Source organism: Lygodium microphyllum, chromosome 19 (genome assembly GCF_053477565.2).
Source record: "Lygodium microphyllum isolate KBCC chromosome 19, Lygodium_microphyllum_v1.1.10, whole genome shotgun sequence".
In the NCBI taxonomy this organism is placed as follows: domain Eukaryota; kingdom Viridiplantae; phylum Streptophyta; class Polypodiopsida; order Schizaeales; family Lygodiaceae; genus Lygodium; species Lygodium microphyllum.
This window is the reverse complement of record NC_141153.1, coordinates 5,894,975-5,967,063: the sequence shown is the minus strand read 5'-3', so window position 1 is coordinate 5,967,063 and position 72,089 is coordinate 5,894,975.

The window sequence follows — 72,089 nt, the reverse complement described above, 5'->3', positions numbered from 1 at the left end:
TTTGATGTTGAAATATAGATCGATTTAGAGAGCTTGAGATTCCTAAAGAGGGATTTGAACAGGGCCGAGGTGCTTAAGCAATTGCGCCTTTCTCGTATCTCCTAGTTTTTTGAGATAAAAGACCCCAACATCCAAGTTTGTGTTAATTGTTAACTAGTCAATTGCAATAAATACACCTACTCCTAACTTACATGGATCTCCCAAAAGAATTATAACTCACCCTCATTGTGTATATATCTCCTTATGTAGTGATTGTATCATAGCAATTAACTATCACATCATTGTAATGTAAGTAAAAAATGAACCTCTCAAATCACATATGATTAATCCTAGAGATCCCCTTTCAAGATTGCCTTTTTACCTTAGACTCGCCCAATGATGTGCTTGAAAAACTATTATGATTATATCTAAAAATGGGATTGTTTTGTGTATCTTTAAGTTGATTTTCCTGAGTTTGATCATAACATGGTACAATTGTAAATTATCCTAAAATAAATCACACATAATCAAAGACTTAACACTATCGATTTGTGTAGTAGAGTAGTCAAGATTCATGGGCATGATTCTTGCTGTTGTCATTCATGCATACCTTAGCAATGCACTCATGGAACTATGATTAGAGAGGTGGCTTCACGAGGCTTCTTGAGAGCTCTACAATCTATCTCTTATCTATATCAAATGGTGATGGATGAGAACTTGGATCTAATGCCTTATAGACACTAGTCGCTTCGCTTACTTGGATCCTAACCTTAAGTGAATTTGATGTATAGAGGAGCTTAAGCTAGTAAGGCTATTTATCTTCTAATTAGCCCAAATCAATTCTACCTTGTACCTCAATGGGCAACATGTTTGCTAGAATTACTATATTTATGATTAGGTAGTGGAAGTAATTCCCTCATACATGGTTGCAATTATTGGTAGATCTTAACTCTTGATGGAATATTTACACCAAAAGACACTAGTAGAAATACCATCCCAATACTAAATTCTTGACATTTTACAAAACCTACCATCTAGTAGATGATAGATCCTAAAGGATTTCATGATTTGTGAGATGTGCTTTGTTTTTAAACCTTTCTTGGGGTTTTTTAAAGTGCATCATTGTTTGGTCATTTTCCTATCAATGCTAAGTGTGAAGATGTTCTTGTGTACTCAATTGTGTGCAAAAACAAATCTTTTGTCATCTATGTGATTTTATTCAGTGTGCTCTCTTGACCTAGACCTAATATTTTGGCTATGTATTTTACTTTTGTGTGTTCATATCCTAGCTATGTGTTTTGCTTTTGTGCATTCTTTCCTTTCCCTTTTGTTAACAGTGTTTTGTTGAGGCTAAAGTCAAAGAATATCAAAGCAAAGTGAAAGCTAAAGTGCCATATTTATTTGATGGTGAATTATCATTTTTGAAATGCTTTAGTGTATTATTTTGGGCAATTTTGTCTTATTGTTTTACTTCATGGATATTAGATAATCGTGGTTGTATTATTTTGTATTTGTTGCACCCATAACTCTTGTGTGAGTTGCACACATGGATTTTTGATTAGGATACCATAGGCTAGGCCTATTTAAGTTAAAGACAAAGCATGCTTTAAGGAATGATTAGCCTAGATCCCACAAAGTGGGTAGGATGCCCAAAAGAGGGTGCACACCCTAATTCATAGTTATGGAAACCCTAAAATGCAAAAGGGACATAAATCCTAACTCATAGGGATGCAAATCCTAAAATGCAAAGTGGGGTGCAAACCCTAAAATGCGAATGGGGTGCCACCCTAGAGAAGTGACCTAAGCCTAATCCTAATTTGTGTCTATAATAAGGGTGGGAGGTCTTAGTTGTATTCACCCTTTTGGTGCATCCATGTTGCAGAAGCTTTATTAGTGCAACTAATGAATATTTCTATTCTCTTCTTTTGTTCTATAATCTTGTCTCCATTGTTAAGAGTGACTAAGGGGGGTGAGTGAGAGGTGTGTTGAGCAAAGGACTCAGGGAAGGTCAAGCTCTTCGTCATCATCTTACCTTTCTCTTATTCTCTACTAGCTTCTTGACTTGTTGGCATACTTAGTAGTGGATGCAAAGGAGTGATGGCATTGTATTGCGTTTCTTGGGCCATAGAACCATCTTCAAGCCTTCAAGATTTTGGACTATAACACATGAAGTCAAGATAGGTGAATTCACTACATCTCAAAAATAGTATTGTGTTCTTACTTTCTTGGTTTGGAGAGAAGGATGCGTGGTTAGTTAGAGTGGAGCGTTGAGAGACAATATGAGAGATTGTTGCTTAAGCGAGTTGTAGCTTTTAAAACAATAGAAGTCTATCCAATGTCTTGACTGTCGTGTGTTTAGCCCAATACCTTTCCAATGGCAATCTAGAAAATCAAATAAAGAAGATGAAGCCTTCTTCAAGAGAGTTGATCATGGTACTTCTTCAAGCTTGTTTGCAGGGATGCTTCACACTTAAGTGGGGAAGGAAATGACAAGCATCAAATATGTGCAATTAAAGGCATAAGAATGTGCTCATCATAGAAACATGTTTTGTATAAAGACTCATTGAAATTGTAAATTTAGCCAAAAATAATATATAAAGCAATGTAAAAATATAGATCCAAAACTCATAAAATATTGTGAAAGGAAAAAGAAAGGTCAAACACATTTTCCCACTCTCAAAATTAAAAGGTCTCTAAGATTTTAGTCTATGTATGCGATTTGGATATCATAATGCAAGCAAAGGAAAAGGGTCATTTTGTGTCATGGGATTTCAAGAGGTGCATTGTTAAGTTAGTTGCAACCTCTCTCTTTTTTTATATTCTCTTCCACGATTCATTTCTCCCTCCATCATTTTGGCACAACTCTCATCGCTCTTGTTCTTGTTTCTTTCTCTCTTGCACTTCATTGTGAGATCTCATGGAGAGTAAGGAAGAGGAAGAGAGTGAGGATGGGAAGGATTGTTAGATCTTTTGTGTGTGTCCTCTCTTGTGTTTTTGATGGTTCTTGGTAGAAGAACATTGTGTTATTGTAGGCTTTGTGGCTAGCAAGTGTACTTGTAGCCTCTTCTTGACTAGTTTGTGGTTCATGTAATGCCATGGTAGGGTGCTCTTCATTATGCGTGATATTACTCCTCACACAAATGGAAACTTGACTCATTATCCTTGTATCATTTTCTTATGAAGATCATAGATTCCTATTCCCTCATCAATGGTGCTATTAATATTGGATTGTTCCAAATTGACTTATCATTGCCTCATAGAATCTTTCATCATGGATGCCTTTGACAAAAGCATTGGTGATGGCTTTGGCATTTAGGCTTTTCCTTGCAAGGATCCTTTTCTATAAGCTTCATACATTTGAAGAATCATCTCTTGTATTCTCTTCTTCTTGTTGTTCAAGATTCATGAGTTGTACAATGAGGTTGTATTCATACCTAGCTTCTACGAAGCACATTATGAAGAGATCCTTGAGAGTTGAGAATTAAGACTCCTTAATAACATCTAATCCTATGAATTAGTCCACTCCTTTTTTCCTAAGCATAGCTTGAAGGCTTACGATTTTTTTTTGACTCTATGCTAAAGTTGCTTACCTTGCACACTTATGCAAATTGCTCTATAAAGCTATGTGGGCTTTCCCTTGCTCTATACTTGTTTAATTGTTTGGCTACTATCAACAAGGGGATTTTTGACTACTTTGTGGTTCTTGATGTGACACCCATTCTTGTGAGCAATGTATTAGCTACACAAGCTCAAATATACTTGCTCAAACTATGCTATAAAGCTACAGGGGTCATCCCTTGCTCTATACTTGTCCAATTGTTTGGTTATCAATGGAATCCTTGACTACCCCTTGGCTCTAGACATGACATATATTCTCACGAGAGCAATGTATTAGAGCCACACCAACTTGTAGTTGTTGCTTGTTGTGCATCTATGGTTAGGACCATGATCTTGTTAAGAGTATCCTTGTTTTGGTCTAGCAACATTTGATATTGTTTTCCCAAATCAAGTCACATCAATTTGTTTACATTTAAGTCTATCACAATATGAAAGTTGTTGAGGGACTTGTGCAAGTCTTATAGGACATTTTCTAAGTATCATTTCTTTTCCATGATGTGAGTTGTTTGTTTTTTTCTTGCTAATTCTAAAAGAACCTTCTCAATGAGCAAAGATATCAAAGTGTTTGTAATCTTGGTTTTCCCAATGTTTGTTTAGGGATTACAATTTGATTACCATTAGAAGTTAAGTTTTTTTAGTCGTGACAGAAGTGCATGCACCTGCATCTTCTAGCTCCTCACTACCCTAAATAGTAGTTTGTGATCTTTGCATGTAAGATTGGGCTTTTGTTCTTCTAGAAGCTTCTCTTTATGTGTGGTTCGGTTTGTTGTTTCCTCCTTTTCTCTATCTTTGAGTTAGCTTCAAATGTAAACCTTTTCTTGGCTCAATTCTTGAGTGATTGTTTCTTCACCACAAGTCTTGTAGTTTATGTTTCCTCTCTTAGTTCATTTTAAATTGCTACTTATGACCTAAGAATTAAGAACGATCAACTCTTGTTTCCAAATGCACTACATATGTATCCTTGTGCATAATCAAGCCTTTTGATTTTCATCAATTGAGTGATTATGTAGACAACTAATATCTTTCTATGTCAGGCAAGCTAGTTCCTATATTAGCCTTGGTATGTTTCTTTGTTTGAATTGTAAAAATTACTTTTTACTTTGTTGGGTACAGGCCAATGGCCAAAGTCTAGGCAAGCATCCCATTGCATAGGTATACAACGTATAGTTATATATAAGTGATGGCAATGATGAATAAGGGTAGACTTTGTACCCACAAAAACTTCTTTTGTGCTTTGTTCTCTCTCTCTCTCTCTCTCTCTCTCTCTCTCCAACACACACACATATACCCTCTTTTGCTCTCAATCCATTGACTTCGCATCCCACCATTGTTTCCTCTCAACTAGTATGATAGAGTGAAGGCTTGGATCCAGAGCTGAAGTGGCTAAAAAAGAGTGCAAAATCAAGGTAGCACTACTTACATACCTTAGTGTTTCATGGAGTGTAACTTTAGCCTAAAAGGTTGAATAAGGCTATGGTCCATGAGTGTAATGGGAATGGTATGATTGTGAGTGTGACTTGAATGGGTAGAGAGAGAAAGTGGTACATGAAGGCGGCCACAAGTGTGGGATGGTTGTGTTGATGACCACATGAGAGTGATTGTGGTGATAGGCTATGGAACAGCCTCAAGTATGGTGCACCTAGGAAGGGACTACCAGTTGGTTGGTGGATGTTGAGTGGGTGGACTCGAGTCGTTCATAGTGGGCTTGAGTGGCAATGTACTCAAGTATGGTTAGTGGAGGTCAAGAGATGGACTAGAGTAATGGTGGGCTGAATATGGTGAGGTGGAGTGGTTGGTGGAGGTGGTCACTTGAGTGGTTGGAGGAGTCAAGTGGATGGAATTGAGTGAATGGTGGGGGATCAAGTGTGGTGGACTCAAGAGGTGGAAACTTTAGTGATAGTGGACCTTAGAGGTGGTGACTTGAGCGGTGGTGGGCTCAAGTGTGATGGAGTCAAGTGGTTGGACTTGATTGTCACTCTTTATGACTACAAAGGGTACGAGTGATCACTTATGAATGTGATAAACGAAAGGAGTTTTGGAGTGAGGAGAAGGGGAAGGACATGCTTGCAATAACCTAGGTCTTTTCTGGGGCTTTGTTTTGAGGTCTTCCTCTAAGCTCTACATGAGTACCCTATGGTACTCATTGTACTAGGCTCACAAGTGCCATTTTCTTTGATCCTTTGATCCTCCATCTTGGCTTATTGCTCTTCACTAATGAGATTAATAATCAGGTCATAAATTAGAGGGATGGGAGTACATCTCAAAAGCTCTTCCCTTGTAGGGCACTCATGGACTTTAAGGATAGTGGAGGTCTCAGTTTTGGAGTGTTTTGTTTTCTTTGTTTCTTTGGTTTTTCACTTTCCTTGTCTCTTTTTTGTTTTAGTCTTACTCCCTTTATCTATCATTCAATTGCACATGAGCGACTTCTATGTTTGTGTGCTTTATTTTTGAAGGTATATTTCCAATAAGTGTGTTTTCATGAATGCTTTTAAGTTTCTCCTATATTTAATTGGCAACTTTTCAATAATATTTTCAACTTAAATGTACTTAAGCAAGGTTAACTTGGTAATGTGCATATTAGATGTCACCTTGATGGCATGATTCAATAGCCCATCAATAGATTGTTGTAGGCAACATTGTCTAGAACTCCCTTTGAGTGTCACTATTTTTGCAAAGGCTTTACCTCATGAGAAATTTAAAGACTTCTGCAAAACTTTGGGCTCACTTCCATTTGTGGATTGATCTAGTCCATTGGGCTTGGCACTTCCCTAAACATAAGTGCTAGCTGTTATTCATCACATTACTATGAGGGGGAATCTGTTACCATATTTTGATAGCGATGTTTGTGAATATGTGTGGGACCATCGAGGCACTTTTTTCCTCTTTAGAAGGTTTTTTCCCTCTGTCTTTATGTGTGCCTATTCACTTTAGGCCATACTCGATCTTGTAAATCTTATCTATTGATTTTTAGGAATATACTTTAAGTAGTGCTCTCTCAAACTTCTAATTTTCCAAACTATGAACTTGCATTCTTTCAACCCTAAAACCAACAAGTAGCATGTAGGCATTTGAGATTCTTGCCTGAGTGATTCTCAACATATGCTAAGAAAATTTGAAATGCATCAAAGATGTAGCCCTCTTTTGAATGAGGTAAGCCCATCCTTGCCATGTAGCATCATCAATAAATGTAACAAACTATGATGTTGCTCTCAATGCCATGGTTGGTATAATTCTATATACATACTAAAACAACGTTGATGGTTTACACTTCTTCTCACCAACACTTCTTATGTGGCAACCTAGCTAGTTTGCTATACATGCAATGCTCACACACATGAAAATTAAAAAAAAATTAATGGAAGGGACATATTGTAAATTAGAAATGGACATATTGCAAATGAGAAAGAATCTTCATTCCTATCATAGATATGCAACCTAGCTAGTGATACCAAAGAGATGCAAGAAATAATCTTTATTCATATCATAGATATGCAACCTAGCTAGCAAAGAGAACTAGATGGATAGTCTCTCATAGCTATGACATGATCCTTGACATGCCTATGCAAAGGATGCAAAGTATAAAATTTGTGCCCTTTGGCATCAATAAGAGACCCTTTGTGTATCTTCCACAACTCACTAAAAAAAATAACATGGTAGTCATAATCATCCAATCACCCAGTGGTGGTGATCAAGCTCTTTTGGAGATCTAGTAGATTTCATATACTCTTTAGCATAAGGAAGAGCCATTTACAAGAGAGAAATGCACATTTGCCACTCTAACCATGTTAGATGCATAGCCATTACCCAATTGAACACAACCTTTCCTTCTTATGTAGTCATGTTACTCCACAAACTATCAGTGTATAGAGTTTTAAGAAAAGATGCCAATCATGTGATATGACATTATCAATGGCAACTAGAAATGCAATACCAAGTGTAGAGACATATAAGACACCACCATTGTCGCTATTACTACAAATAGTGTACATGTCTTCTACCTTTGCTGCCTTAGATTTGTCTCCCTTATTTCACCATCACCATTACTTTGCTAGGATTATAATGGCATTGCATTCTAAATTCCCATTCTCTATCTTCCATAACATTTGTAGATTCTTACTTAGGAGGATAGGCATTTGCAACAACTATACTAGCCTTTTTCTTCTTAGCATCTTTTGTAGAAAGTTTAGGAAAATTCTTAATGACATGATCCTTTGCGTCACAACACTTGCAAAATATTTTATTCTCGATTTCTTCTCATCCTTATCAATCTTCTTTATTTGTGCTTACCAATAGAAAATGAAGCTTTTTCTTTCCCTTTCTGATTGGCCACAAAAGCTTGGTTTGTAATACATGTAATGTAATGAAGAATTCAACCAAGAAAAGAAATCTAACTAAAACTGGAATAGACATGAAATAACAAGAGAACTATTGCACCAAGAACATCTTGCCATGTATTAATGATGAGAGTTCCAAAAATACATGATAGCCATGGTTGATGCTTCATCTAGCAAAAAGAAAGCTAACAACAAGAAAGTGAACAGCCAAACTTAGTGAATAAGCCAAAAGATGTCTTCTCTTAGCCTCTTGCCTTCTTTATCCTAACCCCTCATCTCCAAAGTTAAGGGCACATTTACATAGGCAAGGGTTGAATTTACAAGGGCTGGAAATTACAAAGTATGGAATTAGCATGATTCCAAAGTACAAAAAATATCAATGTATTTTTCCTTCATGACAAACCATCTGTCCTAAGATGGTTTTGTCCTCAAAACCAAGGATAAATGGACAAATTCCATGCCAAGGATGATAGTAATCATGCCCATGTAGCTCTGATATGATAGGAAATAACTTTCCATATAAGAGAGACCTTTATGTATACCAAACTGTGAGTAAATTGGCTGCTGTCCAAACAAGGTTGATTTACAAAAACTATCATAACTTTTGATAGAGTGAACCAAATGACACATATGAGGTATAGAAATGAAGTATACAATCCCTAGTGTCACGCCATAACATGAAAAACAATTTTTGATAAAGTTAGGAGAGTTTTATTGCTGATAGTAATATCTCATAGCAAGCTGTCCTTGCACAGTCTCTGCACAGTCTGTCATGTATCATTTGCAATAACCAAGGATAATCATTCACATAAGTGGATGGTTACCAAGAAGATTCCTCTATAGGTAGGCTCTTCCACTTTATGAGGTACTCAGTAAGAGTACGATTTCTGAGCACTTTTTCTCTCTTTCCAATAATGCTTTCAGGTTCATATATGACAAGTCCTGCTTCATCCATTGGTGGCAACTCTTCCAATACTTGCACATCAGGTCCAGCATACTTCTTAAGCTATGAAACATTCTAGTGGAAGAAGGTAGTTGGAGCTTATGAGCACGAGCGAGCTTAGTGTTCCCACCCTTCAATGAGGCATACTATGCCTTGGGCACTTTAAGAAACACCCAATCTCCAACTTTGAAGTCCAAATGTCTTATCTTCTCATTGGCATAGGCTTTCATTACTTCTTGTGCTTTCCTTATGGTACCCTTGCATTGTCTCATGAGCATATCTATCCTTTCCAACTCTTCCTTTGTTTGGGGGTTGATATCTTCATGAAACAAAACTGATGGAATTTGGACTTTGTACCCATAAAGTGCTTCAAATGGGGACATACCTATGCTCATGTGATACGTGTTATTATAGCAAAATTCAGCAAGGTGGATCCAATGATCCCATAAAGCTTGTGTGTCATGACAATAATGCCTAAGGTACACTTCCACAAAGTGATTGACTCTCTCCGTTTGCCCATCAGTTTGGGGGTTATAGGCTTTACTAGGAGTGAGAAAAATACCCATAGAAGAGAATAGACTTCTCCAAAAGTTGCCCATGAATTTTGTATCTCTATCCGATACTATTCTCATTGGCATACCATGCAGCTTGAACACACCTTCCATAAATTGCTCAGCCACTTACCTTGCTGAATATTGTATTTTGGTTGGAATAAAGTGGGTTGATTTAGTCAATCTATCAACAACCACATGGATACTATTCCATCCATGACTAGTAGTAGGTAATCCCGTTATAAAGTCCATGGAAATGTCGGTCCATTTGCCCATAGGAATAGGTAAAGGTTGAAGGAGTCCAGCTGGTAATAAGGTGGAATCCTTATTTTGTTGGCACTCTGAACACTTGGATAGATGCTCCTTGACGTCCTTCCATAAAAATTTATGGACCTTGTCAAAGGTCTTGAAAAGACCCAAATGACCAGCCATTGGTGATGAGTGCATCTCATGGAGCACTTTCAGCTTGAATTTACTGCTAGGAACCAAGTACACTTTACCCTTAAATCATAAGAGTCCATTATGCACTTTGAAATTTGGAAATTCTTCATCATGTCCTTGCTGTAATTTTTGTGAAATCTGGACAGCATGCTCATCCAGCACATATTCTTCTTGGATGTCGTTTATCCAATCCTTATAAATTGTAGACACTGTAGATAAACTGCATGCCCACATTCTAGATAACGCATTAGCCACAATGTTATCCTTTCCAGCCATGTATGCTATTTCAAAATCATATGACTGCAAGGTAGCCAGTCATCTCTTTTGCTTGGGAGAAAGGTTGGTTTGTGAGAGAAAATACCTCAACACCCTATGATCGCTTTTGATTTTAAAATGTATTCCATAGAGATAATAATGCCATTTCTTGATCGCATGTAGAATAGCAAGCATCTCTTGCTCATACACATGCATCTCCCTCTCTTTATCATCAAATTTTCTGCTCTCAAATGCAATGACACCATGCTCCTGAACCAAAACAACCCCTAAACCTCTACCACTAGCATCCGCGTAGATGGTACAAGTCTTGGAAAAATCAAGGCAAACTAGTATTGGTGCTGATACAAGCAATTGCTTCAGTTCATTAAAGCTCTTGTCGGCAAATTCGTCCCAAAAGAAGGCCTCTTTTAAGAGGAGCTACAATATGAGCATAATTCTTCATAAACCTACGGTAAAAAGATGATAATCCAAAAAAGCCTCTTAAAGAAGTGGCATTAGTTGGAGTAGTCCATTCTTTGACGCATTGCACCTTCTTAGGATCCACTTTGATTCCATCTTCTCCCACTATATGACCCAAGTATTCAACTTCCTTTGTCATGAATGAACACTTAGTTGCCTTGGCAAATAGTTTGTGCTTCCTCAATATATCGAAGACCTCTTTTACATGTTGTAAATGGTCCTCTTTATTCTTGCTAGAGATCAAAATGTCATCAAAGAATACCAAAATTGTCCGAAATAGCAAGGGCTGAAGTATCTTATTCATAAGAGATTGGAATGTAGCTGGAGCATTGGATAAACCAAAAGGCATAACCATGAATTGATAGAGGCCTCTTTCCATCCTAAAGGCTGTTTTAAACTCATCCCCTTCCTTCATGCATATTTGATGATACCTCAATCTCAAATCAATCTTGGAGAACAACTTAACATCCATCAATTCATTTAGGAGGTCATCTATTCTAGGTATTGGATACCTATTTTTGATAGTGACCTTGCTAAGATCGCGGTAGTCGATACACATGCGAAAAGAGCCATCTTTCTTCTTTACAAGAAGGATCGGAGAGGCAAAAGGCGATTGGCTTGCCTTGATGAGACCCATTTCTAATAGCTCTTTCACTTGGTGCTCTACCTCTTCCCTTTCCACTTTGGAGAGGCGATATGGTGGTTTGTTAATAGGCTTGGTGTTGGACAGCAAGTCTATAGGATGATCCACTTCTCTTTTGGGAGTAAGAGAAGTAGGTGGCTGAAAAATATCATCATAATCCTTCAGCAACTTGCAAAGACATGGATCTATGTCATTGGTAGGAGGAGTGGGCTGATCCTCATCAATCTTCAAAAGAAGAATAATGAACATGCATGCCTTTGCATTTATCTCCTTTTTAATCTTCTTGGGGTTGATCACCTCCATTTTCTTCTTCTCAACACCATGTAGAGTTACTTGCTGTCCACAACATTGAAATTCCATTTCCAGCTTGTTAAGATCCATATTAAATCTGCCCAAAGATTTCAGCCAATTGCAACCAAGTATAATGTCAATGGGACCCATTTCTAATGCGATCAATCTCATTGATGTAGTGCACAATGGAGATAGAGTAATAGGAACATTTGGGCAGCATTGATTGCTACTTTCAAAGTCTCCATTTGCCACTTGGATTTTGAGGGAAGAAGGCATATCATGTGTACTCAATTTCAGCCCATTGAGTGATTTGGAATTAATGAAGCTATGTGTGCTACCTGTATCAATGAGTATGTGAGCGATCCTTCCATTGATTTGGCCTTTGAGGTGTAGGGTATTGTCCCCTCTTGAACCACTCCATGCATCATTTGATATGGAACATAGCAAGGGATGTAAATCAGTCCAATAATCATCCATGTAACGATCACCCAGATCAAAAGGAAAGCCATCCATTGGGTCATAAAACTCGCCATGGATACTCTCTTCATTTTCATGCATCTCTTTTTGAGTAGTAGAGCCTTCAAGCTGTGCTAGACTTCCCTCAATAGGTTCAGCATCAGAATCATCTTCAAAAATCATACTAACCTTCAAATTCTTAGCCTTACACTTGGACTTATGGTTGGATGACCATTTCTCCCCGCACTTGAAGCATAATCCTTTGGCATACATTTCTTTGAGCTTGTCATTAGACACATGCTTGCCTTGGTTAGGGGCTAAAATTTTGGCACTAATATTAGTTCTTTTTCCATCAAACTTATCTTCAGCATTAGATCTGAAATAGCTGCCCTGTTTTGGTCCAAAAACAGTGGGGAAAGTTGGTATCTTGCTGTAGGTGTTGCTGTGAACATTTATTGGCTTCTCACCATGCTGAAAATCAGTCCTTAAATGCCCATAATGGCCTAATGTCTTTGGGGACTGTGTAGGCTGAAATAAATACCCTGTTTTTGATTGAAAACTCTTGTATTTCTGCCCATAATGCTTAGCCAATTGAATGGCAGCTTGCAAAGATGTAGGCTTCATGGCTCCAACTTTAGATGATAAGGTAGACTCCAAACCAAACATATACTTGTTCAATTTGGCACTATTGGAGACTCCATGAACATACATTGAGAGGTTTAAAAACCGATTTGAATACTCTCTAACTGAGAGGCCACGTTGCTCAAGGGTATACCATTTCTTTTCCAAGCGCTCTTTTTCAATGGGAGAGACGAAGACTTCAATCATAGCATTCTTTAGTGCTTCCCAAGATAAGATGTCATGCCCAATTCTTGCCATATATCTCCACCAAGTATGTGCATAGCCTTCTAAATGAAGGGCTGCAAACTTCACTTTGGCATTTTCGAGCCTTGGATAAAGGAAAAAGTACATCTCCAATTTGTCAAACCACTCCTCCAACTCCGTAGGCGAAGGATTCTCTCCTTTGAAATTTGGGATGACGATTTTCTCTTTATACTCTCTCTCATATTGAGGTGGTTGCCCATTGTGGTGTTGCTGTCCAAAAGAGTTATCAAATGAGCCTTGCCTAGGGAATTCATTATTCCAAGTTCCTTGTGCATATGGGGTTTACTATTCATACTGCATACCATAACCTTGTGGCTGGAAATAATGTCCTTGATGTTGTCCATGCATAGGAGTGTTAAATGATGGTTGTTGCCCACTGTTTTGTTGAGGTCAACCATGATTGGATAAAGGGCTTGGCCTATTAGGCTGAACTTGAGTATGAGAATTGTGTTGTTGCTGTCCATAGGAGTTTGGGGCTGAATTCACATGCCCTTGTTCATGCCCACCAATATTTGGTTGAGGATAGAATTGTTTATAAAATGGATGGCAACCGTGGATGTCCTCTTCATGCCTAGAGCTTGCTTGAACCTTATCATGTGGATCTTGCCCATGTGGCTGAGAATAGGCCTTTGATTGATGGGGCTGAGGCTGAAATAAAGTGGGATGAATAAAATCTTTAGCCTTTGACAATTCCCCAATCTTAAATTGTCCTACCACCTTTGGAGTAGAGGGTTTGGGTTGCTCTTCAGCCAAAGGAGGGTTTAGAACATTAGAACCAGCTGTAGGCAACATCTTTTCACTAAAGATAGCCACTAACTTGTCAATACCCATCCTCATACCATCAAGGCCTGATTTCATGTCTTTAATATCATTTGAGAGTTGTTGTAGACTATTAGAGTTCATGGAAGCATGGGACATCTCAACTCCATTCATTGATTGATTGGTAGGAGAATGAGTGGAGCTTACATCAACTTCTTCATTCTCATAATGCATGCAGTATGTAGCTTCTTGAGGGGTTTCATGTTCATGTTCATGTTGGTATTCTCTCAGCTCTTCATTGAAGGTGTCCAAAATAGGATCCCTTTTCTTATTTCTTGCCATGAATAACTTCCTGTCCTGTATATATCCTGTATATACAGCAGAAGAAAAACTCAAATATCTTGAGTTCTAGTGCTTTGAATAACAAACTCTTTGGCTTTGCTTGAAGCTTGAGAAGTCCCCTTTTTAATGAGCTATCAAGCTTTGCAAAAGTATAGACAATTCTGGAAATGTTTTTTGTTGACAGCCATACACACTCTGTAATCAGTGAATGCCTTATTTCAAGTGTCTTTTGTACTTCTCATCAAATTTTGAGCAAATATCCAACACCAAAACACTCAAAGGAGTAGGGAAGGGCTGTAGGGTACTGAAGTAGATGAAAATAACCTCTGTAATTCCAAAACTAAAGCAAATCTTGCTTAAGAATACCCAAGAAATGGTCAATATGAATCCAAGTCACGATTCACTGAAAGAGACACTCTTTTGCCCATAGGAAAGCCAATGAACATGTATGCCCTGTTCATACCCCTACATACATCAAAGTACTAACTCTTCCAAGTGTAGACTGAAGTAGATTGAATTGTACATTCATTGCATACTCATCCATGCATTCCATTTGTCCAAGAGAGAATACATCTTGTTGCCATACTTCATTACCATGTTGCATCCATAACATTGAACCATTTGTTCATAGATGTTCATTGATCAATTTCTATTGATAAAAAAACCAAATACCTGCTGAAATGGCACATAACAATGCAAGAACTAATGCTCTTCAAGTATAAAATGCCTTGCCAAGAGAATTATACCATTCCATTAATATGGCATTACAAGATTGCATCCCCAACTGACCAAGAAAGCTTAATGGTTGAAGAAGAAGTAGGTAACTATAAGAGATTTCTTGTAGACTATTGAAGCTTAAAGAACTTCAATTTCATCTTGAAAATTAGTAAAATAATCCTTCCAATGATAATTCTAGGAGGAGGCATTTACTTACAGCATCATACCCTTGAGAATGCTCCATTGGTCTTCCATAGGCAAAAGGTTGATGAAGAGGAGTCAAGTGGCACAAGATTCTTCAAATAGATCATTGCCGAGCCTTCAAATAACAAGAAGTCTAAGATTTTGAAGAAGAACTTTAAAATTATTGCTCTAGGCAATACCTATGCTGTCCAAGTTCTTCAACCTTCAAGAAATGGTCCAATCTCTTCAATGTTGGGGAAGAACCTTCAAATGTTGTTGGTCACTGATGCTAAGAACCTTCAGGAAGTGTTGAAGCGAAGAAGCCCCATGAAATTCTTCAAAATTTTTGAAAAATTTTAGTGTTGTCCAAAACTATCAATCCTAAGGTTTGAAACCTCCATAGCCATGCTCAAAGCTTCAAGCTCAAAGGTCCTTCAATGTCGATCATAGGGTAGAAGTAGAGACCTCAAGGAGTGGAATGGATGAAAAACCCCATGATTTTGAAGAAGAAATCTAAGATTTACTTGTTGCTGTAATAAAATGTCAAGAAATAGGGTTTTCATGAAGAAGAGAAGAGCTCAAGATGTTGAAATCTTTGCTATAGATGGTATATAACTTGATAATAAGCTTGTAGCCTCCATATCCAAGCTCTATATAGCTTGTGACCACGAATTTGATTAGCTCATAGACGAGTATGTTCAGCAGGTGCAATCTGTGCAAATCCAGCCTCATGTACTGCGTGAGATCACAAGATTGAAGCAAGGTATGGCTATACTCTATGGTAGCTTAAGAGCTCAAGAGTCAAGTAGGTGATGCTTTTGAAGCCATTGAAGCCATTGGGGTGGGATAGAAGATGATTTCTTGGACCATAGCTTCAATGGAAGCTTGAAAGGAACTTGAAACAGGAGAGAGAAAGACTATTTCCAAAAAGAAACCCTTCCCTCTCAAAAGTAACCACAACCAAATTTACCTCCAACCCTGGTCATCCTCATTTTGTCCATCTTCCATCATTTTTGAGCCAGGATGAACCACGACCTACTAAATGTAGCTGGAACCCGCCATTATCCATTGGATATTGCCAAGATCCTCCATCTTTCATGCCAAGAACCATCTTCTTGACCACGGTTTGTGACAGTTACTTCAGATCTAACCATGTTCTATGTAAGTCACCCCTAGATAACTAGACACATACTTCCATGGTGGCAGATCAACCAAGTCTTGATGTAACTAGCACCTCCATGATTAAGACCTCCCCAGCAAGATCATAACCATGAAAATTGATGTAACCAAGGATCAAAGACATAAAGCTCTGATACCAATGTAATGAAGCATTCAACTAAGAAAACAAATCCAACTAAAACTGGAATAGACATGAAATAACAAGAGAACTATTGCAGCAAGACATCTTGCCATGTATTAATGATGAGAGTTCCAAAAATACATGACAACCATGACTGATGCTCATCTAGCAAAAAGAAAGCTAACAACAAGAAAGTGAATAGCCAAACTTAGTGAATGAGCTAAAATATGTCTTCTCTTAGCCTCTTGCCTTCTTTATCCTAACCCCTCATCTCCAAAGTTAAGGGCAGATTTACATAGGTAAGGGCTGAATTTACAAGGGCTGGAAATTACAAGGTATGGAATTAGCATGATTCCAAAGTACAAAAAATATCAAGGTATTTTTCCTTCATGACATGTAATGGACTTGTTTTGCCTAGATTACTATTATTGCAACAAAATAGAAGCTAACTCATCAAATAATGGAATATTATACATAAGTGAATGTTTAGCAAAATCTCATCTACGACAATTAACTACTCAAGATCTTTGATCTTTGAAAGAAAACGATCCAAGTAATCATCTTCATCCATATGTTCACTTTCAGATTGATTACGTAGATAAGCCAACATGGCCCTCATTTCTTTCTTGATACAAGCATATAGGTATACCCCAATCATACTTCACTGTTCTACACGAGTGAATATATGGAATGATGTATGTTTAATAAATAATGCAATCAAACCATGAGCCTTTTTGTTATTCTAATGAATCAACTCGAGTAGGTGGTGCTATTGCTCTAGCATTAGTTGAACTAGAAGTAGAACTTGCAACATCCTCAATATCACCTACTTTGGTTGTTTTCGCTACACTATTAGCTTTCAAAACACCACCAAGACATCTTTCAATCCATGTAGAATTTTCCAAACCCCTTTTACAGCAAATACATGACTTATCATACAAGCCTATGCCACATACTTGGTTCCATCCAACTTGCCCTCAACAACCAACATATAGAATACATCTTTGTTGCCAATGGCCATTAATTGTACTTGATGCAAAAGTTACTTGCATAGAGCAACATGTGCTAGGTAGCACATTACAACAAAGACTGTAAGGGCTCTGATTTACATAATTGATTGGTACCCACTTTTGCATAGAAGGACAAAATAGCATGTATAGTACTGATTACTATGCAAAAGGAGTAGTTTAAAAATTTCTCTCAAAGAAAAGATGAAAGCCTCATAGGTGAAACAAACCCAAATAAAAAAATCTAATGATGTATAGCCCTTACAAGCTCGACTAAAGTATTTGTTAAATGTACGATTGCTCATAAGATCTTGTCCCAATCTAAGTAAATTAAGTGGAGAGTGTTGACGACTTAGCTCAAGAGGTTGACGCCTACTCTAATGCCAAATTTTGGTCAAATTTAGGGTAATATAATACAAGTATACAACTTCGAGAAGTAGAAGCTTGAGAGAGCACTACATAATGTATATTGAGAAGTATCAATAGACAAATGAATAGACTTTGATGAGATTCACTAATCCTCAAGATGACCACTTTTCATACAATGCTTGCATTGATTGCTAAGGAGGACATGCAGCTTGTTGAAATGGATGTAAAGACAAATTTTTTGCCTATGGACTTACATAGGAACATGTACATGTAAGAGCTAAGGGGGTTTGTTGTGTAGGGTAAGGAATGGATGGACTAAAAATGTTTATGGATTGAAGAAGGCTCTAAGGGGATGGTACTAGAAGTTTATGTAGTCTTAGGGATGGCATTTATGTAGTCTTAGGGATGTACATGGAGTGATACACAAATTAAACCCTATAGCATAGTAGGAGAGGCAAGTAGACCCCATCGCAATGTAGGTTCTGAGCAATATTTATAATGTTTACTCCATCTTCTCTACTTTTTAAATATTTCCATCATTTCTCTTATTCTTTTTGTGAATTGGAAGGGCCTACCTACATATACCCATTTTTGACAATTACTTAATAGTATCTAGTTACTTTCTAGCTCTATAACTATTTTTGGGATACTTGCAATGATTAGAGTGAGGTATATGCCAAAAAATTTTCTTAACTCTCGAAGGATTCAAACCCTTGAGATAGAGGTAGATTTAAAGGAGCACATAATAACATGGTAACTTTGGAAAAGTCAAGTAGGGTGCATTTGCACATGCCCAAAGCATACTCACTCAAAAAAAAAGAGTATCGGTGCTCAGTATAGCTAATGTCAGTTTTCTAAAGGTACAAAAGTCCAAGGAGCCAAAGGGTAGCAATTTTGGGAAAGAAAAACAAAGTTCTTGTGCACATCTAAGAGTTAAACATAAAAGTCCATCCAAGAAGACAAGTATTAATGTAGAATGTTTGAAACTCAAGTGTCTATGAAACAAAGGGTAAATCATCACCTAGAGGCTCATTCAAATTCTAGGACAAGTGGTTGATGTTGGGGTTGAGGAGGGTAGTCCCAGTGTATCAACATATCCCCAAAAGACACCATATTTATATGTGGAGAGACAAGGAGATCAATAACACAATAATATTGATCTTCCTAGGGCATGTCTTTCTCATATTCCATTATCTTATCATCGTATTCATGATATTTATGTCACAAACTAGGCCTAGACACTATGGCACACTTGAATCTTGGAAGAATTGGATTACCTCTTAGTGCACCATAGAGCCCAGCCCTCAAAACACCTTTTATGCATATAATGCATTCTTAATGTGTTCTAATGTGTTAAGTCTGTTCATGATGCATCCTTATTGAGTTTTAAAAGTATCAAGTCCTCTTAGAGTTGAATTTAAATTGTATTTTTTGAAGGTTTTGATGCTCAATCTCCCAAGTTGGCAAGCAAACCAAGGTCTTTATTGTGGATCCCCTTATGTTAGCAAAAGCCAAATTAGAGAAAGTGGATATTTCCTACAATAGATACATTTAAAGGAAGCTTATCACTAATAATTCCCTTTAACAAGGGGTTATTTTAGTTTTTTAGTTACTACATGCTAAGAGATATTAGTTGATGAATGATCTAAATTCTTTAGGTAATCTTGTTTCTTTGCTTATGTAGTTTAGTACTAGACCTCAAAAATTTAGGAAGATCTACTTGATGAATTCACTCAGTGGTTTTCATGGGAATGTGAATTGTAAGCAAAAAATTCCCTTTTGGTATGATGAAATATCTATTCTATTGTGTGGATCCTAATCAATTTCCAATTATGTTTATAAGAATGTATATTGCATTGGAGGAGAAATATTCCCCAGTCAAAAGGGATAAAGAATATCCTAGTACACTCCTCCAGTTCCTCACCACCTAGACATTTCCTCTTGTGGATGGAGAGTAACAGTAAATTCCTAGATGTTTTTAGAAGTAAACTTTATGCTTATAGAGAAAATAATGCATGTAAATGATTCACCTTATTGTTTGTTGTGCACAATAAAATTATTTTTGATTGTCTATCCATGGTCTTATCTTTGTAGTTCACATCAAATTGCTACAAAGAAGGTCATATTTGGCTTCTAGAGGTAAAGCAATCAATATGCTCATTGATAAGCATGTGGATATTTGCTAAAGAGCTAGATTCTCCACCATTTGGCATAGAAAAATACATGAAATGGGATGTTCCATTGCAAAGGTTGCCAAATTGGTGCCACTACAAGCATCTTCTTTAGTATAGTAAAATAGAAGATTTGTCCCGATCATGCCTCCACACAAATTGAACTCCCTTCTTATTAAGAAAAGTGAGTGGAGCACAGATATGAGCCAAATATCGAAGATATCTACTATGCCACTTCACTTGCCCCACAAAGTGCATCACCTCTTGAACTATTCTAGGTAATGATGCCTTTTAAACAACCCGAATTTTCCTTGGGTCTATAGCCATACCTTCTTGCAAAATAATATGGCCCAAAAGAACTCATCTTTTAGCAACAAAAATTGATTTAAATGGATTAAGAGACATCCCAAATTGATGGCATCTTTCAAAGCATAGTTTAAGACGTTGAAGGTGAACTATCTTCTTACCAAATACATAGAAATCATCAATGAAAACTCTCATAAAAGTAGTAAGATATTGATCAAATGTTTTGTGTATTGCTCCTTGAGACTCTGATGGTCCATTTTTGAACCCAAAATTCATAACGTACTCATGAATGCTTACCATTCCATTACAAAAGTGGTTTTATCCATATCATCCGAATGCATTCGAATCAGATTGTGTCTTGAAAAACCATCCAGAAAGCTATAGATTTCATGACCTACTACATCATCCAACAAAGAATCCATGAATGGAAGAGGAAATGGATCAGTGATAGTTGTTGCATTCAATTTTCTATAGTCAACACAAGCTCTTATCTTGCCATTCTTCTTTGGTACCACTATGATGGGTGATAGCTATGTGACCTCATTCAACGGCTTTATAAAGCCAACTCTAAGTAATTTATCAATCACTTTCTTTACTTGTTTAGCATAATTTGGATTCATACGGTATCTTTCTTGCATTAGAGGTTTAACATATGCTTTCAAATTGATCTTGTGCTGACACACCCTTGGATCAAATCCCTTCATATCAATATAGTCCCATGCAAAAATATCTTGGAATTTTTTGCATAACTGAAGCAATTACTTCTCAAAGTTTTCCTCAACAAAAATACTTATCTTAATTGGTTTAGAATTTGAACCAACATCCAAATACACTTCATGAACATCATCTTCCAACACTCTTGCCGACTTACCCATAGTGTGATCATATTTTAATTCAGCATCAATAATAGCTTGCTGATTGGCTGTATCAAGAGCCTCCTCTGTCTCTGATAAAGCATTTTCTTGCTCTTTGCAAGTCTTTGCATTAAGTCATTGACTTCCCTTAGAATAATTTTTGTTTTCTCCATCCATTTTAGTAGTCTACTACATCATGTTACAATTTTCTTATATCAAGTCCATGTTTTCTTGCATTAATGAGTCTGCTCCTGCTGTGGTAAGCCTTCTGCATGAAATGGTAAACCTTCTACCTCCAATAGTATAGGTACTTTCTATAGTAGTATTGTTGTAAATACATCGTATTTAGATAGGATATTGTCCACATTGTAGAGGCGATCAGCTCGCTAAGACCCATGGACCACTTATTGTTTCAAGTGCTCCAAGTCGAGCACTAATGGCTCCCTCTCATATAGTCGATGCACTATCTATCTCTGAGTATAGTGAGCTTACCTCCACGCCCGATCGAGTTGCCTTCTCTCCCAAGCACTCCGGTAGCTCCATGATCCAAGTGCAAGCTTCGAGCAAGCTCCATCACCGCGAGCAAGAGAAGAGAAGAGAAGAGAAGAGAAGAGAAGAGAAGAAGAGAGGAAAAGATGGATAGCTTCTCAACCATAGTCCCTCACCCTCACACACTCACTCGCTCAGACTCTCACACTCCCTCTCTCAAGCACAAGCTTAAGTAAGCAAGCAAGAAGAAGAAGAAGAAGAAGAAGAAGAAGAAGAAGAAGAAGAAGAGAGCTAATTTTGGCCACACACAAGAATGAGCTTCTCATTCACTTCTCAACTTTATATACAAAACCCTAAATCCATTTTGGGCAGTCATCCCCTTATCCCCTTTTTTATATGGCCGGCCATGGCCCTGTTCTCCTATCTTCCTAGCTTCCTTCCTACCGTCGCCAATCTACCTTTACAAATTGCACAAGTGAGAGCTCGGTGCTCTTAAAATAAATCAATGGTGCACCTTGCGCTCTTTTACAAGAGTGTTGACATGCTCTTTTTCTTGTGTCCCTTTTTCCTTGATTTAGGACTTTTCTACACTTCTTGTGTTTCAAGATTCTTGTTGGCATGCCTTCGTCTTCCATTTCACTTTTTCCTTGGCCTTGTCTTCTACTTTAGATTTTTTGGATTTTCCACCTTGTTCGTCTAAGGGTTAACATTACCCCCTCCCTAGATGAGTGCTAGGCCCATGGCACTCACCGTCGTAGGTAACAGGCTTTGGCATGCACCAAAGACGTAGGTGGGAGGGACAGCTAAGAGTAATGGCCTGCACTTGAGGACCCAATTTGTGTATAGGTTGTGGTTCAAATATTATGTGAGTGCCTGTGCATACTTAGATATCACGTAGTTAGAAGACTGGTGGTCTGGTTTCTCGTAGCAATGTGTGGATGAAGCAATGGTTCAATGGGGTGGAAAAAATTGGTGATGTTGAGGAGAAGTACATACGAAGGTTTGTTGAGACATCATTTGTGATTTTGACAACATGATGTAGCATAATTGAGCTTATTGACACCTTAACTTTTGGTAGCTAGTGGCTAGTTGTGTTGTTCGAAGAGTACGGTGCACTTTCCATGGTCTTTCGTGCCTCGGTTACCACTATTGATTGCAATGGTACTGAGATGGAGTGCAAAAAAGAATTATACAAATGGTTCAGGGGGACAGGTCTACCTAGGCAAGACAAGCTTCCTAGGTATGTCCTGCCCTTGATGTGCCTTGAATAATTGTGGGGGATGTGTAAAGGGCTAGGGGACTAGTGATGAAGCCAGCCGACCAAGGTCACTAGACATACCTAATTTGAGGACCCCTAGGTGCTTTTTGATCGTGAGTGCTTTTTTTTTGCTCTCTCTCTTTTTTTTTTTTGGGATAAAATGAATATAACCAATGTAATACATTAAGCCTATCAGCCTTTCATTTGGATTGGGAAATGTTGAGATCCAAAGGCTGTGAAAATGGATATTACAACGATGATTGTGTTACTAGTCTCAATGCTAGAGGAATAGTTGAAGAGATGGAGAGATACACTTGAGATTTTGCAAACCTCTTTGTAATATGTGAGATATCGGTACAATTGAGATAGCAATTGCAGTGAGCCAAATGTAGAGTTTGGCCAATGAAGAGAGAGTAGCCAATGACTATGCTTTTGGCCATGCTTAAATACAATGTGGGCGTTCTGCAAGGGTGATTTTCTCTTCTAGTAGCGAAGCTTCCATCATGGTTCTTGGTTCTTGGTATTTCTGTTGCTTTTCCATAATGGCTCTCTGTGGAGTTGGTGGTCTTGTGGTAACTTGGACATTGAACGCTTTCGTACAGAGACTTGTGTCATCTTGTATTCACTTAACAACTCGTGAGAGTACATGCAAGTCATATGTTTCAACTATAATGAACAAGTGCAATGCAAAGTGACATCACATGTCTAAATCCCATGGTGTCGACTTCAATGCATATCACCTATGTTTGATTATATTTTTCTCATTAAAGACATGAAACATATTAGCAGTAGGTAAGGAACATTTGTACAGTTGGAGAACCTACCCCTTTTAACCATTTAAAGACAAAAAGTCATTGCAAGATAGCATCTTATACAAAATGGGGGCTATTCTATTTGTATGAGGCGGGGTGAGTCCGGGTGACCAGATGACTAGGGCATTGCTGGTGGTGAGCTCCTATTAGGCAAGATTGGGGAGACATCGGCTAGAACCCAAATGGTGTAGTCCTTGGCCACTGTCGTATCAAGAATGCTCTAAAACAGTTTAGCAAATTCATTCTTGTTTTTAGCTTCCTTCTCCTCTTTCGAGCATTTGGTGCCCGAGCGTCTAGGGAGGGCATGCACTTCAGTGGTCACTACCCTCCAAGCATTCTGTTGAGCCTTCCTTTTCCTGGTTTGGGTAGCATTCGGCCTGTGTCCTAGGCGGTGCTGCTTTGGGCCTCGTCTCAATGAATACCTCTTTAGGGTGGGCACATAGCATTCCGGTGGCGGAGCTTGCACCACGTGCTCTCTTCTACGGATGAGAGCTTCCTTGCAAGCTAGTGGCATGGGGTGCTCCATGACAGGTTACTGTTGAGGAGCCTGTAAAATGTGAACCAAGGGTTAGGCCCTGAGGCAGGATAGAGCTACTCGCATGAAAGGGATTAAACAACAGATTATCAAGCGCATATGATGAGGAGGGGTGAGGCGAGGCATGTAGTAGTTGCTGTAGAGGGACGGCCCTTGTGATGACATTGGTCCTGCTTCAAATGTGGGGCGGATTCTAGCCAGTAGCAAATCTTTGCTTATGTCAAGTTGCGTGGACTGGCTGTGATGGAATGGAGCAAGGCACTTCCCCAGAAGGAGGGGATGGCACCCTGTTTACACCCTCAGAGGTGTTGGCCAGGGCTTCCCATGGCGGCAATGAGGGCTACATGCCCTCCACCTGGAGGTGGCGGAGTGGTCATATGACTTCTAGATGCATGGTGAGAGGGGGACTTGAGGAGCTCAACCTATCAAACCCAAACTTTTTTTCCTGCTCTTGACTATCATTGCTTGTGTGTGTTGGTATTGTCTATACACAGTCACAAAACTCATTGTTTATTTGTGTACACATTTATGAATCCATGTCACTTCGTGAGGATAAAAACCAATTGTAGAACTCAGGATTGTACTGGAGTGTGGCACACGCATCCAGTACTCGTGGCAGCTTACTTAATAATGATAGATATTTTGCAACATCGAGTAGCATGGTACCTTGTTCAAGTCTACTGGCAACATGTAGCTCCTCCTTAGTGAGAATCTTATCAATCAGAGAGTTTTCTTGGCTAGTTCTGGCTAAGTCCATACCCCGAATGGCAGTCAATACTCAAAAGGAAGTTGGCGCCACATAGCTTGGGTCTCTTTGAGACCGCCATTTGGCCAATCGCTCCTCTGAGACTGTCATAATTTAGGCTCCAAGTTCGACCATGTAGCACCAACATTTTTTAAACTGACTTCGACCTTCTGATTGTCGCTTTGGTTGCTCTATCTCTAAGAGATTTGGTTGGCAAAGCACATTGTTGAATGCCACAGTTAAGCGTAAGTCTTCGGCTTCCTCATCAGAGATGAGTTGCATGCGTTTATGTAGGAGCTTGTCATAGTGCTCGTCAAGATATTCTTGCTCTTCCCAGGATAGAGGATATGGCAATTATTCCTCAAGTTGCTCCCTAGGGAATGTGCCCATGTCTGCAAGGATGTAGACACGTGTGAATGTTTTGAGTTTAGCATCCAACTCAGCCAAGCACTCTCTAACACTTCTATGTTCTATGAAGGCTTTCTCGGTTGCTATCTCATGAAAGGTTCTGGGGGTTTCCCTAGGCTTTAGCATAGCTGGGGGACTCAGGCCTAGGTGAGCAAGATTGGTCAATGCTAGGATTGCTTATGTCCTTGGGGTTTTCATGTTTCTCCTGAGGCTTTGTTGCAATTGCATCATGGTTCTCCTCGGATGTGACTGGTATAGTTTTGTAACCCTGTTGTGACAGTGTTGTATCCACTCTTGGTTGGTCAATGCAAGTTCTGTTATCGGTGGATTGAGTGTTGCAAGCAACCGTTGATGGTAATGGTTGCTTTGACTTATCAGAACACATGGATGCATCTGAGGTTTCACTGCTGTTAGGAGAGATGGAAATTGATTCATTGGTGGATGGACTCGATGTTTTATTCCTCAGCTCTTCAGTGCTCTTGGTCTCGATCCTCTTGGCGTCTAACACCACTTGCAACTACCATTGTTTTTGTTGTTTTCTCCTCTTTTTCTTGGGCAATTGAGGTGTATCCTTTAAATACTTAGGACCCTGAACTAGGTCAGCCATTGATGTGCATGGTTGGGCCTCAACATTCTCTTTTTCTGGTGTGTCCTCATGGGACATAGCCGTGACCTGCTGGACAACCTCGCTAGGTTGCGAGGGTAAAGATGCCTCTTTTTGGAGAGTCTAGCTCTTCACCTAATTCTCTTGCGTTTAGCCCCTCATCCAATTGCATTGGCATTTGTTTCTGGTTAGGTGTTTGCTTTAGACTCTTGTTCTTACCCATTGGAACATGCCTCCATTGCTTCTTATCAGAGTAGGTGTTGTGTTTAGAGATTTTTTTTTCTTGCTCTGGAGGTTTGGTTAACTCTAGCGTAGAACCAAGAGATAGTCTAGGATTTTTGTGAGGTAAGCTTGGACGAAACCAGTTGTGAAGAAGTTAGGGTTATATTGATGGGAAGCGTAGAGCTCTAGGATTGTAGGGTCTTAAGTGAGACAGAAGACATATGCGCTGACATCAAGAACCATGCTCCCTACTCCTAGGCTGCTAGCCATGTGTAGATATTCTTCTACAAGTAGTTTATCGTACAAGGGATGTTTTTGGATAGTGGCAAAAAGCTGGACCTCATGGATCATTGCCAACACTCTTAATGAGGTTGGGGCAATATACATGGGATCATGTATTGAGGTCCAAAGGTCTCCCCTTTGCTCGGCGAGTGACATTAGTTGGTGGTCAATCTTGGCTGCCAAACTTTGATTGGAGTACCATTTCTGTACAAAGTTGCCTTTCCCTTTCCATTTGATTGCTTCGAGCTCTTCCTTGTTTGTCTCACATTGAGTAGTATAACGTGAGGGTATCAAGCACAATTCTCTAGCCGTGGCCCTTGGGATGTCCTCTATGACTTCCTCAGCAAGCTACATAGTGGGAGCAAACATGTTGTTGCTCGCCCCAAGTCAGGGGTTCGGCTATGAGCTTTGTGTGCTCTGGTGTTGGCCTTCCAATGTCCCCATGGACGTACACACATGTGATGGCTATCAGCTTGTGTGCTTTGGTGTTGGCCTTCCAATGTCCCCATGGACATATGCACGTGTGATGGCTATTAGCTTGTGATCAAGCTTCATCAAGCACTTCATCTTTGGTTCATTGGTCAGATGAGCCATCTCCTTGGCCAAATCTTCGAAAGATTTCAACTCAAGCCTAGGCTTTAGATGCTTCGGCAGTGCTGGAGGTGTCAAGGATGTTGGTTGCGACAACTTTTCCACAGGTGAATTGCTAAGGACACGTTCCGCAAGAGGCATCATCATGGCCAAAGGCTATGACTGCTGTGATTCCTGATTGGAAGGAGTAGAGGCTAGTTCAGTGGACTGGCTACTATTGGTAGATTGCACTGTCAAGTCTTGAGGCAAATCAGAAGTGGTTGTGTCTTTTGTTGCCCTTTGAGCATTCACTTGTGCAGATCGAGCATCAGTTGGAGCTAGTCACAGTGGATAGCACAGGCATATCCTTAGGCTGAGAGCTAAGGGCAGTGTCATGTCCCACCTCTTAGACATTTGGAAGCTTAGATGGAGATAGAGATTGGGATTGAGTAGCTGCACTTGGCGATTGCTGTTGTGCTTCCTGTATCCATCTAGGGGAAGAGGTTGTAGGAGGTTTGGGACTCCTACGTGGACTTGGCACTGGCTCTGGAAGATTTGCTCGTGGCTGTTAATGATTCTGCCATTTGCTTTGTGTACTCTCAACAATTACATCTGATATTTACTTATTAAGCATGCTAGGTTGAGGATCTACCTTTCAAATAGTCCTGTTTGGTTTCTTGATTTCAATCGTGAGGGGCTTAGTCACTCCAATGTTATTGACTGGAGACTTGGATTTTCGTTTAGATTTCCTCTTGCACTTCTTCGCTTTTGATGCGATCTGGCCTTTAGTTGATAGAGGTGGTTTAGCAGGGGGCTTTGGTACCCAAATCCATTGGTTACATGTGTAATACCCTTGAGCATGTAGCAACGCTTTGGATATCCATCGTGACGTTGTGCTGGCTTTCCATTGACACCTTCATTTATAAGGCTTGGGCTTATTTTGTGGTCTTCTATGATATTTGTAAGTCCCAAGCCTATCCTTGGGGCATTGTCACCTGACCTTCTTGTTTCAAGCATAGACTCGCTCACTGGTTCTCTCTGTTCAACATGCGCTTCTATCAACTCTTTCAACAAGTCCTTGCTCTTGTTACTAGGCTTGCCCGGCATGTTAGAATGTTCCTTGTCTTTTCCTCGAGGTTTGATGAGGTCACCCTTGCTAAAGGTTGTGATTATCCTCACACCTGGTAGTGTCAAGTGTATCCTCTGTGCTACATAATCAACCTGATACTTCGTCACCCTTTTGAAGGGTCATCCTAGGAGGGTTTTCTTTCCACAATTTGCACTATTTGGAGGAACATGGAATAGGATAGGCAAGCTTTTAGTTTCAATAGTTATAAGGATTTTGCACTTCCCTAAGAGTGCTTGTGGGTGTCTCGCATAAGGACTAAGAGTTCCATTAATTGGTGTGAGCTTTGGTTGCCTAGTAGGGTCCATGCTCCATAGGTCAAGATATTAAAATTTGCTCCTTTATCGATGAGAGCATCGACACTATGCTCTGTTTTTGGAGTGAGTTTGACCCTAAGATAAGCAGGTGGTACTCTGTCTTCATCTTCCGGGTCTTGGCTTGTAAATTCAAGTCTTTTGATACATGCCATTGAGTCCCCAACTACATAGCTAGATTTGGATTCTTTGTTAATATCTTGGGTCGTCTGTGCAGTGTTGTTTCAGGGTGCATCTATCATCACTGTCATGTCTAGCCATCCTCGCAGTAGCTTGATGTTGTTGCATTCTATTTTGGCTAGATGCAATCCGGACGCAATATATACATGTTTTTGTGGTATGGCCTTTGTGGGAGCTTTCGCTCAACCGCCAAGACCCACGGACCGCTTATTGTTTCAAGCCTTCCAAGCGAGCTCTCATGGCTATCTCTCACCTAGCCGACGCGCTGTTGATCCTACGAATGTAGTGAACTTACCTCGATGCTTGATCGAGTACCCTCCTCTCTCTCACACTTCGGTAGCTCCACGATTCTTGATGCTAGCTCAAGCATCCTCAAGCCTCCTCCATCTCCAAGCCTCATCCTCCATAGCCGCGTGCGCAAGAGAAGAGAAGAAAAGAGAAGAGGAGAAGGGGAGAGGAGAAGGTGGAGAGCTTCACCCTCTTGATTCCTCACTCTCTCACACACTCACTCCCTCACACTCTCACACTCCCTCTATCAAGAGCATACACAAGCAAGAAGGAGAGAAGAAGAGAGGAAGAAGAAGACTAGTTTTGCCACACCAAAGAATGAGCTCTTCATTCACTTTTCAACTTTATATACAAAACCCTACTTTCCTTTTGGGCGGTCATTCCCTTTGTCTCTTTTTTACATGGCCGGTCATAGCCCAGGCCCTGTTTTCCATTGTCCTTTTATCTTCCTTACTTCCTTTTCACTACCCTTCTATATTTACAAATCACATGGGTGAGAGCCCAGCACTCTTTTACAAGATTTTAGGGTGCGCTTTTTATGCGCCTTTCCCTTTTCATGGTTGCCTTGGCCCTTAACGGTTGTCCTTGCGCTTTTGGCCTTTTCTCCTTCTTTTCCTTCCATCGGGTTACCTTTTTTCCGCCTTTGCCCTGTGTCTTTTCCACTTTCTTTCGCTCTCTTCGTGTTGGGGTTAACATTACCCCCCTCCTAGACGAGTGCCAGTCCCATGGCACTTACTGGCGTAGGGAGCAAGTGGTAGTATGCATTGAAAACTTCGGGGGGACAGGGGCTTGGGGTCTGCACTGGTGACCGGTTACGTGGGGTTGGTTGGGGATGCCGCGTAGGATGATTTTTCCTGCTTGTCGGATGCTGGGTGGGCAATTAGCATTGGAGGTTCATGAAGAACGAATGCCACTTGGGCTGTGGTTGTCAACACCTGCAATTGAAAACCTGTCAGGTGGTCTCTCCCTAGGGGTAGTGCTAGTCTCTGTATTGTGCACAAGACTTAGTTTGGGAGACAGGTCAAACTCTAAGCAAGCTGAGAGTGTTGTCATGCACTTGAGGACCCAAATTGTGAATTAGTTCTGTGTAGGTATGATATGAGTGCCGTGCGTGTGCATACTTAAATATTACGTAGCTAGAAGACTGGGCGGCGGGGGCCGTGTGGAGCAGAATTGTGGTAATGGGGAGATGAAGTACACCTTTGACTCTTGTTTGGAGGCGTCGTTAGGGGTGTGCCATTGTCGTCGGAGCTTTCTTGCTTTTCTTTTCTTTTCTTTTCTTGTTCTTTTTTTTTTTTTTGGTGCCATGGTTACATGGAGGCAGCAGTACAAGGGATAACGGGAGTTCTACTCCTCATTATTCGAATGGTGGGGAAGGGTGGGCAGAGGGCAAGGGGCCTTGTTAAGGAATTTTCGGCTTAGCAAGTAGCCTTTAGTGTGGAGGCGGGTTTTGAGGGTGGTGGTGGAGAGAAAGGAGTGGTTGCACTGTGTGAATTTGCTGTCATTCATGTCTTCCAGCAGTGCACCACAGAAGGATGGCAAAAGAGCAGCACGCATCATGAGACGAGTCATGGTGGTGCTGTCTATGTCATTGGGGTCAAAATAGAGGGGTGGAAGGTGGCGCTCTTGGGGTGCAGGTTCCTGGTGTACTAGGATTCTAATTAACCTAAGGTAGTTACAGGTGGTGATGAATGCTGGGTCAGGGCAGGAAGTGAATTCGTTAAGGAATTTATTTATAGAGCTATACAACTCGGGCAGGGTGAAGAGAAGAGCGTTCCTATGGGAAGTGGTATTGGTATTATAAATGATGGGGAAGTCAAACCTACCGTGGATGGACGGGTTAAAATCCACTCCTACCCTTCGAGGATACGGCATAAAGGTGGGGTCGTTCCTTTCCGAAGGGAGGGTGTTGCAAAATGCCATCCACGCCTCTAGGTTGACGTCAAAAATGCGCTGCCTCCAGGTGGGTTGGGAACTATAGCCTTCCACTGTGCGAGGTACTTGGAGGACTTTGTCTTGCCAAAATTCGTGGTCCTCGGCCCCCCAAGCAGTTGGGTGGGCCTCACACTCTTCTAACCATTTAGCCTTGAGCCGGGTCCCCATGGCGATGACATCCTCCACCAATTGAATGGGCAGCACCCTATTCAAGGCGGTGGGAAACTCGAAGCATAGGTCGAAGGGGTCTCGGCTATACTCTTGCTGCTCCCAGATAATCATTTCAGCGCGGTACTCAGCGGGGGAGTCTTGGGTGCGCAGTAGGAAAGGGGCAGGCTGTTTCGGGGCGGGTCTGGCCTTTAGTTTTCTTCTTGCCTTCTCCACCATTTCCTTTCTTCGGGTGGTGTGGGCCGCTCTTCGTTTGGCAGATGCATCATGGGGTGACACTTCGGTTTGTTGGGGTTGAGGGGGTGGCGGGGCATATTCCTCGTCTTGAGGCCCTAGGTCAAGCTCTGGCTCACCCCCTTCCGCTTGCTCCTCCTCCTGTGTTTTCTCCTCAGTGAACCCCAGGTCATCCATCTCCTGTGTTGTCAGTCCTGCTTGTGCCAGATATTTCCTTTGTTTCTCTAGGCTGTGCGGAGGGCCTCCTAGCTGTAGTGGTACGTGCAGGCCTACCGTGAGGGCCCTGCGCGCAATGGTTAGCTTTCTCTACAACTGATCATTGGTCTCATATGTTTGTGAGTGGGTGGTGTGGAGCAGCGTGTTGATAAAGGTGCGCTGCTGAGCTATCATAGCAAGCTGGGCTGCCTCTGCCTGGTTTTCAGCCATCACTTTGTCTCCCTTAGCCTTGGCCAGCCGGCGTGCTAAGTCCCGCACTCTCTGCTCGTTATGATTTGACCATTCCTTTGCCCACCTCTCCATGTCTTCCAGGCTTTCCCCTGTCAGAGGGTCATCGCCATAAATTATTGTTGCTGGGCTTCGAGCTCATGGCGCAAGCGGGACTGCTCTCAGTGCTCCTCTGCGATCTGCTCGTTGAGTTGGTCCCGCGTCGCCTGCAACCTTGCGCACCTGTTCTGCCCCTAATTGATCCAGCTCTGCAATGTCTTGTCTAATTTTCTCAAGCTGACTCTGCGCCTCCAAGTTGGTTGCAGATAGCTGGTCATTCCTGCGTTGAAGGTGGGCATTTGTCTCCCTCTCCCTGGTGAGATGCTCCATTAGGATTTTCCTTCGTCCCTCCCAGGTAGCGTCACGCTCCTTCAGGGTTTTCAGCTCCTCCGCCTCCTTGGTGCTAGCCTCCTCCCTAAGCACAGCAATTTCCTTTTGATATTTTGTTATTTGCCTTACTCTGTCCAGTTGGAGGGCAGCTTGTGATTCGCGCTCTGCTGCCAGCTCCTCCACTGCCACCCTCCTTTCTTGCCTGGCTGTTTGCAACTGTGCGAGCAGCTCCTTTACATAGTCATCATAGTGGCCTGTTGGAGGTGGGGAGTGGGGCATGATCGTAGTGGTGGCAATCTCCTCCACTTTTTGTCTTTTCTCTTCTGGCCCTGGCTCCAGCTCGGCCGTCGCTGCCCTTTTGGCCCCTGAGACTGGGGTGGCACGGCTGCTTCCCTTGCCAACTCTCTTTCCATCAAGAATTGTAGCCAAGTGACTACATTGCTTTCATCGATCTTTGGGGTGTACATCAGGGCGGCTGTGGCAGGGGGCGTCACCTTGAGGGGAGTGGCTTGCATGGTTGGTGCGAGGAGAGGGGAGACGGGTCTGACTGGGTCTTTTCCTTTCCCTTCTATAGGAGGCGGTGGCACAGGTTTCGACGTACCAGTGCTGGGGCTGGGTGCTTCAGATTGGTATGTTCTGCCCGCTCCTTCCATGTCTTTCCTCCGCTGTTCCTCGATGGAGCGACGCGTCGCCAGCTCCAATTCTTCTTCTTCTCTCCTCCTCAACTCTTCCTCAGCCCTCTTTCTTCTTTCCTCCTCTTCTCTTACCGACTCTCTTCGGGCCCATTTGAGCTCCTCCTTCTCTTTTCTCCTTCGCTCCTCCTCTCTCTTTCTGTGCAGGGCTTTGGTCCGTTGCTCCACTTTCCTTTCTGGTGCAGCCTGGCATTCTCCCTCCTCGTCGGTGTCCGTCTCTGTTTCATCCGACTGTTCCTCCGCCTGGGGCTGGGACTGCGACGGCGATTTGCCACCTTTTCCGCCATCTCCCTGTTTGTCCTCTCCCGCACGTCCCTACCCTATTGCCTCGTGGAGGATCGCAGTGAGGGCACCTCCAAAACCTACGGTGGAGGCCTTGGAGGATGAGGCCTTGCGGGTTGATCGAGGTGAGGGGGATTCTCCTGCTACGGCCCTTCCTCCTGTTGCCAGGGCCTTTGCTGAGGCCTCAATTGTCCTTCTCACGAACCCGTTGAGGTTAACCTCATCCAGTGCCTGAGCCGCAATGCTTTCGAGTAAAGGCACATTTATCCTGGACATGATGCTATTGTACCGTTGACTCGAAAATAGGGTATGCATCATTTTTGCCTGCAGCTGAATCTCTGGATCAGGGATGTCTACCAAGTTGACTCCGTCATTGGTGTGGACTTTCACTTTGTCCATTCCCAACATGGCGTAGACGTCCCTTTTTAGCTTCTTCTCCACCTTGTTCGGAAGCCCTAGTGCTCTTTCTATCAATTCAGGGGTCAGTTCAACCTGCACCTGTTTGGTGGCTTCCGCGTCCCACACTGTGATGGTGCCCCTGTTTTTGTTGAAGGTGCGTAGGAACTCGGCACACAGGGTATAGTCTATCCTCTGGCCCACTGCTTCCAGATACCGTTGTAAGTGGCATTGCTCCATGATCCGTCGTACCGCTGGTTCCTCAATAACCACATCTTCCAAGTTGAATATGTGGCGGAATTTCAGCTGATTGAATGCTCTAGTTTCCACCATGAGGCCGTACCGCACCTATTCCTCCTCCGAGAAAGGGAGTTTGCCAGCTTTGTCTTGACCTGCCATGGTCACCACCTGTACATTCAGTAAATTCACTTCTTAGTATTTTTGGCAACCAATTCGTAGGACGACCATAGCAGATTTTATCATTTATAACCATGATTTTTTTCTTTCAAACTTCTATCACCTATTTCTGCATGGCATTTTAATTTGGAGCCTTTTCATGCTTAGTTCACTTTTTAGTTTTAACTTTCATGCTTGGTTTGCTTTTTAGATTTACTGCCCCATCCCCCTTGTGGAAAAGAAAAATCCGTCCCAGGATTGGGGGGTGTGGGTCCAAGGCGTTCAGGTTGTTTTGTGGAGGAGCCAATCGTAGAAGTTGGGGTTATATTCGAGGTGTGCAGAGTAGTCCAGGTCACAGGGTCGGATGCCTACGTGGGTGATATATGTGAGGACATCGGTGAGGAAATCTCCGGAGTTGACCCGACTTGCGATGTGGAGCTCTTCTTCTGTCAGGATGCGATCGAGATAGGGGTGTCCTAAGATATGATCGTCCATGGTTCGACCTCGAAGAGTGGTTAACACTCGATACGAGGTGGGCGCGATGTATGTGGGATCATACTCGGCTGTCTTGATGGCTCGGCGTTGTTCGGCGTTGGTCATTATGCGGCATCCTTCCACTGCCCATTTTAATCGAAGAGTGTACCACTGCTTCAAGAAGGGAGATTCGGTGTCCGCCAGGTGGGACAACCTTGTTGTTTCTTGGCTAGTGAGGCCGGACGTCGTGCGCGGGTCAAACGATGGGATGAGGCGTTGCTTAATGGCTTGCTCTTTGGAGACCTCGCGAGCGAGTAGCTCAGCGGCAGAGCGTGAAGCTTGTGCAAAGGCGAATTCAAAAGTCTCCCAAGAGCAAGGCATGGTGCGCACGTCCGTTGCAAGGGTTCCGCTAACAGTCCCAAGTCTAGGCAGTCATAGCTGAGGGCCAGTGCCACAAAGGTGGCGTCGAGCTGTTTGATGCAGTCCACAACGTCATCCCCCATGTCCTCGACGAGGTCAGCGGCCAGCGTTAGGAATGACTTCCGTTCATAGGAAGGCTTAAGGCCGACGGGTGGTTGAGGTTTGCTGGGGCTGGAGGTTCTGTCGGTATAGAGCTGCAGAGCTGGGGGCCTGTTTGAGTCAGCAACTCGGGCGTTGGTCAGATGGATGGGTCGGGTTTGAACTTAGGGGCCATGCTAGTGCGGTTGGCAGGGTTGCTGGGTTGCGGGCCGGGTTGGTTGGGTGATACCTCCGGTGGTGGTGGCCGGTGCTTGAGCCGTTGGACGTGTGTGACGCCCGTGGGGTGACTCGCAAAGGAGTCGGCCCGTGTCAGTTGGGACTTTGGGGATCCATAGCAAGGCATTTCCCTCATAGTAGCCTTGTGCACGCAGTAGGATTTTAGGGACCCATATTTGTTTAACCACGCGGCGCTTGTGATGATGGCATTTTGGTCTTCTAGGTTTAGGTTTGTAGGTGTTCCGCGGACCCGCGCATCTAGTCCTAGGCTGATCTCGAGGCTTCTTCGGCACCCATTGCAAGCGAGTCTGTTGGGGTTTTGCCTTAGGTTTGGCGGGTCGCGGTGCATGGGGATCTGGGTGTAGTAAATATGCACGGCCCTCCTCCTTAGTCCTAGGTGCGGCTATTTCTATCGGTGGCCCGTTGAGCGATGCTGGGGTTACGAGGCACTGGCTGAAATTCGTGACAATAGCCACATTCCCGATTGTTAGGTGGATGCGTTATGACTCATAATCAACATTGCAACGGGTCTGCTTTTTAAAAGTTCGCCCGAGCAATGACTCTATGCCTGCCTCCCTGGCATCGGGTAGGACATAGAATAGCATGGGAATAGTTTCAGTCTCGATAGAAACGGCAACCCTGCATGTGCCGAGGATCGGGTAGGATTGGGCCCCATATGGATTCAATCTGACTCTTGTGGGATGAAGCATTGGTGCACCAAGTTGGGTCCAATGCTCATGCGTCAAAATGTTAAAATCCGCCCCCTCGTCAATCAGGGCGTTGAAGGAGTACGTTTGCTTGGCCGTGACCGTGATGTGGAGGTAGGCGGGTTCTACAGGCTCCTCCTCATTCTCGCCGATTTCCGTAAGTGTGGCTACTCGTATTTTAACGTGCGTTTCCACCATTGGTTGTTCATGCAGTGGGTGAGTGGGCGGATAGTACTTTTTGATTCGACTGCCATTAAAGAAGCCCATTCCCTCACCATCCAGTGTTTCCAGCTCGACATTACCAGTTCGGCTGATTGTGCGGACCTTAAAGGGCCCGAGACCTCTGAATTTCATCTTCTGTTTGTGTCCTTTAACTGAGTAGAGGAGCACTAGGTCTCCCGGCTCAAACTCTCGTTGCTTGACGTGTTTGTCAAACCAGCTTTTGCGTCTAGCTTTCTCACAGATAAGCGCATGGGTGGCTAGGAGACGCACCTCTGATAGGCGTTCTAGCTCGACTAAGCGTTGCGTCCATGCCTCCCTCCCCTCCCATCATTCTTGGAGTGCTATCCGCAGGCTAGGGACGAAGAATTCTAATGAAAGAATAGCTTCGGTCCCATAGGTTAGCCTAAAAGGCGTTTGTCCGACGGCCATCTTATAAGCTGTTCGGTAGGCCCACAGGGCTGCCATCAACTTGTTATCCCAGTTGCTTTGTGAGGCTGAGACTACTTTGGTCAGGACAATGATGAGCATTTTGTTGGTTGACTCAGCCTGGCCGTTAGCCTGAGGGTAGTATGGTGAGGATTTGCGATGGATGATGAGGAAGGTGGATAGGAGATGGGCTATCACTTCGTTGATGAAGTGCGTTCCCTGGTCGCTAACCAATTCGATGGGGCAACCAAAACGCGAGATTACTTGCTCCCATAAAAACTTGGCAGTTGTCCTAGCGTCGTTTTTCCGTGTGGCCCTCGCCTCCGCCCATTTGGTGAGGTAGTCCGTGGCCACCACGATGTATCTAGCCTGTGAATATTGTGCCGCGGGGCTGATGGGTCCTACGAAGTCAATTCTCCACTTTTCGAAAGGTTGGCGAGCGATGACCGGGGTTAACTCCATCTGATCTTTACGGACTGGGACCCTTGTCCATTGGCACTCGTCGCAATGTTTGACAAATTGTGAGGCATCACGGAAGAGCGTGGGCCACCATAGCTGGGACTGCAACACCTTTCGTGCTATAGTATCCCCGCTAAAGTGTCCTCCTGCAATACCGTTGTGCGCCTCTGAGAGCACATCGTGCATCTCATGCTCACATATGCATCTATGTAGCAGACCGTCTTGCCCCAGCCTATAGAGCTGGCCTGCAATCAACTGATAGGGTTGGATCTTTAGGATTAATCGCCTAAGCCGTGCCCGTTCTATTGGTCGTTCGGCAAGCCCATGCTCGAGTACTTGGACTATGTCGTCTGCCCAGTATGGTGTCAGGTCGGCCCTGAATAGGTCTTTTTCGCCGAAAATGCGGAATAAGTGGCTGTTTGGTAATTCGTCCACTATGCCTTGTCCAGCAGCTTCTCCTTGGGTACTCGGGACAGATGGTCAGCCATGTAGTGTTGTTTTCCCTTCCGTACTACCACTGAGAAGTCGAATTCCAGGAGCAGGAGAAGCCATCGGGCTATACGTCCTGTAGCACAAGGTTTGTTGACTAGATAGAGCAGGGCTTGATGGTCTACAAAGAAGGTGAAGGGGGTGGCTAGCAGGTAATGCCGGAACTTCTTCACGGCGAATACCATGGCTAATCCCTCCCTTTCCGTTGTTGAATAATTCATCTCTGTTTCAGTGAGCTGCCTGCTTGCAAAACTCACTGGGTAATCTAAGTTATGCTCACCAGGTTGGCACAACACTGCCCCCATGGCGAACTTAGAGGCGTCGATGTGTACGTGAAACGACATAGTCCAATCTGGGGGTCGTAGGATAGGTGCCGTTGTTAGGGCTTTTTTCAGTTCCTCATAGGCTCGTTGGCAGGCTTCGGTCCACTCGAAGGCAATTAGCAGCTTGTACAATGGCCTAGCGATCAGCGCGTAGTTCAGTACAAACTGCCGGTAGTATCTTGTGTGACCTAAGAAGCATTGAACTCCCCTATAATTACTTGGGGGTGGGAGGTCCACGATAACCTTGACCTTTGAGAAGTCCGTGGCAATGCCGTTCTTGGATACCACGTGTCCCAAGATGCAGCCGTGCTTTACCCAAAACTGACATTTCAGGGGGTTGAGAGAGAGACGGTATAAACAACACCGTTCAAAGACCGCGCGGAGTTTTTCGAGATGTTGGTTCCAGGCCGAATGGACACACAGGTCATCGACGAAGACATCTAACTCCTTGCGAAGCATGTCCTTGAATATGGTGCACATGAGGTGTTGAAAGGTGGCGGGGGCATTGGTTAGCCCGAATGGCATGACCACATAGGCAAAGACGCCCCACTCAGTGGCGAAGGCGGTCTTGTGCCTATCCGCAGGGTGCACTTGCACCCGATTGTATCCCGAGAAGCCGTCCAGGAAACTGTAGGCTTCCTTACCTGCCACCCTCTCAAGCATGTGCTCAGTGTATGGTAAGGGGTAGTTGTCTCTCTTTGTCGCTGCGTTTACTTTCTTGTAATTGACGCACACTCGAATCTTGCCATTTTTCTTCATCACAATGACTATGGGTGATACCCAGTCTGTGTGCTCAATTTCGTAAATGAATCCGGCTCGCATCAACTTGTCAATTTCCTCCTTGACAGCATGGGCGTGCTTTGGATTCATGGGGTATGGTTGCTGCTTGACCGGCGTTGCATCCGTTGTCATGGGTATGTTGTGAGTCACAACACTCGGATCTACCCCTCGTAGCTCATCTAAAGACCAAGCAAACACATCCCGGTACTCCCGCAAAAGAGTGATGAGGCTGGATTCTTCCTTCGTGTGGTCAGGTCCTCGGCAATGAACACTGGTCGGGGTGTTTCTCGTTCCAGGGCTAGGTTTATCTCCTTGACCTTGGCTGGCCCTTCGATGGGTTCGCGGGTTTGCCCTTGGCGCTTGGCACTTAGCAGAACCACCACCCTGTCCCCTCTTTTGAATTTCGAAAAGCACTTAGGGAGGTCTTGTGGCTTCCTTTGCTCCTCCGATCGCACATCGTTGGGACGCTCTGCTTCATTCTACCGTAACCGTCGGCGCCTCAGGTGGATGGGTAAGTCTCCCCTGGTGCGTCTGGTCATGGGTGGCCTAGGGATTTCTGGGTCATCCTCTGAAGTAACTTCAGATTCAGAGTCGAATTCCCCATTTTCACTAGGGGAGGTGGTCTCCCTTGGCGGCCGCAGTTTGGATGGCGACTCGGTTCTAAGCATGGCTGCCGTTTTTGGTTGGGTCAGGCCGGCCTGCTTAAAATCCACAGCTCCCATCTGTTCCAACCAAGCACGATCGCACACATGACTCCTTGGTCCATTCTAAGGGCCGGCCTCGGCTGCGGTTTTGCATCTGCTCGGATTTGCTCAATCTCTCGCCCTTCGGTGTCATATTCTACGGTGTCCATCTCACCCTCACTTCCTTCATTGAAGGGTTGGCAATTTTCGTGTTCGTCGCCGGAATCTGCCTCGCTGGACTGCTCATCGTTCCCCAAGGCCTGCTCTACCTCATTTTTTTGGTTGGGGACCAATGCCTAGTTGTATCTGAGATTTAGTTCGTGCACTCTGATCCACTTCCATTCGGGTTCTTCCAAGAGGTCTTGGAGCGGCTTGAGATTGGCGGCTGCGTTGCGTGCTAGTCGGTCCGTTAGGTGCCCCAGTATTTCCTGGAGTTCTCTCCTGTTGGTTGGCACTTGGGAGGCGACAGGCTTAGGCCCGTCATGGAGGCTTGCTGCCATCATGTAGACAGGTGTAGGCTGTGTTTCTCTTGGCTTGCCAACTGTTTTGACAGCCTGCTTGTACGCTTTATGATCTGAGAACGGCAGATCAAGTGTAGCGAGAATGTGCATCCAATCCTGCTCGTCCTCTAGGCAAGGGATATACTTCGTCAAGGACCCATAGGGTTCCTTGTTCTAGGTGGTTTCCTTGAGTAGAGTAGAGATGGCATCCAGGTCGACTGGTGAGGTCTTCCAAGTGTCCATCTCTATTCTCACAGTGTCAGTTCGGTTGCCCAGGAAGATCAGGCTATTACCCAGTCTTCGATAACTCTGGCATTGCGCATCCAGGGTCGACCCAATAAGATATCATAGTCTACTCCCTTCATGATGATGAAGTCGACAGAGAACTGGACTCCTGCAATCTTCACTGGCCAATTCTTCAAGACCCTGAATGGTCTCACTCGCATGCCATTTGCTAGCATGACGTTAAACCGAGCAGCTTCGACAGGTGGGTTTCCCCACTTCTGTAGCACTGCATGGTTAAGCACACTGACCCCAGCTCCTGTGTCTACGATCCCCTTTCTCGTTGCATCCCCCAGGGCTAGGACTAGCAGGACTGCGTGCATTTCCGAGCCCTCCCAGAAGGTGTTGACGTGCAAGGATTTAGGGTCTGAGTGTAGCGTCAAACTTGGTAAGTGCGTTTCTGTATCCTGGTCTTGAGCATTTGCCGGAGCTTGCTCGTGTGGTCTTTCGACCCACTGTTTGAGGTCCTGCCATAGGGTAGAGTGCTGCTTGAGCAACTCTCCCAGTCCAACCGTTACAGGGGTGGTCACTAGTGTGGTTAGGAGATTGCTAAACACTCGTCCTTCCCTTTGTTCAGACTATTCGGGCCAATGGCCACGGCTGCCCTGTGGGTCTGTTGCGTCTAGGCTTGGCCTTGTCGGCACTGCTTGTGGCATAGCAGCCTCGGCAGACTTAGGTTGGGGTAGCGATAACGGCGCACTCATGCTGGAGAGGTCCTCAATCTCATCCTCCGTGATGGGTTCGACATCCTTGAGGTGCTGTTGAGCCTCCCTCACCCATTCCTTCACCTTTTCTATGGCTTCCAATTGCCGCCTGGGGTGTGGGTATTCCCCTACCTTAGCGCTTTCCTGTTGGGCAGTTCTAGGGGCTGAAGTCTCTGCCTCTGCATCTGAGACTTTCTTTCCGTGGGTTAAGGTCGTAATGCTGTCGGTTTTTAGTGCAACCTTAGCCTCTGACCTCTTCTTTTTCCGCCTACGGCTTTTCTTTCCTACTGAGGTAGCGTCGAGATTGCTAGGTCATGGTAGAGAGACGCCAGCCTGCTTCGTTTGTGCTCGGGTCATCACTCGTAGGGGGATAGGTGTGGCCTCCCCATCGGGGTTTTCAACACCAAACAGTCCTAGCGAGACAGACGACAAATTAGCTATACCAGAAGGCGGCTTCCGTTTTGGGCAATCTATGAAAAGATGAGTGATTCCGCACTCTGCACACCTTTGGTCAGCTTTGTCCCTACTTTGCTGCTCTCTTTCTGGGCAACGCGTTGAGACGTGATCGGGATGTCCACATGTCCAACAAGTGACTAGATCCTGTGGCTGCCCTCCCAGGCCTCTACCCCGTCCTCGTCCTAGTGCCATCGCCGGTACTGGTTGGTAATCCATGAGGATTGCATTGCCCTCGTCGTTATGCGAGACGTAAGGGTATATGCAGGTTTCTTCGTCACTGGGTCTCCTCTACGTAGTGCACGGGAGCATCGCTCGGTGGGTGGGTCACATAGGGACCAGGCGGTCTAGGAATACTGGTAGGATTTATGTCCAGCCTAGGGACCACTGGCTTCGTGTCGTTAGGTGCTAGTAGGGCAAGCAGGGCTCCCCTTCCGTAGAATGGCAGTGGCCTGTTAGCCGGGTAGAGCTGGCCATAGGGCTGCGTGTATGGTAGTCTTCGTGGTAGTCTGCAGTGTGCAGCATCATGGCCGAACCTTCCGCAGTTAGCGCAGGGTCTTGACCTAGGGTCTTGACATTCTGTTGGCAGGTGGTTTCCTCCGCAGTACACGCACTGGACGTGCGGGCGCGTAGGTCGCCTTAACATGTCTTGTATTTTGGCCAGTTCTGTCTTGGGGTTGATTTCTTCTGGGTTTGAGCTCCTGGAGCTCCGCTCCCTCAGCTGGTCATCGACCCTAATGGCTTCCTCAAAAACCCTAGCCACTACGTCCCTTTGCAAGCTTGAGTTGCCTGCTAGTGCTTTGTACAATTCTTCATCCCGAATCCCGCTGATGAACACGGTTGACACTGCCCTGTCAGTCGGTCTTTCGCCTAAGGGAATTCTCTTAAGGAGGCTTCTCACGTGGGTCACATAGTCGCGGATGCCCTCCTTCTCCTTCTGCTTGACGTTCATCAGACGCACTAGCAGGTTGTCAGAGTATCCGGGTTTGGCAAACCTCTTGACAAAAAGGTACTTGAGGTTATTGAAGTTGGCTTGTTCTATAGCATCTAGGCTCGTATACCACGTCCTACCCTTATTGCTTAAGCAAAGTCCGAATGCTTGCGAACGTTGGGCCTGGTCGTTGAGGCCATTGGCTTCGTAGACCTGCCGAACTGCTCGACAAAGCTGTACGGGTCATCCGGTGGGCTGGTACTTGTCGAGTTGCTTAGCGACGATAGGTATTTTGGCTTGGCTCTTTGAACCCTGGGTTGCCCCTAGTCCTGCAAGTAGCGAGGTTGCTAGCACAGCGGCATTTTGTTCCACCGCGGTGTTATCGAGTAGCCATTTCATGAGGAGCTTGCCCAACATCAGGTCTTCCTCGAGTGCTCTTTCTTGGTCCGTTCGGTTTCGGCCAGCCAAGTTCAACACTCGCTGCACCTCATGCAGCTCCATGCTTTGCCTTAGGCTCCTGGCTTGTTGGTTCCTATTATAGTCTGCTATGCCCTGCAATGCCTTGCGGGCTAGCCTCCTCTCCTCCTCTAGGTCCACAATGATTGCCTCCGCCGTCCTGCCATGGTGTTCGTACCTGGCATGCGCATCGTAACTGCTCACCATTTGCTGTATGGCTTCCGGAAATGCGCTAACATCTAGCTCCCCTGCAAACCGATGATCTGAGCCTCCCTCTGTCATGGTGAAATTCTCGCGCCTGGTTGTAAGTCAGATCCTTGTCGTTGTCGCTCCTTGCTTGATCCTACCTTGCGCTCTGTGCGTTTGTTACGCTTGGGTTTTCTCCTAGTGGTGGGTTTTTTGGCAATTTATCTGAGTGAGTTCTTTTTAATTTTTGAATGCAGTGCTCAACTTAGGGTCACTCGTGAGTGTGTTGCTCCTCGTGCACTCGTGCTCAATCAGGCTTTCGACTTTCCTACGTGTTCTTCAAGTGCGGAAATTCAATCAGAGTGCTGTGAGTGCTTCCCCTGCGTCTTGCTCACTCTTGCTCGTTTTGGGCCTGACAGGCTTTGCTACTCTAGTCCTAGCCTCCTTATGGGTCATAGGGTCCTATGCTGCTTCCTGTTGCTCATGTGGGGGTGCGCCACTGGGGGAGCGCCCCAGTGTGTCCCTGGATGGGTCAGGTTTTGTTTTGGTTTGACTCTGGGAATCGGACGTCCGATTTACCAGTGGTCCGATTGTGGGGATCGGACCAGGTATGTTAGGGCGAAGTGGGGGTCTTAGGGTCCGCGTGTCCGATTCTCAAGAATCGGACGGGCGAGTGTGTGAGGAATCGGTCCGAATCTAGGCGGTCCGATCGGACCGGTTGATCCGATTCTTACTGGTCCGATTATGGATGGGTCCGATTCTAGGAATCGGACCGACTGATGATGTGTGTTACTTCATCCGATCGGACCGGGTGGGTCCGAGTTGGAGCGTCCAAGTGGTCCGAGTGGTTGAGTCGGACAAGTTGGTCCGAGTGCCACGTGGCACGTCCGATCGGACCAGTTGGTTCGAGTCTAGTGATTGAACGGGTTGTTCCGATCGGACGGTTGTCCGAGTGTCCGATTCTAGGAATCGGACACTGGGTCGGCCGTCCGATGAGTTACGCACACCGATTTGCTCGATTTTCACTAGGTGTATTATCCTATTGGTCGTGCGATTACCCCGCGACAGAGCTGAAGTGGGGCGGACGAGATCGGTTACCTGAAGTCGCCGAATGCGATGTCCTCCTAGCTCCGGTCGATTGAACAGCTGCCCAGCTTGCTCACTCTCTCACTCTCTGTCTCTCTCGCTCTCCGTTGGTTGGAAATGGGGTCCTCTTGCCCTCCCAGAGTTTATACCCTGCTAGTTATGCCCTACACACTACAGGTTCCTTCCCTGGCGTTTCCTATGCCATTACCTTGCATCTACTCCATTTTTTCCCTCTGTTTCCTGTGGTTTTCCCCCTGTTTCACAGCAGCAGCCCTTTGCCTTTTCGTGTGTGATTTCCTACTGCTAATCTATCCTAAACACATCCTGAATCGAAAGCAAAACACTGAACTAATTTCTCCATGTTTTCCAGTCATTAATACCCAGATTGTTCCAAAACACTTACCTGTTCTGAAGATCAAAAACACCAGACTTCCTACCTATCTCAAGCTCCGTTTCAGGGTGAATGCCCTACTTCGATGCTCGATATGGGGCGCGTGAGTGCTCGAGCTTGAATCCGTTGGTCCCGGCAACGGAACCAAAATGTGGGAGCTTTCGCTCAACCACCAAGACCCACGGACTGCTTATTGTTTCAAGTGTTCCAAGCGAGCTCTCATGGCTATCTCTCACCTAGCCGACGCGCCGTCGATCCTACGAATGCAATGAACTTACCTTGATGCTTGATCGAGTACCCTCCTCTCTCTCACACTTCGGTAGCTCCACGATTCTTGATGCTAGCTCAAGCATCCTCAAGCTTCCTCCATCTCCAAGCCTCATCCTCCATAGCCGCACACACAAGAGAAGAGAAGAAAAGAGAAGAGGAGAAGGGGAGAGGAGAAGGTGGAGAGCTTCACCCTCTTGATTCCTCACTCTCTCACACACTCACTCCCTCACACTCTCACACTCCCTCTCTCAAGAGCATACACAAGCAAGAAGGAGAGAAGAAGAGAGGAAGAAGAAGACTAGTTTTGCCACACCGAAGAATGAGCTCTTCATTCACTTTTCAACTTTATATACAAAACCCTACTTCCCTTTTGGGCGGTCATTCCCTTTGTCCCTTTTTTACATGGCCGATCATAGCCCAGGCCCTGTTTTCCATTGTCCTTTTATCTTCCTTGCTTCCTTTTCACTACCCTTCTATATTTACAAATCGCACGGGTGAGAGCCCGGTACTCTTTTACAAGATTTTAGGGTGCGCTTTTTATGCGCCTTTCCCTTTTCGTGGTTGCCTTGGCCCTTAACGATTGTCCTTGCGCTTTTGGCCTTTTCTCCTTCTTTTCCTTCCATCGGGTTACCTTTTTTCCGCCTTTGCCTTGCGTCTTTTCCACTTTCTTTCGCTCTCTTCGTGTTGGGGTTAACAGCCTTTTTGCCTTTGTTGGCTAGATTGGCCCATTGAGCTTCTAGGGTTTCTATTCATCTTTGTTCTGGTATGGGCTTTTGATTGGTGTTTTGCAAGTGAGAATTTATGCCTATGTAGAGCCCTTAATACACTAGGATCTAATTTGGAGGACCCGTCCTGGCATGCATTTTCTCTCCAACCTACTTGGGGGAGGTGCGGGGGTCTGAGGGGGTAGTCCCCCCGGCATGTAGGGCAGTTACGTTAAACATCATGCATGATCTGAAGAACCATTTACAGCCAAGTTTTGAACCACTTGCTCTAGATTTCAGCCCAATGATAGATCTATAATGCGCTTTTGACTCTATATGGTCTTTAGGTTTGTACTTTCTTATTCTGGTTTGTTGGTATGATTCCTAGAATTGGATTGTGTCCGATTCTGGGTGGTCTGGCTCTCAGAGTCGGATGGTCCGACTGGACTAGTCCGATTCCGAAGGGTGGTCTGATTGGTAGTTGGGTCTGAGTCCTATGGTTGGTATGATTATAGAGTGATCCGATTGTTGTGCATGTCCGACTGCACAAATGGGGTGTCCAACTGGACGGGCAGTTTGGTTGGGGAATGTTGTCTGATAGGACGGTTGGGTATTCGATTTTGGAATCGAATGTCCGATTTGACAAGTGTCGGATTTTGGAATGGTTTGATTTTGAAAATCGAAGCGGGTATGTTTGATCAGATAAGGCTTTACTGCTCCAATTTTGTGATTCGAGCGTCGCGATTGGATGGGTGGATCAGTTGTGTGTCCGATTATGGGTTGTTTGATTTTGAAAATCGGACAAGGTGATCGATCGGACCAAGTAGGTTTGTTCGAGTGGTCCGACTTTCTGAATCGAATAGGTCACTCGGTCCGATTCTAGGAATCAGATACTGTGGGGGGTATCCGATTGAGCCAGTTGAAACGCATGTCGATCACTTATTTGCCCAAAAAATCTAGGATAGATGTTGCTAGTGGCTACCAGAACTTCCAGGAATCAAAGAGGGGTGTGGGCCAAGGACATTCCATACCTGAATATCATTGAAAGTCCCAATATGCTTCGCTTAATTTGGTGTAGGCTTGGACTTGCAAGCTCTCTCTCTCTCTCTCTCTCTCTCTCAAGCTCTCCTTAACCTTTCAAATGCAAAATAAGGTCTTCCTTGCCACTCCTATTCTCTTATTGCCCTGCCATGGTCTGCACTCACCTTAGTCTTGCTTCTCTTACAAGCATTTAACCTAGAATTTCCTTTTTTTGCCCTTCTTTTCCCTATTTCAGCCTGTTATACATTAGCAAAAACCCTAGTGTGTGTTCACACTGTTTTGCTCCTATCCTACCTAAATGTAAACAGAAATCACATGTCTACCTCAAGTACCGGTTCGGGGGGGAAAACCCTACTTCAATGCTCGATTCAAACCGCGCAAGCACTCAAGGATTGAATCCATTGTCCCGACAATGGAACCAAAATGTAGAGGCGATCAATCGCCAAGACCCATGGACAGGTTATTGTTTCAAGAATTCCAAGCCGAGCACTAATGGCTACCTCTCACATAGCCGATGTGCTATCTACTTCGAGTGTAGTGAGCTGACTTCCACGCCCGATCGAGTTGCCTCCTCTCCCGAGCACTCCAGTAGCTCTACGATCCAAGTGCAAGCTTCAAGTAAGCTCCATCCTCAAGCCCCACGCTCCAAGCTCCATCGCCGCGAGTAAGATAAGAGAAGAGAAGAAGAGAGGAGAAGATGGAGAGCTTCTCCACCATGGTCCCTAACCCTCATACACTCTCTTGCTCAGACTCTCACACTCCCTCTCTCAAGCATAAGCTCAAGAAGAAGAAGAAGAAAAATACGAAGAAGAAGAAGAAGAAGAAGAGAGCTACTTTTGGCCACACATAAGAATGAGCTTCTTATTTACTTTTCAACTTTATATACAAAACCCTAAATCCCTTTTGGGCGGTCATCCCCTTATCCCCTTTTTTACATGGCTGGCCATGGCCTAGGCCCTTTTTCCCATTGTCCTCCTATCTTCCTAGCTTCCTTTGTACCGCCGCCCATCTACCTTTATAAATTGCACAGGTGAGAGCCCGACTCTCTTAAATTAAATCAATGGTACACCTTGCGCTCTTTTACAAGAGTGTTGACATGCTCTTTTTTTTGTGCCCCTTTTTCCTTGATTTAGGAATTTTCTGCACTTCTTGTGTTTCCAGATTCTTCTTGGTGCACCTTTGTCTTCTGTTGCACTTCTTCCTTGGCCTTGTCTTCGGCTTTAGATTTTCTGGATTTTCCACCTTGTTCGTTTGAGGATTAACACACATCCATCTCAATATTAGGATTAGCTCTTGAAAAGAGTTCTTATTCATTGTCTTCAATCTCGAATGCCGCAGTTATTGTATGAGCAACCAATGGATGGTATTGAGGTTGCAATCCTACTTGATTAGCTGTAGATAGTTTGACCTCTTTACCACGATGAGGAATAATGATTGCATCTACACCCTAGTCCTACATTAATTTGGATAATCTAAAGCAAGGCCTTCCCAACAACATGCTATATGAATTCCCTAATCCTTCCATGCGCATAACAAAAAGCTTACCTTAAACTTTAACCTTGCAACTCAAATGAGTTGATTCTTCAAGATCTCGTAAGGTTGAAGTCTCTACTGATCAACCATCTTAACCTGAAACAGTGCTGGGACAGGTTCCTGTAACCTTTATGGTTTGAATCCAAGGAATAACATGAACTATTGTAAAATAGAACTCTTCAAGTATAATGTTAACTCCTGAGCCACCATCTAATAATACATCATCAAATTTCATACCCGAGCACTCAACTTGAATGGTAGGAACTTTATAATCTACCACCTTTGCCTGTGTAGGGATCACAAGTTGACAATCTAAAATAATTTTCTAATCCTCCATATGTTGTTGCCATACCTTTCCTTGATTCAACATTATATTCTCTGTCACTGGGGTGGTTACCAAGGTTGCGAGGAGGTTGCTGGTTGCTTGCCTCTCTCCTAGTGTTGTGCCTCTTAACCATTGGTCTTGAATGACTTGCTGGCCCATGGCATCTAAACTTGGATTTGGAGAAGCCACCTATGGCATGGGTGTGCTTCTCGTGCAGGGCAAGATTGGCATGCTCACGCTACAGAGATCCTCGATCTCGTCCTCTAGGATCGGCTCAGCATCCTTGAGGTACTCATGGGCTTCCTTTACCCACTCTTTCACTTTTACTATTGCTTCGAGTTGATGCCTACGATGAGGATACTCCCCTACCTTGGCACTTCCTTTCCATGCCATCTTTGGATCGGTAATCTTTGCCTCTGCATCCATGACCTTCTTGTCAATCACTAGTGCTGTCACACCCTCCGTCTTAAATGTGACCTTTGAGTCAGCCTTTTTCTTCCTTCTCCTTGGGCTCTTCTTTCCTATTGAGGCTACATCTAAATTGCTATGACCTAGCAGTGATATGCATGCCTGCTTCATTTGTGCTCTAATCATGACATACAGAGGAATGGATGTATCCTCGCTGTCGAATGTCTCAACTCCCAACAACCCTAAGGGTACTCATGGCACATTTGCCAAGCTAGGGGATGGCTTTTGTCTAGGGAAATCGGCAAAGAGATGAGTGATGCCGCACTCAACACATTTGAGGTCAGCTTTTTCCTTATTCGCTTGTTCTCTCTCTAGACAGCACGATGAGATATGGCATGGGTGACCACAAGTCCAATACAAGATTGAATCTTGGGTCGGCCCTGCGAATCCTCTTCCCCTACCTCTACCTAATGCCATCACCAAAACTGGTCGATAGTCCATCAGGACTGGATTTCCCTCTTCATCATATGATATGTAAGGGCTCACATAGGCTTCGTCTTCATTAGGCTCCTCCACATAATGGATTGGAGCATCATTGAGTGGATGGGTCATGTAGGGTCCTGGTGGCATGGGTATGCCTCTCAGGTTAATTTCCATCCTAGGGATGACGGGTTTTGCGTTGTTTGGTACTGGAAGCACTAGTTGGGCTCCTCTTCCAAAGAAATTCGGTAGCCTATTCCCTAGGTATGGCGGATTGTACTGCTGAACATGGGAGAATCTCCTAGGCAACCTACAATGCATAGCATCATGGCCAAACCTACCACAATTCGCATAAGGCCTAGATCTAGGATCCTGGCACTCAGCCAGAAGGTGGTTGCCACCACAGTGCACACATTGGATGTGCGGTCGCATTGGTTTCCTCAACAATTCTTGCAGTTGTGTTAGCTCCATTCTTACCTCAGCTAGCTCCTAGCCTTGATCTACACTCTTCCCCTTGTCCTGCATTCTAGGGGTTGGCCCCTCTCTAGAGGTTGTGGTCTTCTCTAAGGTCCTCTGACTGGAGTTATCATAGTTCAAACTTTGAGAACTTCTCTCTCTCAGTTGGTCATCCACCCTAATTGCTTCCTCAAAGACCCTAGCTAACACGTCTCTCGCTGCAAGCTAAAGTTACTTGCCAAAGCCTTGTACAACTCCTCACTGTGGATTCCGTTCATGAACACGATGGAGACAGCTCTTTCATTGGGTTACTCATTCATGGGGATTCTCTTGAAGAGACTGTGCACATGAGTGATGTCTTGCTTTGTTTGGTCACGCCTTGCTTTTATTAGCTAAGGCTAGCACGCATCGCACTTTTTGCACATCTATATCCTGCTGCAACTTCCTAGCTCTCTACTCGCGGTTGTAGGCCGCAATGCCATATAGTACTTTCCTAACTGGTTTCCTCTCTTCCTCTAGGCTTTCCACTACCTCCTCTACTAGCCTACCGTGGATTACTGTTCTGGTCAGCAGGTCATACTTATTGACCATGACTTGGACTACGACTAGGAACTCACCCAAGTCCAATTGATCATCTCCCTTGTCTGTGTTTGCTCCTAATATCATTCCTACTTCCTGCTCCATGAGGTTGTCGATCAATCCGCGCAGCTCTGATAGCGCTTTGCCCTCAATCTTGATGTTCTTTTTATCTTGCCGTTGTCTTCGAGGATCCTATTAATGGGGCTCTAAGGCACCTGACTATGTTTTGGGGTCTCCTCCTATTAGTGGGTTCCTTCTAGTTATTAGGTATGAGTGTGTTCCTTGTTATAAAAAACAGTCCTCAACTTGTGTACACTCAGTGTTGGGTGCTCTATTGTGCAAGGTGCAAATTCAAGCTTTCCGTCCTTTTGGTGCACTTATGTAAAAGAAATCAATGTGGGGTGCGCAAACAAAACAAAACAATCATACAGGCTGGGAGTCGGATGGTTTGACTGGTACATCCGATTGGATGGTTTGATTGGACCGGGCTAGTTCGCAACTCCAAGTTTGGTCCGATTGGCAATTGAGTGTCTGTCCGATTGATTGGTGGTCCGATTGGACTAGTCGGATGGTCCGATTGGGGAAGGTCGTCCGATTGGACGGCCGATCAGACGGTTGGTCTGATTGGACCAAAGGGCTTTATCGGACTATAGAAGTGTGTCCGACTAGACGGGTGGTCCGATCAACCTAGGGTGGCGGCTCCTGGAGTGGGTGGTCTGATTTCCTAGTCAAACGATCCGATTGCTCGACTCTGGGAGTCAGACTAGGACACAGTGGTCCGACTACAAACCCAACAATGCATCACAATGCATCTTCACTGATTTCTCCACACACTGGTTGTGGCTGCCTACAAGACTTTCCAAATCAAGCAAATACAGTGTGTATCTACCTGGGATGGTCGAAAAGCTCCGAATCAATAGGCGTGATCTCTTCCTTGACCTACAACCCTCTCTCTCTCTCAAGTTCTCTCTTTCACTCTTGGTGTGTAGAAATGAGCTCTTTCCCCCTATCCTCCGGGTTTTAGAGTCCTTGCTTACTCAATCCTTACCTCCCAACTCACCCTCCTTAGTCATTAGGCCTGGAAGCCTATCTTATTTTCCCTCTTTCCAAGTCCTGCGCTATTTACAACAACAAAATCCTATTGTTTTACAGCTCCGCAGAATTACTATTTGAAGTATAGGAGTGTCACTCCCAATAGGCAAAATAACAACAACAATTATCACTTAGAGGGATGCAAGATAGTGACTAGCAACAAAGTTTAAATTGGGATGATTACTTTCAAGGTTCACATGAGTAATCATCCTGATTTAAATCCTCTTTGTAGTTCACTTTAGAACTGATCCTTGATCTAATTCCAAGATTTAAGGAGAGACCTGCTTAGATAGCACCCCAAGCTATGGGAGGAGTTGAAACACTAGGTGGAAGAACTGATGGAGCATGCTGCAGTTGACTTGTAGGATCATGATGCAGTCACGCAGATACCCACCAGCTTGATGCTGCACTCAGTGCCAAAGTCACTACACATCAACGCCTTTTGGGAAGGCACTGAGATGCATGTAGTCTTGCCTATCCTAGCCTTAGGAGACATAACACGAAAGGGAATCATAGATACTAGGGCAGGAGTGAGTGTGTTGAGTCGTGCTGCACTCTAGGCTTGGAAAAATCCGCATGTTAAAATAGCTAGGTTCAACTTCACTCTAGCTAACACAATGAAATAAGGCCATTTGGAGTATTGAAGAATTGGCCAGTGAAGATTGCGGGTGTCTAGTTCTCTATGAACTTCATCGTCATGAAGAGATTGGACTATGACATTCTGCTAGGCTAACCCTGGATGAGGAACGCTTGAGTCATTGAAGATTGGGGCAACAGTTTAAGCTTCCTAGGAAACCGAACAAAAGCCATAAAGGATCAAGATGGACACTTGGAAGATGACCCCTATTGTCCTAGATGACATCTCTGCCATGCTTAGAGCCGATGAGCCAGTAAGGAAGTATTACGGGCCTTTGACTTGGATTTTTGTTTAGATTTGCTCTTGCACTTCTTTGCTTTTGATGCGATCTGGCCTTCAATTGATAGAGGTGGTTTAGCAGGGGGCTTTGGTACCCAAATCCATTGGTTACCTGCGTAATACCCTTGAGCACGTAGCAATGCTTTGGATATCCATCGCGGTGTTGTACTGGCTTTCCATTGACACCTTCGTTTATAAGGCTTGGGCTTATTTTGTGGTCTTCTATGATATTCGTAAGTCCCAAGCCTATCCTTGGCATTGTCACCTAACCTTCTTGTTTCAAGCATGGCCTTGCTCACTGGTTTTTTCTGTTCAACATGTGCTTCTATCAACTCTTTCAACAAGTCCTTGCTCTTGTTACTAGGCTTGCCTGGCATATAAGAATGTTCCTTGTCTTTTTCTCAAGGTTTGATGAGGTCACCCTTGCTAAAGGTTGTGATTATCCTCACACTTGGTAGTGCCAAATGTATCCTCTGTGCTACATAATCAGCCTCATACTTCGTCACCCTTTTGAAGGCTTGTCCTAGGAGGGTTTGCTTTCCACAATTTGCACTATTTGGAGGAACATGGAATAGGATATGCAAGCTTTCAATTTCAATAGTTATAAGGATTTTGCACTTCCCTATGAGTGCTTGTGGGTGTCCCCCGTAAGGACTAAGAGTTGCATTAGTCGCTGCAAGCTTTGGTTGCCTAGTAGGGTCCATGCTCCATAGGTCAAGATATTAAAATCTGCTCTTTCATCGATGAGAGTATCGACACTATGCTCTGTTTTTGGAGCGAGTTTGACCCTAAGATAAGCAGGTGGTACTATGTCTGCATCTTCCGGGTCTTGGCTTGTAAATTCAAGCCTTCTGATACATGCCCTTGAGTCCCCAACTACATAGCTAGATTTGGATTCTTTGTTAATATCTTGGGTCGTTTGTGCAGTGTTGTTTCAGGGTGCATCTATCGTCAGGACTGCCATGTCTAGCCATCCTTGTAGTAGCTTGATGTTGTTGTATTCTATTTTGGCTAGATGCAATCCGGACGCAACCTATACATGTTTTTGTGGTATGGTCTTTTTTCCCTTGTTGGCTAGATTGGCCCATTGAGGTTCTAGGGTTTCTGTTCATATTTATTCAGGCATGGGCTTTTGGTTGCTGTTTTGCAAGTGAGAATTTATGCCTATGTAGAGGCCTTAATACACTAAGATCTAATTTGGAGGACCCGTCCCGGTGCGCATTCTCTCCAACCTACTTAGGGGAGGTGCGGGGGTCTGAGGGGGTAGTCCCCCCCGGCCCGTAGGGCAATTACATTGAACATCATGCATGATCTGAAGGACCGTTTACAACCAAGTTTTGAACCATTTGCTCTAGATTTTAGCCCAATGATAGATCTATAATGCGCTTTTGACTCTATATGGTCTCCAGGTCTATACTTTCTTATTCTGGTTTGTTGGTCTGATTCCCAGAATCGGATTGTGTCCGATTCTGGGTGGTCTGACTCTCAAAGTCGGATGGTTCAACTGGATTGGTCCGATTCCGGAGGGTGGTCCAATTGGTAGTTGGGTTCATGTCCTATGGTTGGTATGACTATAGAGTGATCCCATTGTTCTACACGTCTGACTGGACAAATGAGGTGTCCGATTGGACGGGCGGTTTGGTTAGGGAATGTTGTTCGATTGGACAGTTGGGTATTTGATCAGACGGTTGGTCCGATGGTCCAGTTTTCGTGTATCCTATTTTGGGAATCGGATGTTTGATTTGACAAGTGTTCGATTCTAGAATGGTTTGATTTTGAAAATTGGAGCAGATATGTTTGATCGGACAAGGCTTTACTGCTCCAATCCTGTGATCTGAGCGTCATGATCAGATGGGTGGATAGGTTGTATATCCGATTATGGGTTTCTCCGATTTTGAAAATCGGATAGGGTGTCCGATCAGACCAAGTAGCTTTGTTTGAGTGGTCTGATTCTGAGAATCCAACAAGTCGCTCGGTCCAATTCTGGGAATCAGACACTGTGGGGGGGCATCCGATTGTGCCGGTTGAAACGTGTGTCGATCACTTACTTGCCCAAAAAATCTAGGATAGATGTTGCTAGTGGCTACCAGAACTTCTAGGAATCAAAGAGGGGTGTGGGCCAAGGGCATTCCATACCTGAATCTCACTGAAAGTCTTGATATGCTTCGATTGATTTGGTGTAGGCCTGGACATGCAAGCTCTCTCTCTCTGTCTCTCAAGCTCTCCTTAATCTTTCAAATGCAAAATAAGGTCTTCCCTGCCACTCTTGTTCTCTTATTGCCGTGTCCTGGTCTACACTCACCTTAGTCTTGCTCCTCTTACAAGCATTTAACCCAGAATTTCATTTTTTAACCCTTCTTTTCCCTATTTAAGCTTGTTATATAGCAGCAAAAACCCTACTATGTTCTCACACTGTTTTGCTCCTATCCTACCTAAATGTAAACAGAAATAATAAAGAAAACACCTACATTACTCCAACATGCTTTTCCAAATCCAAAAAACCAAAAACCTACTTGCTAAGGAGATCGAATACCTCTTCAAACTCACTCGTTTCCTACATGTCTACCTCAAGCGCCGACTTGGGGGGAAAACCCTACTTCAATGCTTGATTTGAACTGCACAAGTGCTCAAGACTTGAATCCATTGTCCCAGCAACGGAACCAAAATGTAGAGGCGATCAACTACCAAGACCCATGGACAAGTTATTGTTTCAAGCATTCCAAGCCAAGCACTAATGGCTACCTCTCACACAACCAATGCGCTATCTATCTCTGAGTGTAGTGAGCTTACCTCCATGCCTGATCGAGTTGCCTCCTCTCCTGAGCACTCTAGTAGCTCTACGATCCAAGTGCAAGCTTCAAGTAAACTCCATCCTCAAGCCCCACACTCCAAGCTCCATCGTCGTGAGCAAGAGAAGAGAAGAGAAGAAGAGAGGAGAAGATGGAGAGCTTCTCCACCATAGTCCCTCACCCTCACACACTCACTCGCTCAGACTCTCACACTCCCTCTCTCAAGCATAAGCTGAAGCAAGTAAGCAAGAAGAAGAAGAAGAGAGCTACTTTTGGCCATACATAAGAATGAGCTTCTCATTCACATTTCAACTTTATATACAAAACCCTAAATCCCTTTTGGGCGATCATCCCCTTATCCCCATTTTTACATGGCCGGCCATGCCCTAGGCCCTTTTTCATTGTTCTCCTATCTTCCTAGCTTCCTTCCTATAGCCGCCCATCTACCTTTACAAATTGCACAGGTGAGAGCCCGACGCTCTTAAATTAAATCACTGGTACGCCTTGCGCTCTTTTACAAGAGTGTTGACATGCTCTTTTTTTTGTGCCCCCTTTTCCTTGATTTAGGACTTTTCTGCACTTCTTGTGTTTTTAGATTCTTCTTGGTGCGCCTTCGTCTTCTGTTTTACTTTTTCCTTGCCCTTGTCTCCTACTTTAGATTTTTTGGATTTTCCACCTTGTTCTTCTGAGGGTTAACACACATCCATCTCAAATACTAGTTTAATGGTAGGATTAGCTCTTGAAAAGAGTTCTTCTTCATTGTCTTCAATCTCGGGTGCCGCAACTATTGTATGAGCAACCAATGGATGGTATTGAGGTTGTAATACTACTTGATTAGCTGTAGATAGTTTGACCTCTTTACCACGATGAGGAATAATGATTGCATCTACACCTTAGTCCTACATTAATTTGGATAATCTAAAGCAAGGCCTTCCCAACAACATGCTATATGAATTCCCTAATCCTTCCATGTGCATAACAACAAAGCTTACCTTAAAACTTTAACCTTGCAACTCAAGTGAGTTGATTCTTCAAGATCTCGTAAGGTTGAAGTCTCTATTGATCAATCATCTTAACCTGAAACAGTGCTGGGACAGGTTCTTGTAACCTTTATGGTTTGAATCCAAGGAATAACATGAACTATTGTAAGATAGAACTCTTCAGATATAATGTTAACTCTTGAGCCACCATCTAATAATACATCATCAAATTTCATACCCAAGCACTCAACTTGAATGGTAGGAACTTTATAATCTACCACCTTTGCATGTGTAGGGATCACAAGTTGACAATCTAAAATAATTTTCTATTCCTCCATATGTTGCTGCCATACCTTTCCTTGATTCAACATTATATTCTCTAAGAGTTTCTCCTTAAATCCTGGAATTAGATCAAGGATCAGTTCTAAATTGAACTACAAAGAGGATTTAAATCAGGATGATTACTCATGTGAACCTTGAATCATCCCGATTTAAACTTTGTTGCTAGTCACTATCTTGCATCCCTCTAAGTGATAATTGTTGTTGTTATTTTGCCTATTGAGAGTGACACTCCTATACTTCATACAATAATTCTGCGGAGCTGTAAAACAATAGGATTTTGTTGTCGTAAATAGGGCAGGACTTGGAAAGAGGGGAAATAAGATAGGCTTCCAGGCCTAATGACTAAGGAAGGTGAGTTGGGAGGTAAGGACTGAGTGAAAGGGAGCGACGGATCGAAGGTTGGACTCGAGAGCTATGGCGGGAGAGCAAGAGCAAGAAAGGGAGAGACTAGAAATGGGAACTCCAATAGTCACAATGTGTGACCGGGCCTTCCTTTATTCAAACTGTCACTAAAAAAATAAAGAATAAAGTGACAGTGACAGGCGCTCGCCACCTGCAGTGTGCAGTGGTGGTGACTGTTAGTGTAGTAATACGCGGGCGGCTAGGCGGAGGCGCCTTTACCTCCAACAACCTCCCACTTAAAGGCGAATCTGCCCTAGTGAGGAGTGAAAAGAAAAAGAAAAAAAGACAGTACAACATGTACACAGGTACAACAGGATGAGGAAAGATGTCATCTCATCCCACGCCCATCAACCTCTTGAGGAAGGCAAAGCGCTCTGTAGAGAGGCTTTTCATGGATTCTGGTCAGTCGAGATCTTGACAAGATCAATAGACTTGTCCTCAATGACCCCACGTATGGAGTGAATCTTGAGCTCAATGTGTTTCGTCTTTGCATGGAAGACCGGATTCTTGGCTAACTGAATAGCACTCATAGAATCCGAATGCAGTGTAGGGATATCATCAATACCAAGGTCAGCAACCAAATGACCCAACCAAATGGCCTCCTTGCAAGCCTTAGTGGTTACAACATACTCGGCCTCTGTAGTAGAAAGAGCCTACATTTCTGCACCCTGGACATCCAAGAAATAGCACCTCCAACATATGTGAATACATAGCCAGAAGTGGACTTCCTACTATCTGCATGTCCTGCATAATCAGATTCAGTGTACCCCACGACTCCTGTATCCTGGCTGCCATAGTATATGCACATATGTGTAGTGCCCTTCAGGTACCTCATGATACCCTTCACGACATCCCAATGCTTCTTGCCAGGTGTAGCCATATAGCGTGCCACAACACCAATTGCAAATGCAATATCTGGACGAGTGGCTATCATGGCATACATAAGACTGCCCACTGCGGATGCACAGGGAATCTTGGCCATCTTGGCCCTCTGCTCATCTGTCTGCAGGCAATCAGCCTGTGTTACCTTCACATAAGAAGGAAATGGACAACCAATAGGCTTTACATCCTACATGCGGAAGCGCTCAAGGACTTTATGAATGTACTCCCTCTATGACAAGTAGAGAAGTCCTTGATGCCTGTTGTGTCTAATGCGCATACCAAGTATGTGAGCAGCCTGTCCTAGATCTTTCATCTCAAAGCTCTTCTTGAGCTGAGCCTTAAGAGCATCTAGCTCATCATGAGCTTTCCTTGCAATCAACATATCATCCATATAGAGGACCAAAATCAATAAAGAACCATCACAGGCTTTCTTTGTGTAAAGACACGGATCCATAGCACTCCTGCTATAGCCCTGTGACTGCATAAAGGCATCAAACTTATGATACCACTCCCTAGGTGCCTGTTTCAAGCCATAAAGACTTTTCTTCAATTTGCACACTAGGTGCTCCCTGCCAGGTTCTGCAAGGCCCTTAGGCTGCTCCATATAAATCTCATCATGCAAGTTCCCATGTAAGAAAGACGTCTTGACATCCATTTGGTATAAATCCAAGTCAAGCTGAGCAACCAAAGCCAAGACTAAGCGCAGGGTGGTAATCTTAACCACAGGAGAAAAGACCTCGTCAAAGTCCACACCATGCTCATGCTTAAAACCCTTTGCTACCAATCTAGCCTTGTATGCTAGTTTGGGGTGTCTAGGGGTACTTTTTAGCTTGTTCACCCACTTGCATGGCAAAGCCTTCTTGCCCATAGGCAAGGAAACCAAATCCCAAGTGTCATTCTTATGCAGGGAGTCTATCTCAGACTGCATAACCCTCTCCGAGGAGTGACTGTCACCCTTGCACATAGCCTCATCATAGGTGAAAGGCTCTCCTGCATTTGTAACTACGACATAATGCATCGAGGACTGAAATCTATCAGGTGGACGTCTATCTCTAGTAGACCATCTCACGCCAGGCTCTGCTACCTGCCCAGCTGCCTGTCCAACATCCTGACCATGAGCATTTGCTGCAGCTGTAGGTTGTCCAACTGGCTGTGCGGGAGCTCTGGGCTCCTCCTGAAATATGACCCTGCGGATCTCAACAACTCTCTCAGGCTGCCTATGCATTTTGTCTTCATGGAAGACTATATCATGACTGTGGATGACTTTCCATGCCTACGGATCCCAGAGATGGTAACCCATCTCACATGCATCCCCATAACCAAGGAAAATGCATTTGACACTCTTGGATCCAGCTTACTTCTCTTGTCCCTGGGCACATGGCAAAATGCCTTACATCCAAAGACATGGAGATGCGTATAAGAGGGAGGTTTTCTAGTCCATACCTCCTCTGCAACCTAGAAATCCAAACCTCTAGAGGGTGATCTATTTATGATATGCATAGCTATACTAACTGCCTCAGCCCAAAAGCTCTATGGTAGGCCTGCATGGCTAAGCATACTACGTACACGCTCCTGGATGGTTCTATTCATCCGCTCAACCAAACCATTCTGGGGGGGTGTAGGGGGCGATCAACTGACTTGGATCGAGATTTGCTACGGGATTTGCTACGTGACTTCCCACGAGACTTGGACCGAGATTTCTGAGAATCCCGTCCACGGCCACTATCACTGCCATGATTTCCATATCCATCATTCCTGCCTCTAACTGTCATAGCATGAGACACATGAGAGGCATCCAAATTCTTACAATTAACCTCTTCCTGCAGAAGAGCACTCTTAACATCAGATAATTTCAAGGTAGCAGTAGAGGCACATAATGCAGTGCGGAATACATCCCATGACTCATTAAGAGTACCAAGCAAGAAAAGAGGAGTGACATCCTCTGCAAAAGTGATGTCCTGCGAAGTCAAGTTCTTGAGTATAGCATGGAACTGGCTCAAGTAAGCAGACATAGTCACATTCTCCTTCATGCGCAAATCCATAAGCTGCTTCAGCCAATACATCTGACTCGCTAGACTTTTCTTGTCATAGAGATTTTTGATCTTTTCCCACAACTGCCATGCACTCTGTTTTTCCTCAAAGACAATATAGTGAACCTGTTCTGTGAGAGACAATACAATAGTGGACTTGCATAACTTATCAACCTCAAGCCATTCCTCATCTGGCATAGTTGCAGGCGGATGCTCGCTTAACCTCAAGGGTTTGATGTGCGATTTTTGCACCAACACCTGCCAAATCTGGCTCTTCCAATAAGAGTAATTCGTACCATCAAGCTTAGTGATGTTGAAAATAGCATGATTAGTGTACGAACTCGCCATAATGCAGGCTGGAAGACTATAGACAGCTCAAAATTGCTTGTTGTTTACTGCAAAAAATGACAAAAAAAATCACCAAAATCGAGGAAAAATGGCAAAGAAAGTGGAATCAAAGCTGTTGCCCACCAAGTACTAGTGAAAGTACATCATTTCTGAGTGTTTTCAGCGTGAAAAATCCATGTCAGTCCATACATATATGCTTGCTGTAATAAATTTTAGATTTTAGTAAAAGAGAGCTAACAGTGCCAAAATCGGATCCCAAGGCAATCAGATACTGCCAAGACCAAAGCCGGCATCATGCGGGCATAGCATAAGCATATGATGGTCGATAAGCATGAATCCAACACCCAAGTATGTCATACAAACATCTACCAGTGAGTAGGCACGCCCCCTAGGCAACGAGGCAAAGTGTTCCTGCCACTACCAAAACTTGACACAAGTAGGTGTCAGTTCACAAAGATACGGATCCAAAACTGAGACTTAGCTCATAAGCATACAGTGAACCAAGACATATGATGTATCATCCCAAAAGGTAAGAAGTCCCAAAGTCTCAAGTGTCTGTAACTGCTCAATAGCATGTAACGGCTCAATGCATAAAAGTACCACCTGCTAATGTCTGATAAGCATTCAAGAATGCTCCCACTAGCACAAAATCCCTATGTACGAGCTCAAGAGCTCAAGCCAAGGTAAGATACAGTGCCAATGACATAAGTCCAAGACAATACATCAATAGTACATCCTGAATATGTAGGCGGTAGAGCATTCGTATGTAGCATCCATAAGCATCTAAGACATTAAAGATACAACTCTGGCAAGCCAATAAATAGCTCAAGTAAGCTCCGAGAATCCAAGGTCAAGCCAAGACCAAGCTCCAGTAGCAATAGGCTCCAAACAATGTAACTAGCATGTAGTAATGGCATAGGCTAAGCATCTCAAGACCGGTCAGACATAAGCAACATACATGCCATAAGTACATCCAAGATGGAGCATCCAAATGCTTTGCAAAGCGAGCTCAAGCTCAACCAATGATCCCGAATCAAAACCAAGCTCTATGTCGAGCCCCAAGTGTCAATACATCACCATATATGTCCGAAACATAGCTCGAAAAGCATAGCCATAAGTATACATGAGTAAAATGACTTCAGCCCAACTGTGTACAATAGTGATTTATTGTTCAAAACTAAGAATTTCAGCACCAAAATCAACTCCAAATGGTTGCCAAACAATAGGCATACATTCCCTTAACATCCGGGCATCAAATGACAATGCCAAACAAGTTGTAGCATCAAATGTCAGTGTAACACTGTCATAAACTGCATGTGGACTGTTAAGACAGTCCCAAAATAGTGTTAAATCAATCCAAATGCTATGCCAACACATCAACCATCAAAACCAAGCATCAAAGCATGTTCATATGCCTGAAATGGAGTGCCAATGGAGGGGGAGAGCTGCTATTGTGACTGTCAATGCTGAAGACACATGTGGGAGGGCTGCGTGATTCTACCAACTATAAATGTTGGTCATGGGGCTGCAAAAAATGGTGGCCAAGCTTGGGAGGGGTCCGGTTAAAGCCAAGGAAGGCCTCAAACAAGCTCCAATAAGTCTTGTTCAAAGGCAAGTGAGATATGAAGCAAGGGAGCTTCAATGGTGGCTGCCCCAATCTTGTTTACAGCCTGTGAGACCTGAGAACTGAAGTAAACCCTGAAGAAAATGATCAAATACCTCTGATGTAATGCCCTGAAGGTGCCCAAAAATTCCAGGAAGGTGCTCGAGAAGCCGAGGAGTGACAGGAGCTCGAAGGAGTCGGATATGGCTACCGGGAAGGAGACCCAATGCAAGTAGGGAGTCGATGGGATGCTGAGAATGCCATGAACCAAGCTCAAGAGTCGGAAAGCAAAGCTCTGATACCAGTTGAAAGGGAGCGACGGATCGAAGGTTGGACTTGAGAGCTATGGCGGGAGAGCAAGAGCAAGAAAGGGAGAGACTAGAAATGGGAACTCCAACAGTCACAATGTGTGACCGGGCCTTCCTTTATTCAAACTGTCACTAAAAGAATAAAGAATAAAGTGACGGTAACAGTTGCTCACCACCTGCAGTGTGCAGTGGCGGTGACTGTTAGTGTAGTAATACATGGGTGGCTAGGCGGAGGCGCCTTTACCCCCAACACTGAGTAAGCAAGGACCCTAAAACCCGGAGGATAGGGGGAAAGAGCTCATTTCTACACATCGAGAGTGAAAGAGAGAACTTGAGAGAGAGGGAGGGTTGTAGGTCAAGGAAGAGATCACACCTATTGATTCGGAGCTTTTCGACCATCCCAGGTAGATACAAACTTTCCTTATTGTGTATTTGCTCGATTTGGAAAGTCTTGTAGGCAGCTGCAACCACTGTGTGGAGAAATCAACAAAGATGCATTGTGATGCACTGTTGGGTTTGTAGTCGGACCACTGTGTCCTAGTTCGACTCCCAGAGTCGAGCAGTTGGATCGTCCGATTGGGAGAATCAAACCATCCGCTCCAAGAGCTGCCACCCTAGGTCCGATTGGACCACCTGTCCAGTCGGACACACTTTGACAGTCGGATAAAGCCCTTTGGTCCAATCAGACCAACCGTTTGATCGGCCGTCCAATCGGACGACCTTCCCCAATTGGACCATCCGACTAGTCCAATCAGACCACCAATCAATCGGACAGACTCTCAATTGCTAATTGGACCAAACTTTGAGTTGCGAACTAGCCCGGTCCGATCAAACCATCCAATCGGACGTACTAGTCAAACCATCCAACTCCCAGAGTCAAGGCCACCAGAATCAGACCTAGAATCGGACTAGTTGGGCAAAAGATAAAAGAACTAGGAATAGGACCACCCCCCAGGTTAGTACCAATTGGGGCACATTCTCAAACACCCCTAAAAACCCGACTCGGCTCGCCGAAGCTAAAGACTAGAGAAAACCGCAACGGTGTAGTCTAGAAGCAACATCTAGCAGCCTCGCCAAGAGACCACCAACTAGATTTAGAGCCCTCTTAGAGCCATACTAGGTCGTGGACATAAGCCAAGGGGGTAGCCATACCTGTATGATTGTTTCGCTTCGTTTGCACACCCCACATTGATTTCTTTTACATAAGTGAACCAAAAGGATGGAAAGATTGAATTTGCACCTTGCACAATAGAGTACCCAACACTGAGTGTACACAAGTTGAGGACCATTTTCAATAACAAGGAACACACTCAAAGATAATAACTAGAAGGAACCCACTAATAGGAGGAGACCCCAAAACATAGTCAGGTGCCTTAGAGCCCCATTAATAGGATCCTCGAAGACAACAGCAAGACATAAAGAACATCAAGATTGAGGGCAAAGCGCTACCAGAGCTGCTCGGATTGATCGACAACCTCATGGAGTAGGAAGTAGGAATGATATCAAGAGTAAATGTAGACCAAGGAGATGATCAACTAGACTTGGGTGAGTTCCTAGTCACAGTCCAAGACATGGTCAATGAATATGACCTACTGACCAGAACAGTAATCCACGGTAGGCTAGTAGAGGAGGTAGTGGCAAGCCTGGAGGAAGAGAGGAAAGCAGTTAGGAAAGCACTACAGGGCATTGCGGCCTACAACCGCGAGTAGAGAGCTAGGAAGTTGCAACAGGACATAGATGTGCACAAAGCGCGACACGTGCTAGCCTTAGTCGACAAAAGCAAGGCGGGACCAAACAAAGCAAGACATCAGTCATGTGTGCAGTTTCTTCAAGAGAATCCCCATGAATGAGCGACCCAATGAAAGAGCTGTCTCCACCATGTTCATGGACGGAATCCATAGTGAGGAGTATTTCTTAACCCTCAAACGAACAAGGTGGAAATGCCAAAAAATCTAAAGCAGAAGACAAGGCCGAGGCAAAAGTGAAACAAAAGATGAAGGCGTGCCAAGAAGAATGTGGAAACATAAGAAGTGCAAAAAAGTCCTAAAACAAGGAGAAAGACACATGAGAAAAAGTGCAAGTCAATACTTTTTTAAAAAAGGCGCAGGGCGCACCATGATTTATTTTAAGAGTGCGGGGCTCTCACCGTGTAATTTGTAAAGGTAGATGGGTGGTAGGAAGAAGGAAGCAAGAAAGATAGGAGGACAATGGGAAAAAGGGCCTAGGCCACGACCGGCCATGTAAAAAAGGGGATAAGGGGATGACCGCCCAAAAGGGATTTAGTATTTTGTATATAAACTTGAAAAGTGAATGAGAAGCTCATTCTTGTGTGTGGCCAAAAGTGGCTCTCCTCCTCCTCTTCTTCTTCTTCTTCTTCTTGCTTGCTTGAGCTTGTGCTTGAGAGAGGGAGTGTGCGAGTGTGAGGGAGTGAGTATGTGAGGGGGAGGACCGGGGAGGAGAAGCTCTCCATCTTCTCTTCTCTTCTCTTCTCTTCTCTTCTCTTCTCTTTTCTTCTCTTACTCGCGGCAATGGAGCTTGGAGTGGGGAGCTTGAGGATGGAGCTCGCTTGAAGCTTGCACTTGGATCGTGGAGCTATCGAAGTACTCGGGAGAGGAGGTAACTCGATCGGGCATGGAGGTAAGCTCACTACACCCATAGAGATCGATGGTACGTCGGCTATGTGAGAGGTAGCCATTAGTGCTTGGCTTGGAATGCTTGAAGCAATAAGCGGTATGTGGGTCTTGACAGTTGAGCGAAAGCTCCCACAGTTGTACAAGGCTTTGGCAAGTAACTCTAGCTTGCAGCGAGACACATGTTAGCTAGGGTTTTTGAGGAAGTAATTAGGGTGGATGACCAAGTAAGAGAGAGAAGTTCTCAAAGTTTGAACTATGATAATTCCAGTCAAAGGACCTTAGAGAGGACCACAACCTCTAGCGAGGGGCCAACCCCTAGAACACAGGACAAGGGGAAGAGCGTAGATCAAGGCCAGGAGCTAGCCGAGATAAGAATGGAGCTGGCACAATTGTAGAAGTGGCGAGGAAACCAGCACGATCGCACGTCCAATGTGTGCACTGTGGTGGCAACCACCTTTCGACTGAGGGCGAGGATCCTAGATCTAGGCCTTGTGCAAATTGTGGTAGGTTTGGCCATGATGCTATGCATTGTAGGTTGCCTAGGAGATTCTCCCATGTTCAGCAGTACAATCTGCCATACCTAGGGAATAGGCTACCAAATTTCTCTGGAAGAGGAGCCCAACTAGTGCTTCCAGTACCAAAAAACGCAAAACCCGTCATCCCTAGGATGGAAATTAACCTGAGAGGCATACCCATGCCACCAGGACCCTACATGACCCATCCACTGAGTGATGCTCCAATCCATTATGTGGAGGAGCCTAATGAAGACGAAGCCTATGTGAGCCCTTACGTATCATATGATGAAGAGGGAAATCCAATCCTGATGGACTATTGACCAGTACTGGTGATGGCATTAGGTAGAGGTAGGGGAAGAGGATTCGCAGGGCCGACCCAAGATTCAATCTTGTATTGGACTTGTGGTCACCCATGCCATATCTCATCGTGCTGTCTAGAGAGAGAACAAGCAAATAAGGAAAAAGCTGACCTCAAATTTGTTGAGTGTGGCATCACTCATCTCTTTGCCGATTTCCCTAGACGAAAGCCATCCCCTTGCTTGGCAAATGTGCCATGAGTACCCTTAGGGCTGTTGGGAGTTGAGACATTCGACAACGAGGATACACCCATTCCTCTGCATGTCAGATTAGAGCACAAATGAAGCAGGCATGCATATCACTGCTAGGTCATAGCAATTTAGATGTAGCCTCAATAGGAAAGAAGAGCCCAAGGAGAAGGAAGAAAAAGACTGACTCAAAGGTCACATTTAGGACGGAGGGTGCGACAGCACTAGTGATCGACAAGAAGGTCATGGATGCAGAGGCAAAGACTACCGCTCCAAAGATAGTAGAGAAAGGAAGTGCCAAGGTAGGGGAGTATCCTCATCCTAGGCGCCAACTCGAAGCAATAGTAAAAGTAAAAGAGTGGGTAAAGGAAGCCCATGAGCACCTCAAGGACGCTAAGCCGATCCTAGAGGACGAGATCGAGGATCTCTCTAGCATGAGCATGCCAATCTCGCCCTGCACGAGAAGTGCACCCATGCCATAGGTGGCTTCTCCAAATCCAAGTTTAGATGCTATGGACCAGCCAGCCATTCAAGACCAACGGTCAAGAGGCACAACACTAGGAGAGAGGCAAGCAACCAACAACCTCCTTGCGACCTTGGTAACCATCCCAGTGACTTTGAGTGTAGGAGACCTGCTCAGACAACACCCCAAGCTATGGTAGGAGTTGAAACACTAGGTGGAAGAACTGATGGAGCATGCTGCAGTTGACTTGCAGGATCACGATGCAGTCACGTAGATACCCACCAGATTGATGTTGCACTCAGTGCCAAAGTCACTACACGTCAACGCCTTTTGGGAAGGAAGGCACTGAGATGCATGTAGTCTTGCCTATCCTAGCCCTAGGAGACATAACACGGAAGGGAATCATAGATATTGGGGCATGAGTGAGTGTGTTGAGTCATGTTGTGCTCTAGGCTTGGGAAAATCCGCATGTCAAAACAGCGAGGTTCAATGTCACTCTAGCTAACGGAATGAAAGTAAGACCATTTGGAGTCTTGAAGAAGTGGCCAATGAAGATTGTGTGTGTTTGGTTCTCTGTGAACTTCATCGTCATGAAGAGAGTGGACTATGACATTCTGCTAGGCTGACCCTGGATGAGGAACGCTTGAGTCATTGAAGATTGGGGCAATGGTTTAATCTTCCTAGGAAACCAAACGAAAGCCGTAAGGATCGAGATGGACACTTGGAAGATGACCCTTGTCGACCTCGATACCATCTCTGCCATGCTTAGAGCCGACGAGCAAGTAAGGAAGTCTTACGGGCCTTTGACCAAATACATCCCTTGTCCTAAGGATGAGCGAGATTGGATGCATATCCTAGCAACCATCGATCTCCCATTCTCCGACAAAGAGGGGATGTACAAACAGGCTGCATGAACTGTGAGCGTGTCAAAGAAGGAGCCCCCAGTTCCACTTTGCATGATGGCCGGTAGCTCAAGTGGTCGACCAAGACCTATCTCTTTCCATGTATCTAGCAATAGGCTAGAACTTCACAATATCCTGGAGTATCTGACGAGCAAATTGACTTGCAACCTTGTCACTAATCTCAAGCCTCTTAGAGACTTCCTGGACGACGAACCTAAGTGGAGATGGACCAAGATGCATGATCTGAACTTACTGTACAATTGGGCTTTAGTCATTGATGAGAAAGAAGCTAGAGATGAGAGTCTAGGAGATGGGGAACAGTCAGAAGGTGGTGATTCCGATGATGAGTACGAGGACTACCTCTTGGTTAGTGAGGAAAGTAAGGAAGAAATAGACACCATAGAATATGACACCGAAGGAAGGGTAATAGAGCAAACTCCAAGCCCCAAAGAGGGAATGCCTGCAGGGTTGAGGGAGGAGTCATGCGGATAGAGTGTGATCGCTCCTGGTTGGAGCACATTGGAGTAGTGGAGTACGAACAAGCAAGACTAGCCCAACCACCGACAACACCCTTGCTTAGGATAGACACACCCTCCGAGATATGATCACCATGGGAAACTCCTTCCTCTAGTGAGGATTGTGAGTTTAATTTCGAATCGAAGGTCAGTATATGGAGAGTGACCCACCATAGATACCCTGACCCCATAGGACCAGACGCACCAAGGGGGACTTGCTAGTCCACCTGAGGCACAAACAATTGAAGGGAAGACAGGAAAGGAAAAACGAAGAAGTTGGAGGCGGAACAATAGAAGAAACCGTAGGACCTACCAAAATGTTTCACAAAGTTTAAGAAAGGTGATAGGGTAGTGATCCTGTCGGGGGTGAAATGACAAAGATAGTTAAGTGAGTCCATCGAGGGACCCGCCAAGGTCAAGGAAGTCAACTTGGCAAGGGAAGGTGAGAAGCCTTGACTTGTGTTTATAGCTGATAACCTAACCAAGGGAGAAGAGGCCGGTCTCATTGCACTCTTGCAAGAGTACATGGATGTGTTTGCCTGGTCCTTAGATGATCTCAAAGGAGTGGATCCTAGAGTGGTGATGTATAACGTACCAATGGCCCCTGATGCAGTGCCCATAAAACAATGATCGTACCCTATGAATCCAAAACATGCCCAAGCCATGAGGGAGGAAATCAATAAGCTAATGAGGGCAAGATTCATCTATGAAATAGAGCACACGGACTAGGTATCACCAATCGTGATAGTCATGAAGAAGAATGGGAAGATACGAGTGTGGGTGAACTATAAGAAGGTTAATGCTATGACAAAAAGTGATAATTAACCATTACCATACACGGACGGAGCATATGCTCAAAAGGGTAGTAGGCAAAGAGTCCCACAGCTTTCTAGATGGCTTCTTAGGATACAACCAGGTGCAAGTACATCCCGATGATAGGCACAAGACTGTGTTTGCTACTAAGTGGGGTGTCTTCACTTACATCGTGATGACCTTTGGATTGATGAATGCACCTGCAACCTTTCAGGGGCTAATGTGCACCATCTTCAAAGATATGCTTAGATGAGAGCTAGAGGTGTTTGTTGACGACCTATGCGTGGACTCTAGTTGGGTAGAACACTTGGAGAAGCTGCGAGCAGTTTTTGAATGATGTAGGCTTTACAACCTATCATTGAACCCCTTGAAATGCCAGTTCTGGGTCAAGCATGGATGCATCCTAGGGCACGTGGTGTCCAAGAATGGCATAGCCACTAACTCTTTGAAGGTCAGGGTCATTGTCAACTTGCTGCCACCAAAGGACTATAAGGGAGTTCAGTGTTTCTTAGGTCACATCGGATACTATTGGCACTTCGACTTGAATTACGCATTGATTGCAAGACCATTCTATAAGTTGATAATCATGTTTAAGTGGAATGATGAGTGCCAAGGAGCATATGAGGAGTTGAAGAAGGTTCTTACAACTGCACCAATCTTGCGAGCCCCAGATTGGAACATCACCTTCCAAGTGCATATAGACGCATCTAAATTTGCTATTGGAGCTGTCTTGTGCCAATATGGTGAACATAATTTGGATTACCCCATGAGTTTCCCTAGCAGACAACTCACTGACATGGAGATGAACTAATCCACCACAGAAAGGGAGGGGCTAGCCATGGTGTTCGCTATAAAGAAGTTTTGACACTACCTCTTGGCCACGCCTTTCAACTTTTTTGTAGACCATCAAGCATTGTTGTATCTCATGAATAAGCCATGTGCTACTGGACACATTGCTAGGTGGTTGTTTCTTCTTCTAGAATTTGATTTCTCTGTGGTGGTACACAAGGGCAAACAACACTACATGGCTGATCACATGTTCCGAATACCTACAGAAGAAGTTGTTGGACAAGGCATGACTGATGATTTGCCGAACGCTCATCTTTTCAGCTTGTCTAGTGAGAAAGATTTGTTCAAAGCCGATTAACGCCGTACTGGGTAGATGATATAGTCCAAGTGCTAGAGCACGGTTTGCCCGATAGACCTATAGAGAAGGCTAGGCTTAGGAGACTTATTCTGAAAATGCAACCTTACCAGTTGATATCTGGTCAACTTTATGGGCTAGGGCAAGACAGGTTGCTACGGCAATGTGTGTGTGAACATGAAATGCATGATGTATTGAGTGAAGTGCATGGAGGAATTGTTGGAGGGCACTTCAGCAGGGATATGATAGCCCGCAAGGTGTTGTAATCTTAGTTGTGGTGGCCCACCCTATTTCGTGATACTGCTAAGTTCGTAAAGCATTGCGATGAGTGCCAAAGGACTAAAGTTCTTGCATGAAAGGATAAGATGGAGTTTCCCTATCATTGCATGATAACCCTTTGAGAAATGGGGAGTTGACTTCATTGGACCCATCAATCCCGCAGCACAATACTCACATGCTAGATACATCATCGTAGCAACTAACTATCTCACGAAATGGGCCAAGACACGAGCCACTAGGAAGAACGATGCTAGGACCACATCGAAGCTCTTGTGGGAGCAAGTTATCTCACGATTTGGTTGCCTCATTAAATTACTAAGTGACCAAGGCACTCACTTCATCAATGAGGTGGTAACCCACCTGCTCTCAACCTTCTTAGTCATCCATAGGAAATCCTCACCCTACTACCCTCAAGCTAATGGCCAAGCAGAATCCACAAACAAGATCTTAGTCAATGTCCTTATGAAGGTAGTTTCTACCTCGCGAAGTGACTGGGACAACAAAATTATGGTAGCATTATGGTGGCCTATACAATGACTGTAGAATAGATGCCCTTTAGGCCTAACCTATGGGACTGAGGCAATCTTGCCATTAGAATTCTTTGTCCCTAGCTTGAGGATAGCACTGCGGGAGAGATGGGAAGGGATGGAAGTTTGGACCAACCGCCTCATGGAATTGGAACAACTCATTGAGACGACTCGGCTCTTAGCCACCCACACCCTAATTTGTGAGAAAGCATGACGAAAGATGTGGTTCGAGAAGCACATCAAACAACACGACTTTGACCAGGGAGACCTTGTTTTGCTCTACCTGGTATAGGGCCACAAGCAGAAAATGAATTTTTGAGGGTTGGGACCTTTTTGAGTTGTGCACCATTAGTAGGACGGGCAACGTAGAACTAGAAACCCTTGAAGGTGAGGGCATAGGCTTCTTTAATGGTAGTCGCATGAAGAAATACTACCCTCCCACACACCCACTACATGAGCCCCCTATGCTAGAAGCCCCTATCAATGTTCGCGTAGACACCATCACCAAACTAGAGGACGAGGATGAAGAGGTAGTAGCACTAGCATACCTATGCATAACGGCCATCTCCCGGTGCACACACACTTTTGAGGTCTTGATTGATGAGGGAGCTGACTTCAATGTCTTGACACATGCTCATTGGACCCTCATTGGTCAACCATAGTTAGAGCCCACCAATGCTAAACTCAGCCCAATTCGGGGGCAAGTCATGTGCACTCCTAGGGAAGTGCAAAATCGCAGTCTCTATTGAGTTTGAGAGCCTATAAGTCATCTTTTTTGTATTGCCAAACACAAAGGATGTAGGTCAGGAATCGCTGTTAGGACGCACTTTCAAGAAGCAAGCACACTACTGCAACGTGGATTACAATCTGTAGCATATTCACCTTATCATTGGCAACATTTGAATTGGGACAGCTTTTAGCAAGGGTAGCAAGGCTCCACTCAAGCTTGCTATGCCACCAATAGAGCCACCTAGGACCAAGCCTAGGGAGGGGGATTGTGACTCATCACAACCCACCTAGACTACAAAACCGCCACCAATAAAGGCCATCCCCAAAGCCACAAAGCCCACACTTAAATGGATACCAAAGCACTAAAAGCGACCTACTTGTAGCCAACAAACCCAGCCTTGCAAAGCTAATGACTATCATTCAAGACCTAAGAAACAAACATGACATTATCAACGTAGATGCACAATCAAGCCGCGATGGATCCCCAATGATCTGTTGCGAGCCCAAGGATACTATGAAGGCAACACCTGGATATGGGTGCCCAAGAAAGGAAATCCTAGAGGCATAGCCCAACCACGACCATCGCTTGCCACCCCATCTCCAGGAAGCCACACTCCTGCTAAGGTAAAGAACATGCAAAAAACCTGAGCTGCAAAGCCTATAGAACCCACAATGGTTGCGTTCTAAAAACCCCAACCAATCTTTCAACCCAAACAACAACTTAATACCTTGGGATCATCTAAGTCTAAAGTGCTTGGCACCCTAGTGGCTGTGCAAGAAGAGGGAAACACAACATCTATGCTAGTGGAGCCACCCTCCATACCCCAAAGCAGCACTGGACACATGGATCAGACTACGGAGCTACCCTTAGACACACCACTGTGAAGTCCGCTGCTGCCACTAGAACCATCATTGTATAGCCCAATTTCATCGCAACCACCAGCAGGTCTTAGACCTTCCTACGAGCGACATTCGTTCCTAATGGTTGCCAAGGACCTTGTTGAGAATACAGAGATGACTTGATGACTTGCATCAAGCTCTTGGACAACACTTTCACTACATTTGCTAGGAGCTATGAAAGACTTGACCTTAACTTGCTTGATGAAACCCTTGCCTCTGATGTTTGTACTTTACCCTGCACTTGGGAAGAATACGAGTTCATAATTGTAAAATTTCCCAAGGTCGCAAAAGAGTTGATAAATAATGGTGAAATATCAAAAGAGCAAGCGTTCATCAGACGGCTAATAACATCATACCAAAAGCCGTGAAGGCTTGCATACCCATTGAGCTTGAGGAACTCACTCGCCTTGCTAAATCCGACTCATTGTTCATTCAAAAATGGTGTAACCTATTGGAAGAGAGGGAGAGAGATAGAGTGGAGTAGAAGATGAGTCTCAGTTCTTCTTCTTCCATTATTCTTCCATCATACTAACTGAAAGAGACTTACACACATAGGTCTGACTAACCAAGACTAACTGTGGTTAAGTCACTGACTACACCAACTTATTGAATGCCACACATGTGTACAACATCCAGCTAATGTTGGTCACACACATAAAGATAGACTAATTGAAGAGTAACAGGAGCTTGATATTCTAACACTCCCCCTCAAGCTC